The sequence below is a fragment of the Aquarana catesbeiana genome, linkage group LG06 (assembly GCF_042186555.1).
Source record: "Aquarana catesbeiana isolate 2022-GZ linkage group LG06, ASM4218655v1, whole genome shotgun sequence".
Lineage (NCBI taxonomy): Eukaryota > Metazoa > Chordata > Amphibia > Anura > Ranidae > Aquarana > Aquarana catesbeiana.
In genome coordinates, this window is record NC_133329.1 from 407,271,205 (window position 1) to 407,343,293 (window position 72,089).

General features: G+C 45.7%; 1 protein-coding gene across 4 annotated transcripts; it reads left to right on the plus strand.

The window, feature by feature from the left end:
* The first annotated feature begins 4,296 nt into the window (after positions 1-4,296).
* RALB (RAS like proto-oncogene B) lies at positions 4,297-55,069 on the plus strand. Of its 4 annotated transcripts, none has more exons than XM_073634463.1 (5): positions 4,297-4,455; positions 40,237-40,406; positions 45,607-45,815; positions 49,771-49,948; positions 53,909-55,069. In XM_073634463.1, exons 2-5 carry the CDS (start codon positions 40,293-40,295, stop codon positions 54,026-54,028), a joined length of 621 nt encoding a protein of 206 aa, XP_073490564.1. In that variant the 5' UTR covers positions 4,297-4,455; positions 40,237-40,292; the 3' UTR covers positions 54,029-55,069. The 4 variants fall into 4 exon arrangements, with proteins under 4 accessions (XP_073490564.1, XP_073490565.1, XP_073490566.1 ...); XM_073634464.1 differs by having other exon boundaries at positions 4,304-4,455; positions 40,240-40,406; XM_073634465.1 differs by lacking the exon at positions 4,297-4,455 and adding an exon at positions 31,145-31,306.
* Positions 55,070-72,089: the final 17,020 nt, after the last annotated feature.

Consider the following 72,089-nt stretch of genomic DNA (forward strand, 5'->3'; position numbering starts at 1 on the left):
GAGAGGCAGAGGGCACAGAGGGGCAATGGTGAGCATGGGGGGGCTGCAGAGCACTGGGGAGAGGCGGAGGGCACAGGGGGGCAGAGAAGAGCATGGGGGGAGTTGGAGAGCATGGGGAGGTGGAGAGCACAGGGGGGCTGGAGAGCACTGGGGGCGGCTGGCGAGCACTGGGGGCGGCTGGAGAGCACTGGGGGAGAGGTGGAGGGCACAGGGGGGCAGTGGAGAGCACGGGGGAGGCAGAGATCACTGGAGGGGCTGGAGAGCACAGGGAGGGGGGCTGGAGAGCATGGGGGGGGGCTAGAGAGCACTGGGGGCAGCAGGATAGAAGGAGCGGTGAGGGTGGCTGCATATAGAAGAATCCCCCCACTGTGGGGGGGAAGATGGAGAGAATGATTCTTCTATATGCAGCCACCCCCACCGCTCCTCCTATCCAGGTTACAGGGAGCCACACTCACGTTCTCTCTAAACCGGCTCCATGGTGTCTGCAGCGGGTGTCTCCTCTAGCTCCTCCCCCTTCATGGTCATGCCCCCTAGCACAGACGCCTGAACTACACTTGCGGCCATGAAGAGGCCAAAGGTGTCTTCCTCTAGCTCCTCCCCCTTCATGTTTCTGTCCCCCGGGTGCCGATGGCGGAGCTGAACTGTCCGCGGCTGCGGAGAGGTGAACGGGGCGGGCTCAAAGAGCAGCCCAGCTGCCTTGGGCCCTGCAAGGACATGCGGCCCGGCGGCCCCTGGCCCACTGGGCAAGTGCCCGGTTTGCTCTATGGCCAATCCGGGCCTGGGTGTGGTGCAAGGTGGAAAGATTGGGCACCAGTCACTTTTTGTAAAAATTAACAAAGAGATTTTATTTCTCTTAACAAGGAACGGTGGGGGAAAAGGTTTAGGGCACAGGACACCCTTAGGCAAATGCCAAAGCAATAGGCAAACTCCTTGGACAAAATAGAACTAGGCAGACAGCAATACAGAACGAGGGACTTTAAGGTGAATGCAGCAATTGGTATCTGGTAGCAACCGCTGTCTCCTATAGCAACAACTTCTCGCACAGTATACTACTGTAGATCTTCCAGCTTAACTCACAGTATCCCACTGTAGATCCTTAAGCTCAGCTCGTCGTCTCTCACTAGACTTCTTGGACTCTCAGCTACCTGCTGGATTCCCGAGCTTCACCCGCAGCTAACCGCTGTACTTTATCTTCAAGCTTTACTTACAGATACCTGCTGTACCCCTCCAAACTTTGCTCACAGCTACCTGCTGCCTTCCTGGATGAGTCCACTGAAGATTTCCCATTTACTTCACCGTCACCGACTATGAAAGCGTCTGCTCTGGTACTCCTTCAGAACTTCATCCCTTCCAAACTTGCCTCTGGTAACAGGAGTGGTCGTCCCTTTGTGGCAACTGCTTTTCCTTTACCTCCGGCAACGATCAGGCTCCCCTCGGGCTGAGCCTCTAACACACGCGATTCCGCCCCAGGCCTCTGGCTTAACCTCGGCTGCTCCTCCTTAGCGGACCCTTGAATTACCGGCTAGGCCTCACGTAAACCTAGCAGCCGGTAGGATTCCTGGATAGGCCTCAGGCTTCAGGCCTAGCAACCAGGAGTTACTCGACACACACCAACCCAGGCCGCAGCCCCGGGCGGGAAGAACCCCCCCCCCCCCCCGCTGTATTCCTGACTCCTCCCGAATAAATAGCCTATCCCAGCATGCACAGCAGCCAAAGAAGCTCCTGCTGATTGGCTGAGGCAACTTATTTACCCATCACCTGAATTCACTGTAATCCATCATTCTAATGCCAAAGGCAACAGTGCCACCTATTGACAGAAGAGAGAGACTACAAATCAAACTCAGACTTAGGACAGAAATCAAAACTACCAATTAGCCAGGCTAGTTACCACCTAGCACAACTAGATTTATTAGCAGCCCTGTTTAGGACCAGGGTGCTACACACTGATAGTTCTTTTTCATTTTGCTATACAGACTCCTCCACTCACACAAGGCGGGCAGAGGATTCCCCTATCCTGCCCCCAAAACCCCCCTCCTCCACACACACGCACTTCTTCCCCATGGCTACAGCTGATTTTAATTCCGGATATCAGTGTATTAGCTGTGTCTAGGCACTCTTGATATCAGTGTACTTCCTGTGTCTAGGCACTCTTGATATCAGTGTACTTCCTGTGTCTGGGCACTCCTGATAGCAGTGTACTTCCTGTGTCTAGGCACTTCTGATAGCAGTGTACTTCCTGTGTCTAGGCACTCCTGATAGCAGTGTACTTCCTGTGTCTAGAATTGGAAGTGTTAGAATTGGAGGTGTTGGAATTGGAGGTGTTGGAGTCGGGGTGACGAAGGTGTTGGAATCAGGTGGAGGTGTTGGAATGGGAGGTGTTGGAGTCGGGGTGATGGAGGTGTTGGAATTGGAGGTGTTGGAGTCGGGGTGACGGAGGTGTTGGAATTGGAGTTGGGGTGACGGAGGCGTTGGAATGGGAGGTGTTGGAGACGGGGTGATGGAGGTGTTGGAATTGGAGGTGTTGGAATTGGGGTGACGGAGGTGTTGGAATTGGAGTTGGGGTGACGGAGGTGTTGGAATGGGAGGTGTTGGAGTCGGGGTGTCGGAGGTGTTGGAATTGGAGGTGTTGGAGTCGGGGTGTTGGAATTGGAAGTGTTGGAGTCGGGGTGATGGAGGTGTTGGAGTCGGGGTGTTGGAATTGGAAGTGTTGGAGTCGGGGTGATGGAGGTGTTGGAGTCGGGGTGTTGGAATTGGAAGTGTTGGAGTCGGGGTGATGGAGGTGTTGGAGTCGGGGTGTTGGAATTGGAAGTGTTGGAGTCGGGGTGATGGAGGTGTTGGAGTCGGGGTGTCGGAGGTGTTGGAATTGGAGGTGTTGGAGTCGGGGTGTTGGAATTGGAGGTGTTGGAGTCGGGGTGATGGAGGTGTTGGAGTCGGGGTGTTGGAATTGGAAGTGTTGGAGTCGGGGTGATGGAGGTGTTGGAGTCGGGGTGTTGGAATTGGAGGTGTTGGAGTCGGGGTGTTGGAATTGGAGGTGTTGGAGTCGGGGTGATGGAGGTGTTGGAGTCGGGGTGTTGGAATTGGAGGTGTTGGAGTCGGGGTGATGGAGGTGTTGGAGTCAGGGTGTTGGAATTGGAGGTGTTGGAGTCGGGGTGATGGAGGTGTTGGAGTCGGGGTGTCGGAGGTGTTGGAATTGGAGGTGTTGGAGTCGGGGTGTTGGAATTGGAGGTGTTGGAGTTGGGGTGTTGGAATTGGAGGTGTTGGAGTTGGGGTGATGGAGGTGTTGGAGTCGGGGTGACGGAGGTGTTGGAATTGGAGGTGTTGGAGTCGGGGTGATGGAGGTGTTGGAATTGGAGGTGTTGGAGTCAGGGTGACGGAGGTGTTGGAATTGGAGGTGTTGAAGTCGGGGTGTCGGAGGTGTTGGAATTGGAGGTGTTGGAGTCGGGGTGTTGGAATTGGAAGTGTTGGAGTCGGGGTGTCGGAGGTGTTGGAGTCGGGGTGACGGAGGTGTTGGAATTGGAGGTGTTGAAGTCGGGGTGTAGGAGGTGTTGGAGTCGGGGTGTCGGTTCACACTACAACGACTTGCGTTCCGACTTGTCAGCCCTCAAGTCGCTTGACATTGGGAAATGCATTATAGTCAATGAGAGCGTCTTAATGTACACGACGGAAGTCGCTTCGACTTCAGAAAAGGTTCCTGTACTACTTCAAGGCGACTTCTAGGCGACCTGCACCCATAGAATTCAATGGAAGTCGCCTCCAAGTCCGATCTCCATCTATATTGAAGCGACTTTACAGGAAAAGAAATTAGTTTACCCCGGAAAACCCCTCCCCTTCCCAGAGAGCGGATTATTCTGTGATTGGCCGCCTGTCCTGGAGGCGATATGAAGTCGTGTTGCCCCTGTGTGAGTCGGCACTTAGTGAACGGACCCCAATGTTATATGGTGATAGAAGCGCGCCAGGGAACAGGAGAGAACCGGTTGTCACCCGGAGGATCCACAGAGGAAAAAAAGCCAAGTCAGCTGTTTGGGAGGACTTCCCCTTTAAGAGACGATTTCTGATTGGATGCCAGAGGAAAGTTTGGTAACAGCTTCACTAACTTCACTCCATGTGCCGCACATTCCGGGACACGGAGCCATGGAGGAGGCGGGGCCAGGAATGACAGTGACACCCGCCGGGCGGACCACATAGAACAGGCACCACGCATGCGCCATGGTGGGACAGAGCGGGCGAGAGAAAGGGGCGGTTCCTCGCGAGTAAGAGGCGTCTTCCGAGGCAGCAGGAGGGGCGTGTTCTGAGTGAAGGAGGCGTGTCTGAAGTGACGCGCTGAGGAGGATTGTCCTTTCCGGGGAGCCGTACCGACCGCAGGAAGAGAGAGAGAGGGCGGAGCCACCCAGAGAGAGAAGGAGGGCGGGGCCCCACCGGAGAGGGCGAGAACTGGAGGCCGAGAGAGACCCCGGGGTAACTATTCACCGACTTCCCTTCCCCCCACCTTATATATACAACCCCCACCCGGTATATATACACCCCTCCCTCTCTCTCTCTCTCTCTCTCTCTCTCTCTCTCTCTCTCTCTATATATATATATATATACACACACACACACATACACCCACCCCTGATATTTACCCCACCCTTATATATACCCCCCCCCCCCGGTGTATATAGTCACCCCTCATATATATATATATACACACCCCATGTATGTATTTACCCCCCCGTGTATATACTTACCCCCCCTTATATATATATATATATATATATATATATATATACCTCCCGTGTATGTATTCACCCCCCTTATATACCCCCCCCCGGTGTATATACTTACCCCACTTATATACACCCTGTGTATATAGTCACCACCTATATACCCACCCTGTATATTGTCACCCCCCTTATATATACACCCCCGTATATATAGTCACCCCCCGTATATATTTATACCCCCCATGTATATAGTCACCCCCCCTTATATATACCCCCCGTGTAAAAAAGTCACCCCCTTATATATATCCCCCCCCGTATATATAGTCACCTATATATATATACCCCCCCCGTATATATAGTCACCCCCTTATATATATATACCCCCCCGGTGTATGTAGTCACCCCCTTATATAGTAGGGTGGGACGTCTATGTAGATGATGGGATGTCCCGGCTCCTCCCCTTACTATGGAGTCATGTGACTTGTATCTTCTTCTCTCTCTGTTACATTGTATACATTCTCTATTACAGAGGACCTGTCAGCCGGGGCCGCCGTCTCCTGTGGTGCTGGTTTAGGCTTTGCTCCCCTCTGTAGGATCATAAATAGGGGGGGCTACACAGGGAGGGGCTACACAGGGGGGCCGGATGAGGACATTAGTGGTGACAGGTCCTCTTTATGGGCAACTTAGAGAAAACTTTGTATTAAGTGACTACAAGTGCCAGCCTGGTGTATGGGGACACGGAACATTCTATTACTGAGAAAACTACGGCCTGGTGCAGCCTTACATTGTAAATGTGACCTGTGTGCGCCCCACTTCCTGCCTCTGCCGTAGGGCCCCCTGTGTGCGCCCCACTTCCTGCCTCTGCCATAGGCCCCCTGTGTGCGCCCCACTTCCTGCCTCTGCCATAGGCCCCCTGTGTGCGCCCCACTTCCTGCCTCTGCCATAGGCCCCCTGTGTGCGCCCCACTTCCTGCCTCTGCCATAGGCCCCCTGTCTGCGCCCCACTTCTGCCTCTGCCATAGGCCCCCTGTGTGCGCCCCACTTCCTGCCTCTACTATGGGCCCCCTGTGTGCGCCCCACTTCCTGCCTCTAGCATAGGCCCCCTGTGTGCGCCCCACTTCCTGCCTCTACCATAGGCCCCCTGTGTGCGCCCCACTTCCTGCCTCTGCCATAGGCCCCCTGTGTGCGCCCCACTTCCTGCCTCTGCCATAGGCCCCCTGTGTGCGCCCCACTTCCTGCCTCTGCCATAGGCCCCCTGTCTGCGCCCCACTTCTGCCTCTGCCATAGGCCCCCTGTGTGCGCCCCACTTCCTGCCTCTACTATGGGCCCCCTGTGTGCGCCCCACTTCCTGCCTCTAGCATAGGCCCCCTGTGTGCGCCCCACTTCCTGCCTCTAGCATAGGCCCCCTGTGTGCGCCCCACTTCCTGCCTCTAGCATAGGCCCCCTGTGTGCGCCCCACTTCTGCCTCTGCCATAGGCCCCCTGTGTGCGCCCCGCTTCCTGCCTCTACGATGGGCCCCCTGTGTGCGCCCCACTTCCTGCCTCTACTATGGGCCCCCTGTGTGCGCCCCACTTCCTGCCTCTGCCATAGGCCCCCTGTGTGCGCCCCACTTCCTGCCTCTAGCATAGGCCCCCTGTGTGCGCCCCACTTCCTGCCTCTAGCATAGGCCCCCTGTGTGCGCCCCACTTCCTGCCTCTAGCATAGGCCCCCTGTGTGCGCCCCACTTCCTGCCTCTAGCATAGGCCCCCTGTGTGCGCCCCACTTCCTGCCTCTAGCATAGGCCCCCTGTGTGCGCCCCACTTCCTGCCTCTAGCATAGGCCCCCTGTGTGCGCCCCACTTCCTGCCTCTAGCATAGGCCCCCTGTGTGCGCCCCACTTCCTGCCTCTAGCATAGGCCCCCTGTGTGCGCCCCACTTCCTGCCTCTAGCATAGGCCCCCTGTGTGCGCCCCACTTCCTGCCTCTAGCATAGGCCCCCTGTGTGCGCCCCACTTCTGCCTCTGCCATAGGCCCCCTGTGTGCGCCCCGCTTCCTGCCTCTACGATGGGCCCCCTGTGTGCGCCCCACTTCCTGCCTCTACTATGGGCCCCCTGTGTGCGCCCCACTTCCTGCCTCTGCCATAGGCCCCCTGTGTGCGCCCCACTTCCTGCCTCTAGCATAGGCCCCCTGTGTGCGCCCCACTTCCTGCCTCTAGCATAGGCCCCCTGTGTGCGCCCCACTTCCTGCCTCTAGCATAGGCCCCCTGTGTGCGCCCCACTTCCTGCCTCTAGCATAGGCCCCCTGTGTGCGCCCCACTTCCTTCCTCTGCCATCAGTGCCCTGTGTGCGCCCCACTTCCTGCCTCTGCCATAGGCCCCCTGTGTGCGCCCCACTTCCTGCCTCTGCCATAGGCCCCCTGTGTGCGCCCCACTTCCTGCCTCTAGCATAGGCCCCCTGTGTGCGCCCCACTTCCTGCCTCTAGCATAGGCCCCCTGTGTGCGCCCCACTTCCTGCCTCTAGCATAGGCCCCCTGTGTGCGCCCCACTTCCTGCCTCTAGCATAGGCCCCCTGTGTGCGCCCCACTTCCTGCCTCTAGCATAGGCCCCCTGTGTGCGCCCCACTTCCTGCCTCTAGCATAGGCCCCCTGTGTGCGCCCCACTTCCTGCCTCTAGCATAGGCCCCCTGTGTGCGCCCCACTTCCTGCCTCTAGCATAGGCCCCCTGTGTGCGCCCCACTTCCTGCCTCTAGCATAGGCCCCCTGTGTGCGCCCCACTTCCTGCCTCTAGCATAGGCCCCCTGTGTGCGCCCCACTTCTGCCTCTGCCATAGGCCCCCTGTGTGCGCCCCGCTTCCTGCCTCTACGATGGGCCCCCTGTGTGCGCCCCACTTCCTGCCTCTACTATGGGCCCCCTGTGTGCGCCCCACTTCCTGCCTCTGCCATAGGCCCCCTGTGTGCGCCCCACTTCCTGCCTCTAGCATAGGCCCCCTGTGTGCGCCCCACTTCCTGCCTCTAGCATAGGCCCCCTGTGTGCGCCCCACTTCCTGCCTCTAGCATAGGCCCCCTGTGTGCGCCCCACTTCCTGCCTCTAGCATAGGCCCCCTGTGTGCGCCCCACTTCCTTCCTCTGCCATCAGTGCCCTGTGTGCGCCCCTCCTATATGTAAATGATGCCGGTTGCGGTGGGGGGATCATTCGGGGGGATGGCTGAAACAGACGTCTGGTGGTTAAAATAGGAGGGGGGGGACTTGTATAATTTTTTAAGTTAAAAAAGGTACCTCGCGCTTTAGGATATGAAATCAAGATGGAGGAGGGGAACAAATTCTCCTCCCTTCTCTCTTCCACCATTCCGACCTTACAGGGGAATTCCATCTCCCGCCATTACAAAAATAACCTCCTTTGTTATTGGTATATCTATCTCCAAAAGTATTGGGACGCCTGCCTTTACACGCATGTGACCATTAATGGTGTTGAGTAGTCAGAGACTGCTCCGTCCCTTTAGAATAAATACAACAGAGGTCCAGTGCCCTGAAAAAGTATTCATACCCCTTGAAACTTCCCACATTTTGTCATGTTACAACCAAAAAGACGTAAATGTATTTTATTGGGATTTTATGTGATAGACCAACACAAAGAGGCAAAACGCTATGTGTGGGGGAAACTAACACTGCACATCACCCTGAACACACCATCCCCACCGTGAAACATGGTGGTGGCAGCATCATGTGGTGGGGATGCTTTTCGTCAGCAGGGACAGGGAAGCTGGTCAGAGTTGATGGGAAGATGGATGAAGACAAATACAGGAGAATCTTAGAAGAAAACCTGTTAGAGTCTGCAAAAGACTTGAGACCGGGGCGGAGGTTCACCTTCCAGCAGGACAACGACCCGAAACATCCAGCCAGAGCTACAATGAAATGGTTTAGATCAAAGCATATTCATGTGTTAGAATGGCCCAGTCACAGTCCAGACCTAAATCACATTGAGAATCTGTGGCAAGACTTGAAAATTGCTGTTCACAGACGCTCTCCATCCAATCTGACAGAGCTTGAGATATTTTACAAAGAAGAAGAATGGGCAAAAATGTCCTCTCTAGATGTGCAAAGCTGGTAGAGACATCCCCAAAAAGACTTGTAGAGAAAGGGAGTTCTACAAAGTATTGACTCCGGGGGGCGCCATACAAATGCCCCCCCCCTCACTTTTCACATATTTATTTGTATCATTTATCATTTTCCTTCCACTTCACAATTATGTGTCACTTTGTGTTGGTCCATCACATAAAATCCCAATAAAATACATTTATGTTTTTTGGTTGTAACATGAGAAGATGTGGAACATTTAAAGGGGTATGAATACTTTTTCAAGGCACTGTATCTCCCGTTGGACTTTATGGCAGCCAAAAAAAAAAAAAAATATATATATATATTTTTTAGAAACAATATCATTAAAAAAGACTTTATTCATACACAAGGTTAAAATTGCATCCATGCGACAAAGATGTCTGGTCTAGACACTATACATGATAGTCTGATGCCGCGTACACACAATCGGATTTTCCGACAACAAAAAAAACGTGGATTTTTTTTTTCCGACGGATGTTGGCTCAAACTTGTCTTGCATACACACGGTCGCACGAGTGTTGCCTGGAAATTCCGAACGCCAAAAACACGGTGACGTATGACGCGTACGATGAGCCGAGAAAAAAAAAAAAAAAATGAAGTTCAATAGCCAGTGCGGCTCTTCTGCTTGATCCCGAGCATGCGTGGAACTTGTGCGTTGGAATTGTGTACACACGATCGGAATTTCCGACAACGGAAAATTTGAGAACCAGCTCTCAAATGTTTTTGTTGTCGGAAATTCCGACAACAAATGTCCGATGAAGCCTACACACGGTCGGAATTTCCGACAACAAGCTCATGTCGAACATTTATTTTGATCGTCTGTGCGCGACATAATAGTCACCCAACTGTGGGGGGAGGGTGACCGAAAATGCGTTGTACATATGAAAATGTAGATAACCACCGATTCTTCCCAACGCGTTTCTATTAAAGATTATCTTCCTCAGGGGATATCGGGGTGATCGAACCTATGCAATATACAAAAACAATGAAAAAGTCCTGATATAGTTGCAGATTTTACACAGTAGATGACTTACAGATGTGAATTGACCAGGCAATAAAAACATATATTTTTTTTAATTTTACTAATGACTAGATGTTTTAAGATAATCTTGCAACAGTGATTTGTAGTGCTTGAGGGTCACTGTAATGATTGGAGTGGTAGGTTTTGTTTTTTTTATTTATATATAGATATATATATATATATCTATATATAGATATATATATATATATATATATCTATATTATTTATATATATATCTATATATAGATATATATATATATATAGATATATATATATATATATCTCTCCTGACTTGCAGAACACACATTGTCTTTATGTGGAAAAAAATGCAGATTTTCTGGTGAAATCTCTTCCTATATCATACAGAGAGAGAGAGCTGGTCTCCTGGTATTTGTCTTGGGGCGATGGTCGCTGTCACTCGCTGTGTATGATTTTACCTTTTTTGGTTTCTTTTTATCTATACTTGTGTATTTCAATTCCTTCCTCAGCGACTTTCCATGTCAGAGATTGTATGGGCCGGCCGGTGTTTGCACTGGGGGTGGGTATAGAGGAAGTATAGAGTTCAGTGCTGTGATATGGGACCTGTGTCTCGGTGCTGGGCTGCGGCTACCTACCGAGGAAGGACCTTTCCATAAAGAGTTGTCCTTTGTGGACCTTCCTTCTCTCCGTGACTGAGGAGACTGTTTAGGTAAAGCTGAAGTTCAGGTAGGAATTTTATTACGTATCGATCGCGATATGTGTATATATACGTTGTGGTTTACCGGGATTATGGCTGAAGATATCAAACCTAACCCTGTACTGTGGTGTTTTATTCATTTATTTTTTTCAACCGGCTTTTTCATGAAAGGATTCAGAGCGACTCGTGAGCCGCTGGAATGCTTTCCGAAGTGGCGGGAGGGGGATGTCATAACATTACCCCCCCCCAACATCCCGCCGCTCAGCGATGTTTCTCGGGCTTAACGCTTCACTGGTTCGCCCGAGAAACGATCCAGTGGCCGGCTGCTCCCATAGTCACTGAAAGAGTATGTATTCTTTGATTGGTCCTTGGAGGACCAGAGCAACGTCATGGCGTCACTTCCGGTCCAGGCTGAATCAATATCTCGATCTCTCTCTCTCTCTCTTCTCTCTTCTCTCTCTCTCTCTCTCTCTCTCTCTCTCTCTCTCTCTCGAGATCTCGCTCTATCTCGCTCTATCTATCTATCGATCTCTCTCTCTCGATCTCTCTCTCTCGATCTCTCTCTCTCGATCTCTCTCTCTCGATCTCTCTCTCTCGATCTCTCTCTCTCGATCTCTCTCTCTCGATCTCTCTCTCTCGATCTCTCTCTCTCGATCTCTCTCTCTCGATCTCTCTCTCTCGATCTCTCTCGATCTCTCTCTCTCGATCTCTCTCTCTCGATCTCTCTCTCTCGATCTCTCTCTCTCGATCTCTCTCTCTCGATCTCTCTCTCTCGATCTCTCTCTCTCGATCTCTCTCTCTCGATCTCTCTCGATCTCTCTCTCTCGATCTCTCTCTCTCGATCTCTCTCTCTCGATCTCTCTCTCGATCTCTCTCTCTCGATCTCGATCTCTCTCTCTCGATCTCTCTCTCTCTCTCTCGATCTCTCTCTCTCGATCTCTCTCTCTCGATCTCTCTCTCTCGATCTCTCTCTCTCTCTCTCTCTCTCGATCTCGATCTCGATCTCTCTCTCTCTCTCGATCTCTCTCTCTCGATCTCTCTCTCTCTCTCGATCTCTCTCTCTCTCTCGATCTCTCTCTCTCTCTCGATCTCTCTCTCTCTCTCGATCTCTCTCTCTCTCGATCTCTCTCTCTCTCTCTCTCGATCTCTCTCTCTCGATCTCTCTCTCTCTCTCTCTCTCGATCTCTCTCGATCTCTCTCTCTCGATCTCTCTCTCTCTCGATCTCTCTCTCTCTCGATCTCTCTCTCTCGATCTCTCTCTCTCTCTCTCTCTCTCTCGATCTCTCTCTCTCTCGATCTCTCTCTCTCGATCTCTCTCTCTCGATCTCTCTCTCTCGCTCTCTCTCTCTCGCTCTCTCTCTCTCGCTCTCTCTCTCTCGCTCTCTCTCTCTCGCTCTCTCTCTCTCTCTCTCTCTCTCTCTCTCTCTCTCGATCTCTCGATCTCTCTCTCTCTCGATCTCTCTCTCTCTCGATCTCTCTCTCTCTCGATCTCTCTCTCTCTCGATCTCTCTCTCTCTCGATCTCTCTCTCTCTCTCTCTATCGATCTCTCTCTCTCTCGATCGATCTCTCTCTCGATCTCTCTCTCGATCTCTCTCTCGATCTCTCTCTCGATCTCTCTCTCGATCTCTCTCTCGATCTCTCTCTCGATCTCTCTCTCTCGATCTCTCTCTCTCGATCTCTCTCTCTCGATCTCTCTCTCTCGATCTCTCTCTCTCGATCTCTCTCTCTCGATCTCTCTCTCTCGATCTCTCTCTCTCTCGATCTCTCTCTCTCGATCTCTCTCTCTCGATCTCTCTCTCTCGATCTCTCTCTCTCTCTCTCGATCTCTCTCTATCTCTCTCGATCGATCTCTATCTCTCTCGATCGATCTCTCTCGATCGACTCTCTCGATCGATCTCTCTCGATCGATCTCTCTCGATCGATCTCTCTCGATCGATCTCTCTCTCTCTCGATCTCTCTCTCTCTCGATCTCTCTCTCTCTCATCTCGATCTCTCTCTCTCTCGATCTCTCTCTCTCCATGATCTCTGCTCTCGATCTCTCTCTCTCTCTCGATCTCTCTCTCTCTCGATCTCCTCTCTCTCTCGATCTCTCTCTCTCTCTCGATCTCTCTCTCTCTCGATCTCTCTCTCTCTCTCTCGATCTCTCTCTCTCTCTCTCTCTCGATCTCTCTCTCTCTCTCTCTCGATCTCTCTCTCTCTCTCTCGCTCTCTCGATCTCTCTCTCTCTCGATCTCTCTCTTCTCTCGATCTCTCTCTCTCTCGATCTCTCTCTCTCTCTCGATCTCTCTCTCTCTCGATCTCTCTCTCTCTCGATCTCTCTCTCTCTCGATCTCTCTCTCTCGTCTCTCTCTCGTCTCTCTCGATCTCTCTCTCTCTCGATCTCTCGTCTCTCGTCTCTCGATCTCTCTCTCTCTCGATCTCTCTCTCGATCTCTCTCTCGATCTCTCTCTCTCTCTCTCGATCTCTCTCGATCTCTCGATCTCTCGATCTCTCTCTCTCTCGATCTCTCTCTCTCTCCTCTCGATCTCTCTCTCTCTCTCTCTCTCTCTCTCGATCTCCTCTCTATCTCTCTCGCTCGATCTCTCTCGATCCTCCTCTCTCTCTCTCTCTCTCTCTCTCTCCTCTCGATCTCTCTCCCTCTTCGATCTCCCTCTCTCTCTCTCTCTCGATCTCCCTCTCTCTCTCTCTCGATCGATCTCTATCTCTCTCATCGATCTCTCTCTCGATCTCTCTATCTCGATCTCGATCTCGATCTCTCTCTCTCTCTCTCTCTCTCTCTCTCTCTCTCTCTCTCGATCTCTCTCTCTCTCTCTCTCTCGATCTCTCTCTCTCTCTCTCTCGATCTCCGATCTCTCTCTCGATCTCTCTCTCTCTCTCTCGATCGATCTCTCTCTCTCTCTCGATCTCTCTCTCTCGATCTCTCTCTCTCTCTCTCGATCTCTCTCTCTCGATCTCTCTCTCTCGATCTCTCTCTCTCTCTCGATCTCTCTCTCTCTCTCTCGATCTCTCTCTCTCTCTCTCTCGATCTCTCTCTCTCTCGATCGATCTCTCTCTCTCTCGATCGATCTCTCTCTCTCTCGATCTCTCTCTCTCTCGATCGATCTCTCTCTCTCTCTCTCTCTCTCGATCTCTCTCTCTCTCTCGATCGATCTCTCTCTCTCTCTCGATCGATCTCTCTCTCTCTCTCTCGATCGATCTCTCTCTCTCTCTCGATCGATCTCTCTCTCTCTCGATCGATCGATCGATCTCTCTCTCTCTCTCGATCGATCTCTCTCTCTCTCTCGATCGATCTCTCTCTCTCTCTCGATCGATCTCTCTCTCTCTCTCTCTCGATCTCTCTCTCTCTCTCTCTCGATCTCCCTCTCTCTCTCTCTCGATCGATCTCTATCTCTCTTGATCGATCTCTCTCGATCGATCTCTCTCGATCGATCTCTCTCGATCGATCTCTCTCTCTCTCGATCTCTCTCGATCTCTCGATCTCGATCTCTCTCTCTCGATCTCTCTCTCTCTCGATCTCTCGATCTCTCGATCTCTCTCTCTCTCTCGATCGATCTCTCTCTCTCGATCGATCTCTCTCTCTCGATCGATCTCTCTCTCGATCGATCTCTCTCTCTCTCTCTCGATCTCTCGATCTCTCTCTCGATCTCTCTCTCGATCTCTCGATCTCTCTCTCGATCTCTCGATCTCTCTCTCGATCTCTCTCTCTCTCTCGATCTCTCTCTCTCTCTCGATCTCTCGATCTCTCTCGATCGATCTCTCGATCTCTCGATCTCTCGATCTCTCTCTCTCGATCTCTCGATCTCTCTCTCTCGATCTCTCTCTCTCTCTCGATCTCTCTCTCTCTCTCTCTCTCTCGATCTCTCTCGATCTCTCGATCTCTCGATCTCTCGATCTCTCGATCTCTCGATCTCTCTCTCTCTCGATCTCTTTCTCTCATCACTTATTACATAATTTATATATTTTGCTTGTAGAGGAGAGATTTGGGGTCATTTTTGAGATCTTTCCTTAAAGAGGACCTGTCATCCTCATTTCTATTACAGGGGATGTTTACATTCCTTGTAAAAGGAAAATAAAAGTGATTAAAAAAAATGGACAGTATAAAAAGTAAAATAAGAAAACAAAAAATTTTTTGAAGCGCTCCCATTCCTCTGTGCTCACGTGCAGAAGAACGCATGTGTAACTTATGCACACATATGTAAATGGTATTCGCACCACACATGTGAGGTATCGCTGCGAACGTTGTAGCGACAGCAATAATTCTAGCACTAGACCCCCTCTGTAACTGTAAACTGTTAACCTGTAAAGGCATTAAAAAGTGTAGTCAATGGAGATTTTTTTTTTTTTTTTTTTTTTTAGGTACCGTAGTTTGTCATCAATCTTCACGAGCGTATGCAATTTTAAGACCCCTTTCACACTGAAGGCGGTTTTCAGGCATTTTAGCGCTAAAAATAGCTCCTGAAAACCACCTCCCATGCCACGGCTTTCACACTGGGGCGGTGCTCTTGCGGGACGGGAAAAAAAGTCCTGCAAGCAGCATCTTTGGGGCGGTTTGGGAGAGCTGTATACAACGCTTCCTCCACCGCCCCTGCCCATTGGACTGAATGGGCAGTGCTTCCGAATCGCTGCGACATGTCGGTTTTAAACCTTTGTTCGGCTGCTGGGGGGGGGGTTAAAAGTACCCCCGCTAGCGTTCGAAAAGCGCCGCTAAAACAACCGTAAAGTGCCTTTAAAACGAGCAACGCTTTACCGCCGCCGTGGCTACAGTGTGAAAGTAGCTTAAAGCGTGACATGTTGGATATCTATTTTCTCGGCGTAACATCCGCTTTCGCATTATACAATAAATTGTGGGAAATATTCAAATTACTTATTTTTTTTTTTCATTAAATTTCATTAAATGGTATTTTTTTTCCCAAAAACTTGCTTTTGCAAAACCGCTGCGCAATGATCGTCATTTTATTTCCTAGGATCTCTGCTAAAAAAAAAAAAACAAACATAAAGAGCAAGTTCTGCTTTAAAAGTCAGATTTCTAGGAGAGAGTTAAATATACAGAGACAGTCTACTGATCCCAGATAAGGACTGGGAGGTAATGCAGGCCCCACTCTCCACAGAATGTCATATATCATTGAACGCTCCTGTCTCTGTAATATATACTGGTTTCTATTGGTTTCTGATGGACACTAAAAAGTTATGAATGTAAAGCCAAAACTTTTTTTTTTTTTTTTTTGGGCGCAGTAGGGAATGCTTAACCACTTCAGCCCCGGAAGGATTTCCCCCCCTTAATGACAGGCCATTTTTTGCACAATGGCACTGCGTCATTTTAACTGGCAATTGCGCGGTCGTGCGACGTTGTACCCAAACTTGATGTCCTTCTCCCCCCCCCCAAATTGAGCTTTCTTTTGGTGGTGTTTAATCACCTCTGCGTCTTTTTTTTTTCTTTTTTTTTTTTTTTTGCGCTTATAAACAAGCAACAATTTTGAAAAAAAAAACAATATTTTTTACTTTCTGCTATAATAATCCAAAAAATTATATATAAAAAAAATGTGAGCAAAAGTCCTGGATGGCTTAACTCCAATGTAAAAATGCATATAAAAGCAAAGCAGAAGGCCTTCAAAAAATACAAGGTTGAGGGATCATCCTCAGCATTCAGACTTTATAAAGAATGCAATAAGAAATGTAAGGGTGCAATTAGGACGGCTAAGATAGAACATGAAAGACACATAGCGGAGGAGAGCAAAAAAAATCCCAAGAAATGTTTATAGTATGTAAACAGTAAAAAAGGGAGGACAGACCATGTTGGCCCCATAAAGAATGAGGAAGGATATCTGGTTACAAAGGATGGGGAGATGGTGAAGGTATTGAATTTATTCTTCTCAGTCTTCACAAGGGAATCGGGGGGCTTCATTCAGTAACCAAAACTGCAGTGTTTATCCTCATGACACAACACAGGAAGCACCTCCATGGTTAACAGAGGACGGAATTAAAATTAGACTTGAGAAACTTAACATTAATAAATCACCGGGACCAGATGGCTTGCATCCGAGGGTACTTAGGGAACTCAGTCAAGTGATTGCCAGACCATTGTTCCTAATTTTTACTGACAGTCTACTGACTGGAATGGTACCAGCTGATTGGAGAAAAGCCAATGTAGCACCAATATTTAAAAGGGCCCAAAATACATCCCTGGAATTACAGACCAGTTAGCCTAACATCAATAGTATGTAAACTCTTGGAGGGGATAAGGGACTATATACAAGATTTTAGTAATGAGAACGGTATCATTAGCAGTAATCAGGATGGATTCATGAAGAATCGTTCTTGCCAAACCAATCTATTAACCTTCTATGAGGAGGTGAGTTGCCATCTAGATAAAGGAAGGCCCGTAGACGTGGTGTATCTGGATTTTGCAAAAGCATTTGACACAGTTCCCCATAAACTTTTACTGTACAAAATAAGGTCCGTTGGCATGGACCATAGGGTGAGTACATGGATTGAAAACTGGCTACAAGGGCGTGTTCAGAGGGTGGTGATAAATGGGGAGTACTCGGAATGGTCAGGGGTGGGTAGTGGGGTCCCCCAGGGTTCTGTGCTGGGACCAATCCTATTTAATCTGTTCACAAACGACCTGGAGGATGGGATAAACAGTTCATTCTCTGTATTTGCAGACGATACTAAGCTAAGCAGGGCAATAACTTCTCCGCAGGATGTGGAAACCTTACAAAAAGATCTGAACAAATTAATGAGGTGGGCAACTACATGGCAAATGAGGTTCAATGTAGAAAAATGTAAAATAATGCATTTGGGTGGCAAAAATCTGAATGCAATCTATAGACTGGGGGGAGAACCTCTGGGGGGATCTAGGATGGAAAAGGGCCTGGGGGTCCTAGTAGATGATAGGCTCAGCAATGGCATGCAATGCCAAGCTGCTGCTAACAAAGCAAACAGAATATTGGCATTAAAAAGGGGATCAACTCCAGAGATAAAACGATAATTCTGCCGCTCTACAACACTCTGGTCCGCTGCACCTGGAGTATGCCGTCCAGTTCTGGGCACCAGTCCTCAGGAAGGATGTACTGGAAATGGAGCGAGTACAAAGAAGGGCAACAAAGCTAATAAAGGGTCTGGAGGATCTTAGTTATGAGGAAAGGTTGTGAGCGCTGAACTTATTCTCTCTGGAGAAGAGACGCTTGAGAGGGGATATGATTTCAATATACAAATACCGGACTGGTGACCCCACAATAGGGAGAAAACCTTTTCGCAGAAGAGAGTTTAACAAGACACATGGCCACTCATTAAAATTAGAAGAAAAGAGGTTTAACCTTAAACTACCCTAGAGGGTTCTTTACTGTAAGAGCGGCAAGGATGTGGAATTCCCTTCCACAGGCGGTGGTCTCAGCGGGGAGCATTGATAGCTTCATAAACTATTAGATAATCACCTGAATGACCGCAACATACAGAGATATACAATGTAATACTGACATATAATCACACACATAGGTTGGACTTGATAGACTTGTGTCTTTTTCAACCTCACCTACTATGTAACAATGTAATGTATTCCTCAGTTTAGGCCGATATATATTCTGCTACATATTTTTGGTAAAAAAAAAAAATCGCAATAAGTGTATATTGATTGTTTTGTTTTTTGTTTTTTTTGCAAAAGTTATAGAGTTTACAAACAGGGGAAAGATTTATGGACCTTTTTATAAGGGGTTCCCACCATCCCTGTGCTGAGTTCCCGGGTCTGTACACCCGCTGTGCCCATTATGAGGGGTTCCCACCATCCCTGTGCTGAGTTCCCGGGTCTGTACACCCGCTGTGCCCATTATGAGGGGTTCCCACCATCCCTGTGCTGAGTTCCCGGGTCTGTACACCCGCTGTGCCCATTGAATCCAGAGCCATGGAGAGATCTGGATACGATTGCTCAATAACTGTCCCTGTTGCTCATTTGCAGATTTTTATTATCCTTTGCTATATTTACTCCCCGGGTGATTATCAGTGGGTGTAGACGGGCGGATGAATCACGTCCCCGGCACAGCGAGATCCTGCAGTCCTCTCTCTTCCCATCATGCACTGCTGTATGGAGCCGGAGCAGGCCGGTCACTTTCAATTACAGTAGATATTAGAAATGGGCCGTGTTCCTCCCGGTCACATAACAGGAAACGTGGAAGACGGAGCCAAGAAAGTCTAATTCCCCCCCCACCCCTCCCCCCCTCTCCATCGAGATCAGCAAACGCAGAAAATCAAACCGTGAGCAGAGCGCGCCCCCTGACCTCAGCCTATCGGGGGGGGGGGGGGGTCTGTTGCATTTCAAAAAGTTTATCCCTGGTCCCCCCTCCCACCTCATCAACATGCCTAATAAATAAACGAATAATAAAAAAATAATATATATCTATTCAATTCATAAAGTGAAGCTCATATATTATATATAGATGTGTCACACAGAGTGATATATTTCAAGCATTTCTTTCTTTTAATTTTGATGATTATGTCTCACAGCGAGTGACACCCCAAAATTCAGTATCTCAGAAAATTTGATTATTACATAATGATTATTACGTACATTATTACATAAGACCAATAAAAATAAATATATACATAAAAAAAAAATATTTTTTTTTAATACAGAAATGTTGGCTTACTAAAAAGTCTGTCCATGTAGAGCACAGGGGTCTCAAACCCTCCGGCTGTTGCGAAACTACGTTGGAAAAGTCCGATCATTACTCTGCCTGTGGAAGTCAACTTGTAACTGTCAGCCTTGCAATGCCTCATGGGACTTGTAGTTTTCCAACAGCTGGAGGTCCGCCGGTTTGAGACCCCCGATGTACAGTATAATATGCACTTAATATTTTGTTGGGGGCCCCTGTTGCATCAATGCGGCGTGGCATGGAGGGTGATCACCCCGTGGCACTGCTGAGGTGTTATGGAAGCCCAGGTTGCTTTGATAGCGGCCTTCAGCTCTTCTGCATTGTTGGGTCTGGTGTCTCATCTTCCTCTTGACAATACCCCACAGATTCTCTATGGGGTTTAGGTCAGGCGCATTTGCCGGCCAATCAAGCACAGTGATCCCATGATCATGTGACCAGGTATTGGTACTATTGGCAGTGTGGGCAGGTGCCAAGTCCTGCTGGAAAATGAAATCGGCATCTCCATAAAGCTGGTCAGCAGAGGGAAGCATGAAGAGCTCTAGAATTTCCCGCTAGAGGGCTGCGCTGACTTTGACTTTGGATAAAACACAGTGGACCAACACCAGTGGAATGTCCGACCGAGAGACTTTTTCTGTCGGGAAGTCCGGCCGTGTGTACGCGACATTAGGTGTCCGATTTGTCCGCCGCAATGGGCAGTTTGCAGGCGCTTTTGCGCTAAAAATCGCGCCTGCAAACCGACCTGAAAGTGCCGCTGCTTTGTCTCCAATGTGAAAGCCCCCCGAGGGCTCACACACTGGAGCGGTGTGCTGGTAGGACGGGAAAAAAAGTCCTGCTAGCGGCATCTTTGGACCGGGGAAGGAGCGGTGTGTATACACCGCTCCTGCCCATGGAAATCAATGGGGCACCGCGGCTATACTGCCGGCAGAGTGCCTCTGCAGTGGTTTTTAACCCTTTCTCGGCCGCTAGCGGGGGGGTTAAAACCCCCCCCGCTAGCGGCTGGATACCACTGCTAAAACGACGGTATAGTGCCCCCAACGCTCCTCTCACCCCAGTGAGGGGCATAATTGGGATTTTTTTTTTTTTTACAAAAAATATGTAGCAGAATACATATTGGCCTAAATTTATAAAGAAATTAGATTTTTTTTTTTTTAAGTATTTTTATTGAATATGTTTTATAGCAGAAAGTAAGAAATGTTTGCTTTAAAGGTTTAAAAAAAAAAAAAAAGCGAGGGCCCCTTTAAACAACCATACCAGAAGGAAGAAAAATTCTCTGGCCCGTAGTGGATGAAATACGAGTTTGTATATGCTGCGGCCTCTCAGGTTTATTTATTTTATGATGGATTAGTCGGGACACTTTTGGGCTTTTTTTAGCAGCCGCCGACGGAGTGGTTGGGTGAGGGGGCGGGGCCTCCTGGTCGTAGAATGACGCCTGCTTCGCGTCATTCCTCCTGCCGGTGGGCGCTGCGGCTTCGCTGGGTGACGTAGATTGGGGAAGGAGGTCCTGTGAAATGTCTCCCAGCCGGGTGATGAGAAAACGGGGAGGACGGGCCGGCGCAGAACACCGGGAATGTTCCTCACATCCTTAACTCCATTGTTTAGAGTGTTACAGAAGATCTCTGTAAAGTTTGTTACATTGTAACTTTCCCAAAAGACTTCTTGGTTCTGGGTCCCCCCTCCCCCCACGCCTTCATCAATATGATAATGACATTTTTTTATATAAAGCCTCTCTGTTTTCATTACATACCTTTTATTTTATACCCAGTGATGTCATCGCTGCTTCTCTGAGTCATTCTCAGCCGGGGGTCCTCTTGGGGTTTCTGGAGAGGGGGTTGATTGACACCCCCCCTCCCCCAATTTAGTTGTGGAGTCGGCTGCACAACTCAGATCGTTTCTTTAGCTGCATATAAAGGAAGGGGGTTCCCCTCCCAATCTCCCAACAAATCATTTGTAGTGTTAACTTTTAGATGGGGGAGATTTCATTAGGGTTCCTCTGGGCGGGGGGAGGTTGATGAGTCGGGTGTGGTGGTGGGGGGTGGGTGGGTCCCCCTAGGTGTCCTATCTGTGTAATATATCTCTGTGCAAGTATCCCATCCTACTTGTCTCCTTATCTTACATCCCTGGGCAGAGGGTTCTGGGCTCTGCCATATATCTGTAGATTGGGATTGATGCAGGAAATGAGCTGATTGGTGATAATCGGATTATCTGTAATTGGATGTTATGTGTGCAGCACAAGCCACGTCTACCTCTCCAATACAGATCCATGTATATGTGCCAGTACCCCCCCCCCCCCCCACCTTAATCTCTTTCCATCACCCCTTTATTTCTCTTATCTCACCCCCCTCCCCTATCCATTTTTCTTTTTTTCTTCTTTTCCTCCCTTCGTCTTCCTTCTCTTCCTTCTCTTCTCCTCCCTTCGTCTTCCTTCTCTTCTCTTCTCCTCCCTACGTCTTCCTTCTCTTCTCCTCCCTACGTCTTCCTTCTCTTCTCCTCCCTACGTCTTCCTTCTCTTCTCCTCCCTACGTCTTCCTTCTCTTCTCCTCCCTACGTCTTCCTTCTCTTCTCCTCCCTTCGTCTTCCTTCTCTTCTCCTCCCTTCGTCTTCCTTCTCTTCTCCTCCCTACGTCTTCCTTCTCTTCTCCTCCCTACGTCTTCCTTCTCTTCTCCTCCCTTCGTCTTCCTTCTCTTCTCCTCCCTACGTCTTCCTTCTCTTCTCCTCCCTACGTCTTCCTTCTCTTCTCCTCCCTACGTCTTCCTTCTCTTCTCCTCCCTTCGTCTTCCTTCTCTTCTCTTCTCCTCCCTACGTCTTCCTTCTCTTCTCCTCCCTACGTCTTCCTTCTCTTCTCCTCCTCCCTTCGTCTTCCTTCTCTTCTCCTCCTCCCTTCGTCTTCTTTCTCTTCTTCTCCTCCCTTCTCTTCTTCTCCTCCCTTCTCTTCTTCTCCTCCCTTCTCTTCTTCTCCTCCCTTCTCTTCTTCTCCTCCCTTCTCTTCTTCTCCTCCCTTCTCTTCTTCTCCTCCCTTCTCTTCTTCTCCTCCCTTCGTCTCCCTTCTCTTCTTCGTCTCCCTTCTCTTCTTCTCCTCCCTTCTCTTCTTCTCCTCCCTTCTCTTCTTCTCCTCCCTTCTCTTCTTCTCCTCCCTTCGTCTCCCTTCTCTTCTTCTCCTCCTTCGTCTCCCTTCTCTTCTTCTCCTCCCTTCGTCTCCCTTCTCTTCTTCTCCTCCCTTCGTCTCCCTTCTCTTCTTCTCCTCCCTTCGTCTCCCTTCTCTTCTTCTCCTCCCTTCGTCTCCCTTCTCTTCTTCTTCTCCTCCCTTCGTCTCCCTTCTCTTCTTCTTCTCCTCCCTTCGTCTCCCTTCTCTTCTTCTTCTTCTTCTTCTCCTCCCTTCGTCTCCCTTCTCTTCTTCTTCTTCTTCTCCTCCCTTCGTCTCCCTTCTCTTCTTCTTCTTCTTCTTCTTCTCCTCCCTTCGTCTCCCTTCTCTTCTTCTTCTTCTTCTCCTCCCTTCGTCTCCCTTCTCTTCTTCTCCCCTCGCCTTCCCTTTTTTTTTTTTTTTTTCCATTTTCGTGGCTCCAGTTGGGGTTTTTCACAAACGATCAGTGCCGCAGGCTATAGCCGGCAATGCTGATTAGGGCTGAAACAACTAATCGATTAATCGATTACTATTTTCATAATCGATTAATCGGCCAGTAACATAATGGGGTTAAAAAAAAAACCTAAAATGAGCCCTTTATAGAAGAGCAAATAATCACTACTGCAAATATTACTTTCACAGTTCTACACTAAAAAAAAAATAACCCCTTACAGTAGTGATTATCTGCTTTTTTTGTACTATAAAGGGCTAATTTTAGTTTTTTTAACCCCATTATGTTACTAAACGTCTTAGACCTGGTTCACATCTATGTGTTTTTTTTGTGCTTTTTGCAGAAATGCACTACAGTTCATTCACATGTTTCCTATGGGACACTTTCACGCAAAACGGTGCTTTTTGGTTCAATATACTTCAATTGAAAAGCTGCAGAAAAGCATGTAATGCGTTTTTGCAGCAATTTGTGTTTTTTAATCTGCCCAACAACAAATTGGCCAAAAAAAAATGCAAATCGCCGCAAAATCACGTGCGCAGAAATCAAAACGCACAGCAAAAATCACTGCAGAAACAGATCAAAAGCAAACTGTATAGGTGTGTACCGAGCCTTATGTTGGCCACACGGATTAATTTTCAGACGAGAATATTCAGACGAAAAATCTTTTTACATTCGCTGAATGAAAGAACGAACGTTCTTAAAATGACATTGTTTTTGAAGGAAGACATTGTTTTTAATAAAAAAAATGTGATCACTGAGTCTGATGATATTTACCAGATTCACCCTTTAATAGTGTGTGTATATATATATATAGAGAGTATATCTCCTCTAATAGTTTATACAGTATATCTCCTCTAATAGTATGTACAGTATATATGTCTTCTGTCTGTTATGCTCAGAGTGGATTCGATATTTTGCTCCCTAACCATATAGTTGGTTATTTATATTTACCACTGCATAGAGATATTTAAGAATAAATTACCTTTTTTAAAAAATTTACACATTAACTAAATTATACACCACACTTTTTTTTTTTAAGGTTTTTAACCGAATAATCGATTAATCGAAACAATAATCGGCCAACTAATCGATTATGAAAATAATCGTTAGTTGCAGCCCTAATGCTGATCATTGTATTTTGCCAGCAGGGAAGGCTCCTCAGTGTGAGCGATTCCTCCTCAAATGTTTTGATGAGGAAATCAGTTCTTCCCTTTTTTAATTTTTCTCTCTTCCCACTTCTGTTACATGCCCCACATCTCTCTCTCTCGATCTCTCTCGATCTCTGTCGATCTCTGTCGATCTCTGTCGATCTCTGTCGATCTCTGTCGATCTCTGTCGATCTCTGTCGATCTCTGTCGATCTCTGTCGATCTCTGTCGATCTCTGTCGATCTCTGTCGATCTCTGTCGATCTCTCTCGATCTCTCTCGATCTCTCTCTCGATCTCTCCACCCCCCCCCCACTTTCTCTCCTGTCGTTCTTAAATCCCTCTCCCCTTATCTTGCGTATGGGGGAGGAGAACACTATATGTGTTTATAGGACTTGGGATGACATGGATTACATGGGATGATTCTTGGAATATTATTGGTGTTAAGGTGACCATTCACTATACAATCTGATTGTACAATCTCCTTTTAGATCTACCATCCTATATGCAGTGTAAGGGCCTGCTTGATTTGATACAAATGCAATGAATTGTTTAGGCTTTTTTTTATTATCGTATTACATAGCTTTGGTCTAAAGTAGATTGTACAATCAGGTTGTATAGTGATTGGACAGCTCATGGGATGTATAAATTCAGGGTCTCTCATTTTACTCTCTCTTTCTGTGTCACCATCCCAGCTACACACGCCAGGAAGCCTAATTGTTTATAATTCCATTCATTTGCATGTGTAGAAAGTAATTTTTCTCGGAAGCCGCGTGGCGCGGTGCCAGGAGCGGGTGAAGCTCGCAGTGAGGGCTGCGTCTGCCCAGCCTGGCTCCAGTATGAATGAGGACGAGTCACGAGAGCGGCAACAGGAGGGGTAAGACCTGACACCCGTCCGAGGCATTTCACCGCCGAGCGTGACGATTCTACCCCCCCGACCTCAGAAGACATTTCTACCTCTTCTCACTCTGGAATGGCAAAATAATTTCAAACCTTCGAATCTCGTGTTTTGTTTTTCAGCTCGGGGCGGAGTGAGTAATTTCCGTATAATGTGACTTTTTGGGAAGGAAAGGGCACGGGGTGTCTTATTATTCTCATCTAAGGCTGCTGTTTAAAAATTGCAACAGATATTTGTTTTCACAATTCTTCTGATTGGGGGGGGGGGGGGGGGGGGGGACTACAATTCCCAGCCTAGCCTGAAGAGCTCCTGGCTGATGAGACATGCTTAGACTTGTTCCTGCACTGCACACCAGAGGTCCCCGATGCTGGTTCTGGTCTGTCTCGGTCTCCAGGGTGAGATTTGGGTCAACGGTCTCTAGATTTTTGTTTTTTTTCTAGCTGTGTTTTTGGGGAAGTGCTGGCCTTTGTTCCTGTTTCCTATTCTGCTTTTCTGTAAAGGTCTTCCTCCCTTTTGTGGCTTTGCTGCACTCTGGGAAAGACTAATTCTCGATAAAATATCCTCCTGTGGTTTTGACGATGCAGTTATTGCTATATTTCTTGATCTAACTTCCCAGTTTTTGTTTGGGTACCGAGATCAATTAGATACCTTTTGTAGAAACATAAATGTGGAAGAGTGGCGTCTAACAAATGGTACATCAAGGCCGATTTTTTTTTTTTTTTTTTTTTTGTATTTTTATATTTTTTTATTTTAATTTTTTTGTTTTTCTTTCTTTCTACTTTTAGTACAGATCTTTATTTGTCCCGAGCATGTGTAGAGTCCCTAAACATTCACTCAAAGACCTTACATACTTTTGTTGTTAGGCTGACTGATCTATAGCTTCTTTGTATGCATCTCGATCTTTTCTTTGTAAATTTTTACAAATTTTTGCTCAAAAGGGGGACTCTAATGTGAAGGGGCACTGCAATGTAAAGGAGGGGGGGGGGGCTGTGATATGAAGGGAACTGAGGACACTGTGGGGCTGCTTTAAAGAGAGGATTATAGACCAGTGATAGCGAACCTTGGCACCCCAGGTAGGGTTGCCACCTCATCCCTTTAGACCTGAACACACATGAATTACACGGGTTGTGAGGCTAATTTAATGCAGATAAGGCACCAAATGAGTTTAATTAAAAGGTTTTAAAGGGATGAGGTGCCGACCCCTAACCCCAGGTGTTTTGAAACTAGATTTCCCATGATGCTCAACTAGACTGCAGAGTGCATGAGCATAATGGGAAATGTAGTTCCAAAACATCTGGGGTGCCGAGGTTCACCATCACTGCTATAGACACTGATATAAAGGGGGAACTGTGATGTTAAGCAGGGTTGTGATGTGAAAGAGGGCGGGGGGGGGGGGGCTGAGGATGGTGAAGGGTAAAGAGGAGACTGTGATGTAGAGGGTGCTAGAATGTGAAGGGTAGGATACAGATAGGCGTTCTTCGGATAGTAGTCCCAACCCACCTGAGCAATGCTGCCAGGAAGCCGTCCCTGCACACCACCAATCATAATCAGCGTGTGTATGTGCAGCTGTGAGCCAGGAAATGCCTCACTGCCTGTGATTGGCAGTGAGGGCTTCCTTGTGGGATTGATCAGGTGGGTTGGGACTAGGATCCGAAGAACGCCTGAGCCCATCCCTAGCTACAGACACTGATGTAAAGGGGGACTGTGATGTGTTCTAGTGCAAACATGAGACTCAGACCTCTGCCAGTGGAGTTGATTTACTAAAACTGTAGAGTGCAACATCTGGTGCAGCTGTGCATGGTAGCCAATCGGCTTCTAACTTGTGCTTGTTCAGTTAAGCTTTGACAAAAAAATTCTGGAAGCCGATTGGTTTCTTTGCAGAGCTGCACCAGATTTTGCACTCTCCAGTTTTAGTAAGTCCGCCCCACTGCGTCCACCATTCAATTTATCACTTCCTTATAGAATGATAGGTTGATCAGACAGGAACACTCATAAATCCATGCTGGTTGTCACAATCTGTTTCATCAGACACATTTCTGTGCAGTCCTTTACCATTTACTCAAATACCTTATATACTATTGATGTTAGGCTGACTGGTCTGTAGTTACCTGGCATGCATCTCAAGCCTTTTTTTTTTTTTTTTTTGTAAATTCGTGCTATGTTTGATCTACGCCAATCAGTTGGTACCATTCTTCTTCTTTTTTTTTTTTTGTTTTTTTTGTTTTGTTTATAGCTTCAAAAAGTAAAAACGGCAGAGGTGATCAAATAACACCAAAAGAAAGCTCTATTTGTGGATAATAAAGAACGTCAATTTTGTTTGGGTACAGAGTTGCACCACCGCCCAATTGCCAGTTAAAGCGACACAGTGCCGTATCACAAAGAATGGCCTGGTCATTAAGGGGGCAAATCCTTCCGGGGCTGAAGTGGTTAAAAGTTAGGACTGTTAGCTTGGTCATAAATAACTGAACTAAGTTCCCTAACAGCTTGTGGGTGTAAGCCACTGGGACCTACTTGATGATTTGTTCACATTGGGTTTCTCCAGTCTTTTTTGTTTTTTGTACCTGGTTTTCAGTCAACTACAAAGGTACCTTCAGGGAAACATTAATATTACTGTTAAGGCTGTCATACCCGTGTGGGTTTTTTTTTTTTTTGTGTTTTTGTTTTTTATCTGTAAAAAATGATTGATCTGCCTTTTCCCTGTCATGTTTGACCAGCCTTCCATGTTCATCCATTTTGGGCCTATCCTTTTATAATCTTTTTTAACTATTAATATATGTGAAAAAAAAATGTGGGACTTGTAAAACTTGCTGAAGCAGTGTTGCTGGTTTCCTATTTTAGGCACCACGATTGCTCCTTTGGACTTTTTAATCTAGACTGCCGAGGGTGTCCTTCTTCTTTTTTTTTTTTTTTTTTTTTCTCTCTCTAGTTTTGGCCACGTAGGACTTTTGTGCTTGTCATCCAAAGGAATACAGTGACTGTTTTACTTTGTTTAATTCATCTTTAAACACTCCCACTTGCCTTGTGTGCTCTTTGTTGCAACTATTTGGTCGCATTTTAGAGTTGTGCAGTAAGGACCTCAGCTTATTGAAGTTACTTCCTTCTTGGACCATATTCGCACCCGTCAAGTGAATACACATCTCAATCATGTCTCGCCCCTTTTCCTTCTTTCCTCCAGACTGTGCATAGTAAGTTCCTAAAGTCTCTCCTGATATTTTATTTCTCACACCTTTCATGAATTGTGTTCTCAATCGCTGGTTCTTTCTCATCAATAAGACCCCTTTCTCCCTGGGGCGGTAGCGTTTAAGCGCAGCTAGTTTTGGCTGCGCTTTTCGGGCTGCTAGCGGGGTGCTTTTAACCCCCTGCTAGTGGCTGAGGAAAGGGTCAAAAGCCCCCGCGTTGAGGCGCTGCTAAACCGCTTTGGCAGCGTTGCCCATTCATTTCAATAAGCAGGGTGTTTTGGAAGGTGTGTGTCTCCATCTCCATCACCATCACCATCATCTCCATCTCCATCACCATCATCTCCATCTCCATCACCATCATCTCCATCTCCATCACCACCATCTCTATCTCCATCACCACCATCTCTATCTCCATCACCACCATCTCTATCTCCATCACCACCATCTCTATCTCCATCACCACCATCTCTATCTCCATCACCACCATCTCTATCTCCATCACCACCATCTCTATCTCCATCACCACCATCTCTATCTCCATCACCACCATCTCTATCTCCATCACCACCATCTCTATCTCCATCACCACCATCTCTATCTCCATCACCACCATCTCTATCTCCATCACCACCATCTCTATCTCCATCACCACCATCTCTATCTCCATCACCACCATCTCTATCTCCATCACCACCATCTCTATCTCTATCTCCATCACCACCATCTCTATCTCTATCTCCATCACCACCATCTCTATCTCTATCTCCATCACCACCATCTCTATCTCTATCTCCATCACCACCATCTCTATCTCTATCTCCATCACCACCATCTCTATCTCTATCTCCATCACCACCATCTCTATCTCTATCTCCATCACCACCATCTCTATCTCTATCTCCATCACCACCATCTCTATCTCTATCTCCATCACCACCATCTCTATCTCTATCTCCATCACCACCATCTCTATCTCTATCTCCATCACCACCATCTCTATCTCTATCTCCATCACCACCATCTCTATCTCTATCTCCATCACCACCATCTCTATCTCTATCTCCATCACCACCATCTCTATCTCTATCTCCATCACCACCATCTCTATCTCTATCTCCATCACCACCATCTCTATCTCTATCTCCATCACCACCATCTCTATCTCTATCTCCATCACCACCATCTCTATCTCTATCTCCATCACCACCATCTCTATCTCTATCTCCATCACCACCATCTCTATCTCTATCTCCATCACCACCATCTCTATCTCTATCTCCATCACCACCATCTCTATCTCTATCTCCATCACCACCATCTCTATCTCTATCTCCATCACCACCATCTCTATCTCTATCTCCATCACCACCATCTCTATCTCTATCTCCATCACCACCATCTCTATCTCTATCTCCATCACCACCATCTCTATCTCTATCTCCATCACCACCATCTCTATCTCTATCTCCATCACCACCATCTCTATCTCTATCTCCATCACCACCATCTCTATCTCTATCTCCATCACCACCATCTCTATCTCTATCTCCATCACCACCATCTCTATCTCTATCTCCATCACCACCATCTCTATCTCTATCTCCATCACCACCATCTCTATCTCTATCTCCATCACCACCATCTCTATCTCTATCTCCATCACCACCATCTCTATCTCTATCTCCATCACCACCATCTCTATCTCTATCTCCATCACCACCATCTCTATCTCTATCTCCATCACCACCATCTCTATCTCTATCTCCATCACCACCATCTCTATCTCTATCTCCATCACCACCATCTCTATCTCTATCTCCATCACCACCATCTCTATCTCTATCTCCATCACCACCATCTCTATCTCTATCTCCATCACCACCATCTCCATCTCTATCTCCATCACCACCATCTCCATCTCCACCATCATCTCCCACATCTCCACCTGACCAGTACCAGGTGTTTACTAAAGCAGCGCTCCTGTCATTAATTATTTATGACTGGCTTACATATGTGAGCAAAGACAAACACATTGGAATGACAGATGGTGATAAAAGTCTAGAAAAGACACAGGTGGCATTCCAAGTGTTGATTGATATATGTGCACCTTTCACCAGAATCCTCACAGCTGTGCGTCACACTCCCCTCTTGGGTTTAAACTCACCAGAAAGCCTCGAATCACTTTAGCCGCTGCCATCCGCAATATGAACTGGATCAGAGCTGCATACAATCGCCCCAGATATTTGAGAAGGAAAAACTCCACATAGTACAGTTCCGTTTTGTAGAGCCGGAGGTGATCAAAGGTAGTCTCAGTGAACTGGACAGCCTACGTTCGTTCCTTTACGGTTGTCTCTATCAGGCTGTGGGACGCAAAACTTCAATTCCGGTCGCCGTACGGTCACGCCTTGACGCGTTTCGTCATTACGACTTCGTCTGAGGGCGTCGTCAGACCCTCAAACAAAGTCGTAATGATGAAACGTGACCTTACAGCGACCGGAAGTGACGTTTTGCATCTCACAGCCTGAGAGAGACAACCAGAAGGAACGAACGTAGGCTGTCTAGTTCACGGAGTGTTCCAATGTGTTTGTCTTTGTTCACATATGTGTATTAACATATGTAAGCCAGTCATAATAATTGACAGGAGCGCTGCTTTGGTAAATATCTGGTACTGGTCAAGTACTTTTGGACCTGTTTTTATCTTTTTTTTTTATATTAAGCAGCTGCTGATAAATATATCGTATTTTGGATTTTAGATGATTTTGTTCTAGTCAGTTTTTTTTATGCTGTGGAGGTTTTGAGCACCAAAGCACTAAGATAGGGGAAGTGGATATAGATATAGATATATAGAGAAAGAGATATTATAATTTATTCCCCCACCAATCAAAACCAGCGAATCTAGAATATAAGAAATATATGTATGTATGTATGTATTGTATTGTATTGTATTTTTTTTTTTTTTTTTCTTCTTGTATTCTAGTTTCACTGGTTTTGATTTGGTGGGGGAGGAGGACGTTGGGGGAATTTACTGTGTAAAAGTGAAACAATTCCACAACCTATACACGCTGTCTAAACATCAAGAAAACAAAGCCTCCTGACTTTATGTTCTGTTATTACACTTCAGTGACTTGTGTATCCTTCCGATCAGGCGTGCCGCCCGCCCCTTCTCCATTCTGCAAACACATGATGTCACCGATGGCCGTGTAGTAAGCGAAGTTTGCTTCCTTGCTTTATATCCTGTGACGAGCCGGGCGGCGTGCTGGGAGGAGGAGGAGAAGGGCCGGAGTCGGGCGGTTGGTTGGCAGAGCTGTGGTTTTGTAAGGATGGCTTCCTGTGCAGGGGAGTAGAGCGGTTGGTGATTTGTACCGGATTCCGCTGCGGCAGGTAACATCAGATACGGTATGATGAGGGAACATAGACGCCTGTGTGGTTTGTTGCTTTAGCTGGTACTGGAAATAACAATGTAACAGGTAATTAAACCCAGATCATGGGGGGGAGGGGGGCAGGTTAGACCACCCAGCTCGTCCCTGGGGCTGCTTTGCTGTCTGTGTAGATAATACAGTGGGGGGTATCGGTGCGCCTGAGAGCTTTGCACGCAGGATGGAGAGTTGTCATCTAACAGGATACACCGACAGGAAGTTTATTCTCTGTGTCCATAGGGGGGGAACAATGGTAGGAAGTGAAAATTCTTCCAAAAGATACATTTGCTCTTGTTGGATACAAAGTTGCTGGGAAAAGACGGTCCTGCACGGAGCTCTTTGCCGCAATGTGAACGGGGGCATAATGCGGTCTTAAAGTTTGTCAGAAGGGTGTAAAGGCAACATGTACGTACAAGAGATGACCTTGGAGGGAACAGATGATTGGGGATCGTATCGCCACAGAGTGGTGCTGTGGACACGAGAAGTATATAGTGCCACGTCCCGATTAAATTGTATTTTAAAAGATAGGTTTGCAAATGATGGACTTTATAGGCATAACACGGGTATAAACAAAAAATTGATTTAGAGGGAACAGGCGGTATGAGGAGCCTGATCAATACAGATTACATTTAGTAGAGAATAGGAGGTATGCGGGCCTGAGCCATACTGTTTGCATCTAATGTGCTATCAGAATATATGATGGTCCTGATCAATACAGTTTGCATCTAATGAGGTACAAGAGATAGGAGGGTCATGATCAATACATATTGCATCTAATGGGGTACAGGAGGTATGAGGGTCCTGATCAGTATTTTGCCTCTATTGGGGTACAGGAGGTATGAGGGTCCTGATCAGTAGTTTGCCTCTATTGGGGTACAGGAGGTATGAGGGTCCTGATCAGTACAGTTTGCCTCTATTGGGGTACAGGAGGTATGAGGGTCCTGATCAGTACAGTTTGCCTCTATTGGGGTACAGGAGGTATGAGGGTCCTGATCAGTATTTTGCCTCTATTGGGGTACAGGAGGTATGAGGGTCCTGATCAGTAGTTTGCCTCTATTGGGGTACAGGAGGTATGAGGGTCCTCAGTACAGTTTGCCTCTATTGGGGTACAGGAGGTATGAGGGTCCTGATCAGTACAGTTTGCCTCTATTGGGGTACAGGAGGTATGAGGGTCCTGATCAGTACAGTTTGCCTCTATTGGGGTACAGGAGGTATGAGGGTCCTGATCAGTACAGTTTGCCTCTATTGGGGTACAGGAGGTATGAGGGTCCTGATCAGTACAGTTTGCCTCTATTGGGGTACAGGAGGTATGAGGGTCCTGATCAGTACAGTTTGCCTCTATTGGGGTACAGGAGGTATGAGGGTCCTGATCAGTACAGTTTGCCTCTATTGGGGTACAGGAGGTATGAGGGTCCTGATCAGTACAGTTTGCCTCTATTGGGGTACAGGAGGTATGAGGGTCCTGATCAGTACAGTTTGCCTCTATTGGGGTACAGGAGGTATGAGGGTCCTGATCAGTACAGTTTGCCCCTATTGGGGTACAGGAGGTATGAGGGTCCTGATCAGTACAGTTTGCCTCTATTGGGGTACAGGAGGTATGAGGGTCCTGATCAGTACAGTTTGCCTCTATTGGGGTACAGGAGGTATGAGGGTCCTGATCAGTACAGTTTGCCTCTATTGAGGTATGAGGGTCCTGATCAGTACAGTTTGCCTCTATTGGGGTACAGGAGGTATGAGGGTCCTGATCAGTACAGTTTGCCTCTATTGGGGTACAGGAGGTATGAGGGTCCTGATCAGTACAGTTTGCCCCTATTGGGGTACAGGAGGTATGAGGGTCCAGAACAGTACAGTTTGCCTCTATTGGGGTACAGGAGGTATGAGGGTCCTGATCAGTACAGTTTGCCTCTATTGGGGTACAGGAGGTATGAGGGTCCTGATCAGTACAGTTTGCCTCTAATGGGGTACAGGAGTGTGAGGGCGCCCTTTATTACAGCTTATCATGAGGTATGAGGGTCCTGATCACTACATCTAACAGAGGGTAGATGGTATGAGGGTCCTGATCATTCCAATTTTTTACTCCTGGTCATTGCAGCTTGTATCTATTAGATTAAAGGAGGCATGGCGTGTGACAAAAAATTTCAGCCACCATCTTATTTTCTAGCGCCTCCGCTTAAAAAAAAAATATATGTAGGACAGAAGCGGGGTCCCCCCAGGGTTCTGTGCTGGGACCAATCCTATTTAATTTGTTCATAAACGACCTGGAGGATGGGGTAAGCAGGACAATAACTTCTCCGCAGGATGTGGAAACCTTGCAAGAAGATCTGAACAAATTAATGGGGTGGGCGACTACATGGCAAATGAGGTTCAATCTCAATGTTAAATAATGCATTTGGGTGGCAAAAATATGAATGCAAACTATAGACTGGGGGGGAGAACCTCTGGGGGAATCTAAGATGGAAAAGGACCTGGGGGTCCTAGTAGATGATAGGCTCAGCAATGGCATGCAACGCCAAGCTGCTGCTAACAAAGCAAACAGAATATTGGCATTAAAAAGGGGATCAACTCCAGAGATAAAACGATAATTCTCCCGCTCTACAAGACTCTGGTCCCGCCGCACCTGGAGTATGCTGTCCAGTTCTGGGCACCAGTCCTCAGGAAGGATGTACTGGAAATGGAGCGAGTACAAAGAAGGGCAATACAACTAATAAAGGGACTGGAGGATCTCAGCTACGGGAAAAGACTGCGAGCACTGAACTTCTTCTCTCTGGAGAAGAGACGCTTGAGAAGGGATATGATTTCAATGTACAAATCCTGTACTGGTGATCCCACAATAGGGATAAAACTTTTCCGCGAAAGGGCATTTAAAAGGCCTCGCGGCCATTCACTAAAATTAGAAGAAAAGAGGTTTAACCTTAAACTACGTAGAGGGTTCTTTACTGTAAGAGCGGCAAGGATGTGGAATTCCCTTCCACAGGCGGTGGTCTCAGCGGGGGGCATCGATGGTTTCAAAAAACTATTAGATGGGCACCTTAACGACCGCAACATACAGGGATATACAATGTAATAAAAGCACACACATAGGATGGACTTGTGTCTTTTTTCAATTTTACCAACTATTTAACTATGTTTGGTGGTTTGAAGTCAATTTGTAGCAAAATGTGTGTGGTGTGGTTTTTTTTTTTTTTGTGTTTTGTTTTTTTTGTTTGTTTTTTTTTTTTTTCCTTTTTTGTTTGATTTTGTTACATGTATGTGAGAAGTGTCCGATATGGGCGGCTGGTGATTAAAGCAATCCTGACAAGTCATGGGGCACTTGGTATGCAAATATGGACATTGGCTGGCCTTCTTTTTTTTATAAAATCTCAACATTAATCAGTTTTATATTCCTGTGTTTTTATCTTAAATGACAAACAATAACTTAACCTTTTTTTTTTTTTTTTTTCTTTTTGAACTCTGGATTCGGCTCCGGTGAGGAATGCCGCATAAGTGACTGTGGAATAAACATGGAAAATTTTTTTAATGCGTTGTTGCAGGAATTCGGTCTACGCTTTAGATGAGGATTTACAAGCGTGTAAAGTACGATTAGACGTGTCAGTGAGTGTAAGCAGAGGGATCAGTCGGGCCTTCTCGCCAGCCTAGGACTAATTTTTATACCGGCCGCAAAGCCTGCCTGTCTCCCACTTGGCACTTATTTATTTATAGTACTTCTTTATTGGAGACTGAGAGTGCAAGTTCTTCGGGGCCTGTCCTGAAATGAAGGGGGAGGGGTGGTTTTGTGGATCCACAGCTTTTAGGTCATCTTCCTCACCCCATGGAGGGGAGGGGGGGGGGGGTGTCTCTCTTCACCAAGTACTTGGTGGTCCTGCTTTGGCTGGTCCCTAAAGCAGGTCATGCACTGGTAGAATATTTGTGCAAAATTTCTCAGTGCAACAATTAACTGTTCGAAACAACTTCAAAATTTTAGAATCGATGGAATTTCAAGAGCATAAACCCCATTCACCATTTAGAAATTTGTTTGAGAGAGTTTTTTTTTGTTTTTTTTTTAATCCTGCTCCTTTTTATTGTGTTTTCTCATCTAGTGCGCTCAAAAAATGGAACATCGCTTTCTCTGCATTACAAATGTGACCAATAGAGCGTTTTTAAAACAAAAAATGTTGAATTTAATTCAACTAGTGTATGTCCAGCTTAAGGATTGGAGTCCTCCTGGCTTAAGCTTTGGTAGACCAGAGCAGTGTTTTAACCAGGGTGCCGCTTGGGTGCCTTCGAGCATGAGACCCAGTTTGCTCTGAATTAGAGCTGGATGAGAAGACTCTAATGTGATGGGGAGGGGGTTTCCCATGTATAGGGGGGCTGTGATTGGATGCTGGACCTCTGTTCCTGTGATGAAGGGACTCTGTGGTGATAGGGGGGCCTCTTATGTATAGGGAGGACCATGGATGGGGTGGGGAGGACCTTGGATGGGGTGGGGAGGACCTTGGATGGGAATGGGGAGGACCTTGGATGGGAATGGGGAGGACCTTGGATGGGATGGGATGGGGAGGACCTTGGATGGGATGGGATGGGGAGGACCTTGGATGGGATGGGATGGGGAGGACCTTGGATGGGATGGGATGGGGAGGACCTTGGATGGGATGGGATGGGGAGGACCTTGGATGGGATGGGATGGGGAGGACCTTGGATGGGATGGGATGGGGAGGACCTTGGATGGGATGGGATGGGGAGGACCTTGGATGGGATGGGATGGGGAGGACCTTGGATGGGATGGGGTGGGGAGGACCTTGGATGGGATGGGGTGGGGAGGACATGGGATGGGGTGGGGAGGACCTTGGATGGGATGGGATGGGGTGGGGAGGACCTTGGATGGGATGGGGTGGGGAGGACCTATGATGGGATGGGGAGAACCTTTGTCCCTATGAGAAACTGTGCGCCTTGGAAGGCTTCCGAGTTTTGAGACCCTTCCTTCTCAGAGGCGGACCACAGCCCCATTGTGCACATTTTTTGTGTTTTTGCATGTATGTGTCGCTGCACGCAGCATGGGCTTCAAGATAAGCTGTTGGGGAGTGGAGCGTGGTTCAACCTCTAGTAGTTACTAACTTGTTGGCGGGAGGGCTGACCAAAACCTCTTAGATCCTCATCTGCCTCACTACATACATGAAAGGTTCTGGTTGATTTGAGCACAAAGGCTATCGCTGTACCATCATTGACATATTTTATTACTGTTCGTGTGGTTATGTGTAGAGTATGTTAGTATTGGTGCAGGGAAGAGTTAAATCCCTCTATTTTTTGCAGGCTGTATCCTGCTGGGGAGATTTCCTTTTGCTAGAAAGTTTGACCAAACTCCCACCTTGGAGAGTTGTCCCAGAAACAGGTATCCCCAGTGGAAGATTTTACTTCTCTTGCATTGGTGACAGCTCAACGTTTTTTGATTTATCCTCCCTTCTGTCTATGACCATGGTCACAAAGGCAAATAGAGGGTGAATCACACCAGTGGAACACCCAGTTATTCCTTCACTCGCCTACTTCTCCATTCAGTGTCAGGAACCAAAGGAAATAACCCAGTATTTCTGTGGAAGAAGGAGCATATGACTCTTATCATGTGACAGCGCTGGGCAAATCGGTGCTGTCACGCAGGATGTCTATAGCTCTGTGTACATTACGACTTCTGTGTAACTTACATATCACTTTCCTTCAAATGAGCTCAGCAAAAATAAGTATTTGTGTTTTAGGTCTGATTTTTAAATAGACCTGCTACTTTGAGCACCATGGACAAATGAGGGTATTTTGGTGGAGCTCTGGATCGTGATTTTGGTAGGTATTCTGTTGATGGTTAAGCTAAAAGGCTGCTCTTCAAAGTCTGATGGGTCTGAGAAAGAGGTTCCCAGATTGCCCAGTAGTTTCGTTTGGTGAAATGGACCTTGCTTTGTGCACTGGTGCACAGTCATGTTGGAACAGGAAGGGGCCATCCCCAAACTGTGCCCACAAAGTTGGGAGCATGAAATTGTCCAAAATGTCTTGGTATGCTGACGCCTTAAGAGTTCCCTTCACTGGAACGAAGGGGCCAACCCCTGAAAAACAACCCCACACCATAATCCCCCCCCCTCCACCAAATGATTTGAATCCGTGCACAAAGCAAGTTCTATAGATAAGCTAGTTTTGGGTGGAGGGACTTGACTGGCCTGACCTCAACCCGATAGAACAGCTTTTGGAATGAATTGCAGCGGAGACTGCGGACCAGGCCTTCTCATCCAACATCAGTGCCTGACCTCACAAATGCTCTTCTGGAAGAATGGTCAAACATTCCCATAGACACCCTCCTAAACCTTGTGGACGGCCTTCCCAGAAGAGTTGAAGCTGTTATAGCTGCAAAGGGTGGAGCCAACTCAATATTGAACATTACGGATTAAGACTGGGATGCCATTAAACTTCATGTGTGTGTAAATGCAGGCGTCCCAATACTTTTAGAATATAATATTTTTTTTTTTTTTTTACTGTCCGCTTCTGTTTTTGGCAAAGTGCATCCTGAATTTTTGGTTTTGTACCGGAATTTTCATTTTGGTGCACCACTTTTGACCTTGGGTGTCCTGCAGTAGATTTCCCCAGCAGGCTTCTAAATTGGTGACTAGAGCAGGCGTTTAGGCTGGGTTCACACTGGTCCGACAAACGCTCCGACATTGGGAGCTCATGTCGCATGACGTGTGAAATTTAATGTTTCCCTATGGGAGCCGTCCTAACTGGTCCGACACAAGTCGTTCCGACTTTATAAATGCTCCCTGTACTACTTTGGTCCGACTTTGATCCTACTTCAGCCTATTGACTATCATTGAAGTCGGATCAAAGTCGGATTGCCGTCTTGCATGATCCGACTTCGGCACGCGACTTATGCTCAGATGTTCTTGAGGGGGAACTCCGCGCCAAATTTTAAATAAAAAACCGGCATGGGTTCCCCCTCCAGGAGCATACCAGGCCCTTGGGTCTGGTATGGACCTTGAGGGGAACCCCCTACGCCGATAAAAACGGCGTGGGGGTCCCCCCCAATCCATACCAGACCCTTATCTGAGCACGCAGCCCGGCCGGACAGGAATGGGGGTGGGGACGAGCGAGCGCCCCCCCCCCCTCCTGAACCGTACCAGGCCGCATGCTCTCAACATGGGGGGGTTGGTGCCTTGGGGGAGGGGGCGCGCTGCGGCCCCCCACCCCAAAGCACCTTGTCCCCATGTTGATGAGGACAAGGGCCTCTTCCCGACAACCCTGGCCGTTGGTTGTCGGGGTCTGCGGGCGGAGGGCTTATCGGAATCCAGGAGCCCCCTTTAATAAGGGGGCCCCCAGATCCCGGCCCCCCACCCTATGTGAATGAGTATGGGGTACATGGTACCCCTACCCATTCACCTAGGGAAGTGTCAATAAAAAAAACCACAGTACACAGGTTTCAAAATTAATTTATTGGGCAGCTCCGGTATCTTCTTCCGATTTCTCCCGGTGTTCCGCGTCTTCTCCCGGGCCCCGCCGCTATCTTCTTCCAGCTCTATTGCCAGCGAGGGGCCCGGTCTGCTGCCGCTGCCTTGTCGCCGCTGTCTCGCCGCTTCTTCTCTTCATCTCTTCTTCCGATGTTGACACTACGCTCTCCCCGGCTGGAATGCTCTCTGTGCGCTCTGCTCTGACTTATATAGGCGGTGACCCCGCCCCCTTATGCCGTCACAGTCTCTGGGCATGCTGGGACTGTGACGGCATAAGGGGGCGTGGTCATCGGGTGATGACCACGCCCCCTAAAACGTCACAGTCCCACCAAGGGCCTGGTATGCTCCTGGAGGGGGAACCCATGCCGGTTTTTTATTTAAAATTTGGCGCGGAGTTCCCCCTAAAGATTCATACCAAACACAGTGCCGGGCATTGGCAGGGATCCAAGTCGGATCCCCGTTCATTGAAAATCGGACACATGCCGGCTTCATGTCGCAGGGCAAAGTCGGATCCAAAGTAGGACGGCTGTCGTGTCGCACCAGTGTGAACCCAGCCTTAGTCCATGTTAGGAATCTACTCCAAGATACCCGCTGTCAGTACACCTGCATAAACCCTGATGAAGCGGGATGGGCTAAAGTGATTTTAAAGGATTTTTTTTTTTTTTTAAATAAAACATGTACTTGCCTGCTCTGCATAATGGTTTTGCACAGAGCAGCCCTGGTCCTCTTCTTCTTTTTGGGTCCCTGGCCGGCTTGTCCTGGCTCCTCATCCCTGCATAGTGCCCCCAATAGCACGCCTCTTGCTATGGGGGCACTTGAGCAGGCTGCCTCTCAAGCAGCGCCCTGTGTGTCAATTCACACACACAGAGCATGGCTCTGCCCCACCCGCGCTCTCCTCATTGGCTCACTGGCTACGATTGACAGCAGCAGGAGCAAATGGCTCCCGTTGCTGTGTGAGCCAATGAGGATAGACCTGGGAGAGCTGCTGCTCTTGTGCTCATCGCAGGATCTAGATGGGACTCGGGAGGGGTTTTTTTACCTTAATGCATAGAATGCAAAAACTTGAGCCTTTAGAACCACATAACGCCCCTTGAACGCGTCGAATATCCTTTATACTCTTGTGACAAAAGAAAAAAAAATTGACCTGGACAACTCAACTATATATCTGGTGCTCTCGTCACTTTGCCAAGCTTCACCAAGAAAAGGCTTTCAATATAACAGCTCATATCTTTCAGTGATCCAGTTGCATAAAGGATGACGCCATGTGATTTCCAAAAATCCCTCCTGATTGGCCACCGCACTTGTAGGCAAAGCCCTCACATATTCAGTTTCAATGTAAATCTTCGTATGATCCTTTCAGTGTTTCCCCCAGTCTGGAAAATTTTGTAAATTGTTGGCACTATAGCAATACAAAGTGATCTTACCGAATTTTTATCTGTTGCAGTAGTTGGGACAGACTGAGCGGATGGTGTATGACTGCAGCTGTTAGAATAACCCAAGATGGCAGCCAACAAGAACAAGACGCAGAGTTCCTTGGTGCTGCACAAGGTGATCATGGTGGGCAGCGGTGGCGTGGGCAAGTCTGCTCTTACGCTACAGTTCATGTATGATGAGGTGAGTTCCAACCCATGCTGACTGCTTTGCCACTTCATATACACTATATAGCTAAAATGTACATGGACCCCCTTACAAGTAATTTGAGTTCAGGTGTTTCCAGTGAAGGGTACTGTTAACAATCATACAAATACCTTTTTAGTCAATTGTGGTGACAGTTTGGGGAAGGCCGTTTTCTATTCCAGCATGACTGTGCCCCTGGATACAAAGCCAGCTCCATAAAGACATGGTTTGGCCAGTTTGGTGTGGAGGAACTTGAGTGTCCTGACCTCAACCCTACTGAATTCCTTTGGGATGAGTTGGAACACTGATGGTTAGCTGACGCATTAGATATTTTAGATTTGGTTTAGTGTTTTAGAAGGCCATTTTAAAGACATCCATGAAAGATCCATCTCCAAACACCATTGTATCAAGCATAGTATCAAACCTCAGAAGATGGGTTCAGGTGATGTGATAGATTTTGGGGGACACCCAGGTTGACCTGTAAAGCTTAAAATAAAGAATTAGAACACAAAATCCCAACATGGTCATCCTGTGAGATCTAAAAGTCTGTTATTCCATCCATGTCCAGTTAAGTCACTTTGATGGTTTCAGGAGTTTGGTGCTTTATCTTGGGAAAGTATTTGGTAATCTGGGTTCACTGAGGGGCTTTAGCTCTGTCATGGTAGCTTTGGCACCATAAAGACGTAGTTTGACCAGTCTGGTGTGAAGGAACTCGAGCGTCTTGCACACGTTGCGCTCTAACCTTAACCCTACTAAACAGCTCCAGAAGTACATGGTTTGATCAGTCTGCAGGACACTCGAGTTCCTCCACACCAGACTGGACAGACCATGTCTTCATGAATCTGTTCGGTAGGGTTGAGGTCAGGGATCTTTGCAGATCACTTGCGTTCCTCCACACCAAAGAGCCTTGACCTCAATCCTACTTAACAGCTCTATAAAGACATGGTCTGTCCAGTTTGGTGTGGAGGAACTCGGGTGTCCTGCACAGAGCCCTGATCTCAACGCTGCTGAACATCTTTGAGCCAGGTTTTTTCATCCAACATCAGTACCCAACTTCATAGATGGACACATTCCCACAGACACCTTCAAATCTTGTGGAAAGTCTTCCCAGAAGAGTAGAGGATGTAGGTGAGATGGGGATATATTACTCCATATTAAAGGTCATGGTTTTTGAATTGGATAGCCACAAGCTTATAAAGGTGTGATGGTCTGATGTCTACAAACTTTTGGTCCTAAAAAAAAATGCCACCACCTCTTGAACCTACCAGTTGTTCCTAAAGTGAAATTGTCAGCTTCCCTCACCTATAGGGTGTGTAAAAGATGGAAGTGGGTAGTGTCAAATTAGAATTTTGCAGGACAATTGAGATTTGTCTAACTTTTGTCTGTCTTTTATCTCTGGTTGCACCAAAGGTGACCTGCAATTTATCATTATATGCTCCAGCTAGTTTGTTGCATCTACAATGCATCCGTAAAGTATTCACAGCGCTTCACTTTTTCACACATTTTGTTATGTTATAGCTTTATTCCAAAAATGATTAAATTCGTTATTTTCCTTAAATTCTACAAGCAATACCCCATAATGACAACGTGAAAGAAGTTTGTTTAAAATCTTTGCAAATTTATTAAAAACAAAAAAAAAATCCCATGGCCATAAGTATCACAGCCTTTGCCCAATGCTTTGGTGAAGCACCTTTTGGCGCCAATTACAGCCTCAAGTCTTTGTAAGCATGATGCTACAAGATTGGCACACCTATTTTTGGGCAGTTTCTCCCATTCTCCTTTGCAGGACCTCTCAATCTCCATCAGGCTGGATGGGGAGCGTTGATGCACAGCCATTTTCAGGTCTCTCCAGAGATGTTTCAATCAGATTTAAGTCTGGGCTCTGGCTGGGCCACTCAAGGACATTCAGAGTTGATCCGTAGCCTTTGTTATCTTGGCTGTGTGCTTAGGGCCGTTGTCCTGTTGGAAGATGGACCTTCACCCCAGTCTGAGGTCCAGAGCGCTCTGGAGCAGGTTTTCATCAAGGATGTCTCTGTACATTGCTGCATTCATCTTTCCCTCGATCCTGACTAGTCTCCCAGTTCCTGCTGCTGAAAAACTTACCCACAGTATGATGCTGCCACCACCATGCTTCACTGTAGGGAAGGTGTTGGCCAGGTGATGAGCAGTGCCTTGTTTCCTCCAGACGTGACGCTTGCCATTCAGGCCAAAGAGTTGAATTTTTGTTTTATCAGACCAGAGAATTTTGTATCTCATGGTCTGAGAGTCCTTCAGGTGCCTTTTGGCAAACTCCAGGTGGGCTGTCATGAGCCTTTTACTGAGGAGTGGCTTCCATCTGGCTACTCTACCATACAGGCCTGATTGGTGGAACCATCTGGAAGGTTCTCCTCTCTCCACAGAGAAACACTGGAGCTCTGTCGGCGTGACCATTGGTTTCTTGATCACCTCCCTGACTAAACCTCTTCTCCCCCGATCGCTCAGTTTGGCCAGGCGGCCTGTTCTAGGAAGAGTCCTGGTGGTTCCAAACTTCTTCCATTTACGGATGATGGAGGCCACTGTGCTCATTGGAACCTTCAATACTGCAGAAATGTTTCTGTACCCTTCCCCAGATCTGTGCCTCCATACAATCCTGTCTCGGAGGTCTACAGACAATTCCTTGGACTTCATTGCTCTGTTTGTGCTCTCACATGCACTGTTACCTATGGGACCTTTATATAGACAGGTGTGTGCCTTTCCAAATCATATCCAATCAACAGAATTTACCACAGGTGGACTCCAATCAAGTTGTAGAAACATCTGAAGGATGATCAGTGGAAACAGGAGGCACCTGAGCTCAGTGCTGAGTGTCATGGCAAAGGCTGTGATACTTATGTACATGGGATTTCTTTTTGTTTGTTTGTTAGAAATCTTTGCAAATGTATTAAAAATAAAAAACAAACTTCTTTCATGTTGTCATTATGGGGGATTGTTTGTAGAATTTTGAGGAAAAGAATGAATTTAATCTGTTCCGGAATAAAGCTGTAACATAACAAAATGTGGAAAAAGTGAAGCGTTGTGACTACTTTTTGGATGCACTGTATACCTAAGATGTGCAAGAAGCAGTAAACTACAAATACCATTCAAAATTCTTTTTTCTGTTTATTTATTATTATTATAATTATTATTATTATTATTATTATTGATACATTTAAAAAAAAAAAAATTAACGTGATGTGGTCACTGCATCCTTTGCTCTTATTGAATAATCCATTTCCTGTGAGCTGCAATATAGTTTCTGTTCCTTTTTGGGGTTTGGGTTAATCGAAGGGCAGAATATAATTTTTATCATCCTATATATTTATATAGTGACACGGTAAAGTCTTCTATGAACAAAATGTATTCACATTTCTCAACCACAGCTGTGACCCGTCGAGGAATGGTCTCCACTAGTACAAGTGAGCAGAGCGCACTGACAAACTTCCAAGCGGCTGGGCAATGAGAGGACCACAGTAGAAGCTGCTCCACAATACTCCATATGAACATTATGAAAACCAATAATAAAAGTCACCAGATAAAAGTGCTTATCCAAATTGCATAATAAAAAGTCACTTTTTATTCCAAGCAATAGATAAACAGCACACATGTAAATGTGCTCCAGGTCAACGTATTGCACAGGCAGATAGAATAGATCACATAACTCACACACACACCACGGTTGGTAGATGCAGGGCAGGAATGGATGCCTCAGGGTCCGGACCCAATGGATGGTAAAGTTGCTGGCCGGGTGACACTGGAGGAGATCCGCAATCCTGGCTGCCGCCCGGGGACCCGGAAATGCTGGTGGAAGAGCCCAGAGGAGACTCCGATGGTGAGGGCACAAATGGACACTGGAAAAATGCTCAAAGAGCTGCTGAAATTGACAGGAGGACTACATGTTTCGGGGTGTTACCCCCTTCAGGTTGTGACCTAAAGAAGGGGTACACTGCGAAACGTGTTGTCTCTGGTCCCTGCAACCAGCTGCTTTTTATGTCCTAATCATCCTCCTATTGTTAATTCCAGCAGCTCTTTGGCCATTTTTTCCCAGTGTCCCTTTGTGCCCTCGCCATCGGAGTTCCTATGGACAATTCGGTCCTTGTCAGTCCCTCAAATCCGTAAACTTGGCCCTTTTTTAATTTTTTTTTTCTGCTTTTTAACACTTCAGGGACAACATGTTCACTTCCTGCCTAATATATCTCCCCAACTTTCGGGTACCATTGTAACAAGATAATCAATGTGGTTAACTTGTCAGTGATAATGTTATGGCTAATTGGTGTATATTTATAGAGATAGAGAGATATATATATATATATATATATCTCTCTATCTCTATCTCTATCTCTAGAAATAACTGTGCAGATATAGAATTCAAACCAAAATTAGCAAATAAAATATCAATATTTATTAACACTTTAAAACAATGTCGCCATTCAGAACATTCTTTTTAACACATAGAAATATTGGTCCTTAGTCTGCATGAAGCGGTATAGATGGAAGTCCCGACATGTTTCGCCTTTTAATTAGGCTTCCTCAGGGGATACTACCCGCTGTAAGGTTATTCACTTTCTAATGGGTAGAGATAGCACAAATAAGTATCGTAGCATAATAAAATAAATATCATTCGTACACAATTTTTGCATATAGCTAATATTTAACAGACTTTTTTTTACATTATTTATACACATGGGTGCTATATGCATGCATATAGCACACATGTATAAATAAATGTAAAAAAAAAAGTCTGTTTAAATATTATCTATATGCAAAAATTGTGTACAAATATGCTATGATACTTATTTGTGCTCTACCCATTAGAAAGTGGATAACATTACAGTGGATAGTATCCCCTGAGGAAGCCTAATTAAAAGGCGAAACATGTCGGGACTTCCATCTATACCGCTTCATGCAGACGAAGGACCAATATTTCTATGTGTTTAAAAAAAATGTTCTTAATGGTGACATTGTGTTAAAATGCTATTAATAAATATTGATATAGAATTCAAACCAAAATTAGCAAATAAAATATCTGCACCGTTATAATCCCACCTAATTTCTTGATTCTTAGATACCAAATAACGGGATGAGGTGCTGTAAACCATAGTGAAATATCCACACACAACCTATATTCTGTGTATTTATATAGAAATGCACTTTAGACTCATGTTTGCCTCTCCCTTCGCAGTTTGTAGAAGATTATGAGCCCACCAAGGCCGACAGCTACAGGAAGAAAGTGGTGCTGGACGGAGAGGAGGTTCAGATCGACATCCTGGACACGGCGGGTCAGGAGGACTATGCGGCCATTCGAGACAACTACTTCCGCAGTGGCGAGGGCTTCCTGCTGGTCTTCTCCATTACGGAGCATGAGTCCTTCACAGCAACAGCAGAGTTCAGGTCGGTTGGATGTGTTTTCAAGGTTCAGGCCACCCGTAAATTATATTTTAGTGTTTTGGTCAATGCTGGTAGGACCCGGTAAGCTGTGGGGCCTGATCAAAGTCAGGTCCTTATTAACCAGTTCCAGCCTGGCTGTCATTTTGACCATAGGTCATTTGACTTTAGTCGTCCCGGGAATGTGCCTCTTGCGGGGGCCGCACTGTGGCGCGATCCGTCACCTGCTGTGTCCACCGATTTTGACTGATCACTGTACTGGCCCTCTGCCTTTACCATGTGATCGCTGTGACCAATCACAGAAGATCACATGACAATTGTAAACAGTGGATGGCTCCCTTTTCATGCCATCCATTGTGTACAGTTGTGTTGCGAGCTGTGATCGGTCACAGTAATCACCTGGTACAGACCGGGCCAATCACAGCTATTTACAACAAAGCACACTGAATAAATCAGTTTAATTCCCTAAAAATGGTTGCTTATACCAGTGAAATTCACAATTGTACCCCCGATGAAGAACCAAAAAACCCTGCATGGGCTGACGCTGTCCTCCAGTTGATACGGTTGACAGATGTATATGGGATAATATAATTTCATACTGTGTTGTATGTATAACTATCGGCCACTATTTTTTCCACTTTTAACCAGCTATATTTTGTATCAATAAAGTTTTGATGTACGTTTTATATAACCTCTACTGATCCTTGCCATATATAATAGTCCCAACAGTGAAGGAAAGATATTTTTTTTGGTCCTTCCCAATGAATATAAGATGTTCTCTGCATGGAGGAGGGTTCTGGATTCTCATCTGCCTCTGACCAATCAGACAATGCTTTGTGTTCATTGAAAGGATTACAAAGTGTTCTGAATTGAGGAGGGAGATCAGGGAGATCGTGGCCTTCATCTTCCTCCAAATTAACCAATCAGAGAGCACCTTTATTCATTGAACAGAATGCAATAAATGGAGGCGTTGCCTAACAGGCGACCTTTTGACACATATATATATATATATATATATATATATATATATATATATATATATATATATATATATATATATATATATATATTATATTATGCGGCAAGTCTAAACATTGTATCAATTTGTCTTTTACATCAAAAGAATAGACTTCTGTATGTAAATTAGGAACGTTTAACCACTTAAACACTAAGGGTCCTTTCACACTGGGGCGGTTTGCAGGCGCTATTGCGCTAATAGCGCCTGCAAACCGACCCGAAAAAGCCGCTGCTTTGATTCCAGTGTGAAAGCCCCGAGGGCTTTCACACTGGAGCGGTGCGCTGGCAGGACGGTAAAAAAAAGTCCCGCTAGCAGCATCTTAGGAGCGGAGTGTATACCGCTCCTGCCCATTGAAATCAATGGGACGGCGCGGCTATACCGCCGGCAAAGCGCCTCTGCAGAGGCGCTTTACGGTGGTTTTTAACCCTTTCTCGGCCGCTAGCGGGGGTAAAACCGCCCCGCTAGCGGCCAAATACCGACGGTAAAGCGACGCTTACAATAGCGGCGCTTTGCTGCCGATGCCGCCCCCGCCTCAGTGTGGAAGGGCCCTAAACCTTTTTCTGACAGTTGTTTTCAAGTTAAAATAATTTTTTTTTTTCGCTAGAAACTGCTAGACATTACTTCGAACCCCCAAACATTATATATATTTTTTTTTTTAGTAGACACTCTAGAGCAGGGATCTTCAAACTACGGCTCTCCAGCTGTTGTGGAACTACACGTCCCATGGGGCATTGTAAAACTCTGACATTCACAGACATGACTAGTGCATGATGGGAATTGTAGTTCCTGGACAACTGGAGGGCCATAGTTTGAAGACCCCGGCTCTAGAGAATAAAATGGTGGTTGTTGCAATATTTTATGTCACACTGTATTTGCGCTGCAGTCTTTCAAATGCAATTTTTTTGGGAAAAATTACTTTAATGAATTAAAAACAAACAAACAAAAAAAACCGAACCATTAAAGTTAGCCCAAATTTTTACGCCGCGAGAATCGTGATCTTTATTCTAAGCAAAAAAAAATTGTGATTTCTTATTTTGGCCAGAATCGTGCAGCTCTAAAATAAATTGTGTGTGTATGTGTGGGGCTCCCCCCCCCACTGAACAAGCTGAGTCCATCCAGCGGATTCGCCCTGCGCGAAAGGGGCCTTAGGAGAGGAAGTTTTGTGAATCTTGTGTAAAAATAATATAAAATGCTGCACTTAAATTTAATGGGGAAAAAAAAAAAATCTCAAACATTACAAAAACATAGTGTTCCATTTAACGGTTTCCGGCTATGGTGATAACGCTCTTCTTCAGATCAGAACACATCCATACATATATACACATCATTTTCGTACATCCAATGGAACCAATTCATGAAATAACAGGTGATCAAAGTTTTATAAATGTTCGTATAACAAGAGATGTAATATCAAGAGGAAGACGATAAGGTGCAATTATTCACAGATACTACATGAAGAGGCTCCCGGAAAAGTACCGATCATCATATATATATTTACACAATTAAAAACCTTACAAAGATAGAGATGATGTTTACCCATAAATGCCATTAAACGTTACATTCCCCAGTTCTACTAATTCCTAATGATGCCACCTTTATTGGCATTTATGGGTTAAAATCATTTCTATCTTTGTAATGTTCTTAATTTGTATATATTTTTTTTAATAACTTGATACTTTTCCGGGAGATTCTTCATGTAGTATCGGTGAATAATTGAACCTTGTTGGTCTTCGTCGTCCTAATACTTCTTTTCTTATACGAACATTTAGAAAACTTTGATCACCTGGTAATTATTTAATTGGTTCCAGATGTATGAAAAGGGGGGTGTCTCTATATCTCTATCTCTTGCACGATTAATCGTCAAGAATCGAGATCACGATTCCCCCCCCCCCCCCTCGCGATCTCGATTTAATTTAAAAAAAAAATCATACTTGCCTCCTCTGTGCAGTTGGTTTAGCGCAGAGTGGCCCCCGATCCTCTTCCTTCTGGGGTCCCTCAGCAGCGCTCGTGGCTCCTCCTCCTTCTCGAGTGACCCGCCGGAGAAGTGCTCTCCTTCGGGACACCCGTGCGGCCCCCCGCATCATTGGATTTGATTGACAGCAGCGGGAGCCAATGGCTGTGCTCCTATCGCTCCAATCAGGACCCGAGACAACAGCTAGAGCTGGTGTGCTCGTCCCCGGAGCAAGAGAACGGGTTCAGGTAAGTAAAAACGGGGGGGTCTGGGGGGCTGCTTCATGACAGAAGGTTTTTCACCCTGATGCATTGGATGTCGAGGGTTAACAACCCCTTTAACAAACAATTTCCTGATTTTTCTATGCAGAGTTCTCTGCTGGAACTGACTGCTGTTAAAAAATAAATAAAAAAACGGGCAGTCCGCCAAGTATCACAACATTCTTCAGCTGCTGAGCAAACTATAAACATTGCAACATTTTGTTCTTTAGATCAAAGGAATGAACTTCAGTCTGTAAATGAGGGAGGTTTAACCACTTTAAAGACTAAACCTTTTTCTGACACTTGTTGGTTTCAAGTTAAAAATCATCATTTTTTGGTAGAAAATTACTTTGAACCCCCCAAACACACATATACATATACATATACATATATATATATATATTTTTTAGCAGAGACCCTAGAGAATAAAATGGTGGTTGTTGCAGTATTTTATGTCACTGTATTTGCACAGCGGTCTTTCAAATGCAATTTTTTTAGAAAAAAAAAAAAAAATACACTTTAATGAATTAAAAAATAAAACTAAACCGTAAAGTTAGCCCAATTTTTTTTTTTTTTTGTATAATGTGAAAGATGATGCTACACCGCGAGAATTTTCTAAGCAATAGAAAAACAAAAACGTGATTCTCATTTTTCCCAGAATCCTGCAGCTCTACTCTTTTATAACATTTAAGTATCTTTTCTTTTTTTTTTTTTTTTTGTATCCTCATACAGAGAGCAGATCCTGCGTGTGAAGGCGGAGGAAGATAAGATCCCTTTGCTCATCGTAGGGAACAAATCGGATCTGGAGGACAGGAGACAAGTCCCTGTGGACGAGGCCCGAGGCAAGTCGGAGGAATGGGGCGTTCAGTATGTGGAGACTTCAGCCAAAACCAGAGCCAATGTAGACAAGGTGAGTGTGTGTGGGCGGAGCTAACAATGACCTCTTACCTCCAGTGTGGGTCAGGGTTCTGGAATGGTGACTGGGGGGGGGGGGTCCCCATATTTAGGGATGGTGAGTGTGTAGACAGGGCTCCCTACTTGTGGAGTGGTCGGGGTCCTGGAATGGTAGGTGTCCACCCATGTGTCTGGGGAGGGTCATTCGAAAAGGTGGGAACATGATTGCATTGTGGGAAATGGGGACCTGTCAGAGCCCCAGTTTAAAGCTGGAGTTTGCAAACCACACCCTTTTTTTTTTTTTTTTTTTTTTTTTTTTTTTTTTATAGTTTGAAATGTACTATTTTGACCTCCATAATGGGATGAGTAAAAGATTTTAAATGCATTAAATCTATGGTATCATCCCATCTTTATGGTATATATTTTGGTGAATGTGCTTGATGGGGATCTGAGCTGTTGCTGACCATCAGCTCAAAATGAGCTTTACCACAACTCGTACCCCTAATAGATGACCACATTTTTTTTTTTTTGCAATGAAGCTTTCAGCATGCACGTGATCACGTGACCAAGAGCTTCCTGGATTGGTTCCCAATTGTCAGTGGGCATCTGAGCTGTTGGTGAGAGCCCATTGCTCTCGGCTCCAGATGGGCGCATTTTAAAGCGGTATTAAACAAAACCAAAAATGTATAAAGAAAGAAGAAAGAAGTGTTCTGTTTTCACCTGGTGGCCTGGCCAGTAACACACCCTACTGTATTAGAGCTCCCCCACTCTGGATGAAGGAGCACAGGGGGGGCACCTTTTTGGGAAAACAGCACTGTCACTCTGGGGTAAGGGGAGTGTTAGATGTACTAGCAGATTTAAATACACTGAATATTTGACGCCCGCTAACAGCTACATCTGCAAGAGAGCTTTTTACTTTTGAAAAACGGACTTGCTGTCCAGATTACCTGGGAACGAAAGCCTAAAAAAAGAAAACCTCTGCGGCCACTACATCTGAGAATAGGCAAGCTATGGCCACTTTAATTTTTGCTGGTTTGCCGAGGTGTAAATGGGGCCCCAATAGACTAAATGATGTCAGCCTACTGCCGGCATTATCTTGCAACAGGGACGTGGAGCACAAGACTGACTGAACTGCATCTTAAATATTTTAAATTATTATTATTATTATTTTAAATTATTTGAATAATTAAAGTCGCTCTCATATACAGGTGCATCTCCAAAAAAATTAGAATATCGTCAAAAAGTTAATTCATTTCAGTAATTTGATCTGAAAAGTGAAACGCGTATAACTTTATATAGATTCATCACCCACAGAATGATATATTCCAAGCATTTCTTTCTTTTAATTTTGATTATGACTTGCAGCGAGTGACGACCCGAAATTCAGTATGTCAGAAAATTAGAATATTGTTGAATACTGTAGACTCGTGATGTCACACTCCAATCCACTCAATTTAACTCAAAGCACCTGTAAAGGTTTCCTGAGCTTTTTAAATCCTGGGTGCTCGACCTGTGGCCCTCCAGATGTTGCGAAACTACAAGTCCCATCATGCCTCTGCCTTTTGGGATTCATGCTTGTACCAGTTAGCCTTGCAATGCCTCATGGGACTTGTAGTTCCGCAAACAGCTGGAGGGCCGCAGGTTGCCCTACCCCTGCTTTTAAATGGTCTCTCAGTCTGGTTCAGTAGGTTACACAATCACGGGAAAGACTGCTGACTTGACAGTTGTCCAGAAGACAGTCATTGACACCCTCCACAAGGAGGGCAAGTCACGAAAGGTCATTGCTAAAGAAGCTGGCTGTTCACAGAGTGCTGTATCCCAGCACATTAATGGAGAGTTGAGTGGAAGGAAAAAGTGTGGTAGAAAAAAAGGTGCACAAGCAACTGGGATAACCGCAGCCTTGAGAGGATTGTGAAGCGAAGGCCATTCAAGAATTCGGGGGAGATTTACAAGAAGTGGACTACGGCTGGTGTCAGAGCTTCAAGAGCCACCCCACACAGAGGTGTCCAGGACATGGGCTACAACTCTCACATTCCTTCTGTCAAGTAGACATGTGCACTGCTGAAAAATTTGTTCATATTCATTTTCGTTTTAATTCGTTTTTTCTTCTTTTTTTTTTTTTTTTTTTTCGTTATTCATCATGTGCGTAATTCGAAAATTTGTAAATTTCAAAATTCAAAAAGAATAACTAATAATAACTAACTATTAAATTATAGGTATTGGAATTTTCTTTCAAATTTGGCTGTTAGTGAACGTAACGAATAGGAATTTATTCGAAATTAAACAAATGGAACGGAACTATTATTTAAAAATAACGTTTTTATTATTGTTTATTATTATTTTGTTACATTCAATTCATTTAGATACGGAATTGGTTATTTTGGATAATTCGTAACTTTGGATAAATTCGTATTCGTTACCTTCACTAACAGCCAAATTTGAAAGGAAATTTCAATACCTATAATGTAATAGTTATAGTTAAGTTATTATTGGTTAGTTATTTCATAATTTGAAATTTACAAATATTCGGGAAAAACTCGTTAAATGGGTTTTCGTTAATTTTTATATTTTCCGAATGAACTAATTTGTCGAAATTGGTTACAAAACGTATTCGGAGCGAAACGAATTGCACTTGTCTAGTGTCAAGCCACTCCTGGACCAGAGATATCAGAAGCGTCTTACCTGGACTGAGGAGAAAAAGGACTGGACTGTTCAGTGGTCCAAAGTCCCTCTTTTCGGATGAAAAGTACATTTTGCATTTCATTTGGAAATCAAGGTCCCAGAGTCTGGAGGAGGAGTGAAGAGGCTGTCGGGGCTGGGCTCAGCCCTTCCTTCTCTGAGCTGGCCGCTCAGCTGTAGGCTAATTACCAGCTCCCATCTCTCTCCACAGTTACTCACCTGTTAATGATATCCTGCTCATCAATCCTGCCTATTTAAGCCGTCCAGCCCAGAGGATCTCTGCCTTCGCCTTGGTCAACATCACAGAGACTATCCCCTGCATTCCTGTTTAAAGACTTACTTTGCTGACATCTCTTCTGGCTCCAGATCCTGCTTGCTGTTCCACTACATTGATCCCTGACTTCTGTTCCGGTTACTGAACTTTGGCTATGTTTTGACTACGTTTGTTCTTTTTACTTTTATTATTAAACAAGTGTGATTTAAACTGTACTTCTGTCTCGGCCCCTGATTTTCATGGTTTCTGACAGAGGCACAGAATCCAAGTTGCATGAGGTCCGGTGTGAAGTTTCCCCAGTCAGTGATGATTTGGGGAGCCGTGTCATCTGCTGGTGTTGGTCTACTGCGTTTTATCAAGTCCAAAGTCAGCGCAGCCCTCTAGCAGGAAATTCTGGAGCTCTTCATGCTTCCCTCTGCTGACCAGCTTTATGGAGATGCAGATTTCATTTTCCATCAGGACTCCTAGTACCAATACCTGGTCACATGATCATGGTTTTACTGTGCTTGATTGGCCGGCAAACTCGCCTGACCTAAACCCCATAGAGAATCTGTGGGGTATTGTCAAGAGGAAGATGAGACACACCAGACCCAACAATGCAACAATATAAAGATTTGCTCTTTATATTTATTTCCAAATATGTATAATTGACCCCGCCCCAGGCAAACGCATGCAATGACCGGATTGGGTGCACAGGCTCTCTGAGATCCGCCTTCAGCTCCTGTAGGCATACAAACATATAAGCCGCACTCTACTGTGAGTTGTGGTTGTTTTTTGGGGTTTTTTTTTTGTTTTTTTTGCTGAACCACAACTAGCTTTATTGGTATCAGATTGGGTCCACCCACCTGACATGACTTGCCTGTTGACGCATTTCACAGAAGGGGGGTTAACCATAGAATGGGGCTTCTTCTTCTTTTTTTTTTTTTTTTTTTTTATCTGTATAGACAAAACTCCTCTTGAAATGAAGCCATGTTATGTTACCTTTTTTTTTATACCACGTCTTCATCTTTCCCCTTTTTTCAGGTTTTCTTTGACCTCATGAGGGAAGTCCGATCTAAGAAAATGTCAGAGAACAAAGACAAGAACGGAAAGAAAAGCGGTAAAAGCAAGAAGAGCTTCAAACAACGTTGCTGCCTACTGTGATGTGGAGCCGGTGGAATCCCCCCGCGAAGGGCCGCAGTGAGCAAGAGCTCTGAACCCGCCGCCTTCCTCCTTTCTAACTCTTAGTATTTAATTCAATGCTAAAGACCAGCAGCAGCCAGGTGGGGTGCTTCCCCCCCCCCCCTCAGTAGGTCGGAGGGGAGGAAATTTGTCCCGCCACCCTCACACGTGGTTCTGGGGTTCTTCTCTTTCCTCTTTCTATTCCTCGCCGAAAAAAGAACAAATTTTTACAACCGCCAAATAACTTTTCACAAGAGAAACTCTTGAACCACCTCTGCCCAGAAACTGTGAGATCTCCTGGACTGTAAAGGGCGAACAGTCAATGTGCGATCCACAACAGCCAAGTTTTAAACGCCAAGCCATGAGTTATTAGTCCAGATACAAATTTATTCCAATGTAAGAGCAAATAGAAGACTTTAACAACAACAAAAAAGAGTCGACGCGTTTCGGCGGAAAGAGATCAACCCCTTCACTGGGGATTGAGAATTGGAAAACATTTATATGGGACTGAGTAAAAGAATACAATGTAAATGGTATTGGAAGCAGTGGAAGATTAAAGCACAGTGTTCGTCAGCCTCCACTACATGACGTCATGCTAGCCAAGTGCTGATGTAGAAAGCCGTGTAGAGCGAGGAGAGCTCTTGCCATCTTCTGCCGTCTGTCCCCCCCTCTCAACGCTTTCCTGCCCTCTACACCCCCCTAAAGCGTTAATACCCGGACCGGCTCCTGTAAATAGCAGGCGTGCCCTTTTTACTGCTACTTGAGGTCTTACTGGGAACGGCTCCTCGCGGCTTTGCGTCAGCCCTGATCTAACGTGCCTCACTTCAGTACATAACCTAATTTTGTATTTTAATTATTTTTTTTTCTTTTATAACTCAGGATATACTGCAGTATTTTTTTTTTTTTTTTTTTTTTGCTTGCCAACTTCGTTCTCTACGCAGGTTTAGTCTGCACTTCTTTTTCTTCTGTCACGGGCAGAAGCCACCAGACTTTCAGAATTTAATAAAGTTATTCAAACACTTTTGCAGTTGTCGACGCTCTGGGTGAACTGTCTTTGTTTGGAATGTTTGAACTGGAAGCTGTTCTTATGGATGGGACTCAGAAGTCGCAGCTTGAATGGAGCCTGGTGCTGCGGGGCAGTTGGCCATTGGTGACCGGTGGGCAGTGGCCTGTATTGCAGCTTTACTAAATATTGGGTGGGTTTATTAACCAGTTCCCCGCCAGGTGGGACCGTTCTAGATCCAGGTGGACGTCATATGACGTCCTCCCTGGATGGCGATACGGTGCAATTTTTTCACCCGCTGTGTCCACTGGACACAGCAGATGACAGGTCAGTGTACCGGCCTGCTTCCGCTGCCATGTGATCGCTGTGACCAATCACAGCAGATCACATGACAGTTGTACACAACGGATGGCTTGCTTTTATACCATTCACTGTGTACAATTGTGTTGCTAGCTGTGATTGATCACATGGTACAGACAGGGCCAATCACAGCCCATCTGTACCATGTGATAGCTGTGGCCAATCACAACAGTACACACTGATATCTATTTCATTCAGTAAAAATGGTTGATTATAACAGTGATATTCACCGTTGTAAGTAATCATAGTGTGAAGAAAAGAAAAATTTTGATCACCTCCCCAGAGTAGTACTTGGTTACTATAGTAACACTGTATTGCTCTGGTAACCATAAGGTAAAAAAAATGTAATGGAAATTTTTTTTTTTTTTTTTACTGTCACCAGTCAGTGTCCCCGTTCACCACACCAGTTATGAGGACGCCGTACAGCACTGGTGACCTATGCAAAAAAAAATGTAATTTCTTAATTTTTCAAAAAATTGTGACACAAAATTACATTTTTTGTAAAACTCGCCATGCCTCTTACTAAATACCTTGGACTGTACTTTCCAAAAATAGGTCATTTGAGGGGGGTGTTTGTGCTGTCCTGGTGTTTTTGGCCTCCAATGAGATCGGCCATTGGTACATCAGGATTGATCCATTTTCAGATATAGAGTCCACAAACTATGAGAGAGATAACTTTCCTACAGACTAAATAATATACGTTCATTTTTTTTTTTTTTTTACCCAAAAAATGTAGCCAAATACATTTTGGCCTAAATTAATGAAGAACGATTATTTATTTGCAATTTATTAACAAACGAAGAAACTTTTTTTTTTTTTTTTTCATTTATTTAGCAAAAAGAATAAACCCAGTAGTGATTTAAGTACCACCAAAAGAAAGCACTGTTTGTGACAAAAAAGGTAAAAATGTCATATGGGTACAGTGTTGTATGACCGCGCAATTGCCATTCAAATTGTAACAGCGTTGAAAATTGGTCGGGGCAGGAAGGGATTGAAAGTGTCTGCCATTGCATGGGTTGAAGGAGAAGTATGACCAAAGCTTTTTTGGCCATACTTCTACTGTGGGTCACCGGAGTGTCGTTAGTGCTGGTGTCACAGAGCCGACCCAGGCTCTGAAAAGATCTCAAACATATGGTTGGGCGTCACGCAAACGCCTGGACGGGCCCCTTCCTGTTCCAACATGACTGCCCACCAGTGCACAAAGCAAGGTCCATAAATACATGGATGAGTGAGTTTGGGATGGAGGAACTTGACTGATCTGCACAGAATCCTGACCTCAACCCGATTAGAACCCCTTTGGGATGTATTAGAGCGGAGACTGCAAACCAGGCCTTCAGTGCCTGACCTCACAAATGCACTTCTGGAAGAATGGTCAAACATTCCCATAGACGCACTCCTAAACCTTGTGGACGGCCTTCCCAGAGGAGTTGAAGCTGTAAAGGGTGGGCCAACTCAATACTGAACCCTACGAACTAAGACTGGGATGTCATTAAAGTTCATGTAGGCATCCCAATACTTTTGGTATTTTATAGTGTATCTCATCCTTTTTGCCTCCCCTGGCAGAAATGGTGAGATGGCCTTTCATTTAAGGATGGTGATTATATGAAGCCTTTTATTATCACATAGTTGTTTGGCTCCTTTTTAAATCATAATGGTAACAGGAATCCTCCAAACGTCCTTGTTGAAAAGTTTCCATCCTTGGAATGTTTGGCCTTGGTACAGACACAGAAGGTGACGCACATGGGTTACAATGGCAATTGAAGACTAATTTCCCACAGCTGTGGCTTTTTAAATTGCAATTAGCATATGTGTATAACTAGTCAATGAGTCATGTGAATGCACTGAGCCGGCTAGATAATGAGCTATGGGGAGCAGAAAAGAACTGTCAAAAGACCTGCGTAACAAGGGAATTAAACTTTAGAGAAGAAAAGGGAACACTTAGGGGGCAGAGCCTCCTTTTTGTTTATATAGGACTTTGGGAATGTGTCACTGTCCGAGAGGCAACAAAGTGAAACGATAGTATTAAAATCAAATTAGCTTTATTACAAATTGATAAAAGCATAAATCTGGTCAAAATATTATCACATAGACTCTTAACAGTGGCACACTGTACATATAGGACAGAACGCAATTATTAATTTAATAAAAGTTAGTGGAAATGTAGCGCTAGTGAATAAACAGTGCTAATAAACTGTACAGATACATAAATGAGCATGTACATGAGTGAATAAATCTATACGTGAATAAGTCCCAATTGTGAAAAAAAGAAAGGACAGCTAATAAGGCCCAAGGAATGGCGGGTACACCACAAACGAAGGATTGTTCGTATAGGGAAACCAGGAACAGCTGAGTTTGTATCCGTAGGAAATGACAACAACACTGGAATAAGAATGGGTACTCTTACCAGAACCAATGGACCTGGATGTCAGCGACACCAGGTCAAACAGGCATGGATAACGTTCCTGTCTCATTGAATGACCCTTCAGGATCCCCTGGACCATTCCTGCTGCTTTGCGGTTTCGGTTATCCATGCCTGTTTGACCTGGTGTCGCTGACATCCAGGTCCATTGGTTCTGGTAAGAGAACCCATTCTTATTCCAGTTTTGTTGTCATTTCCTACGGATACAAACTCAGTTGTTCCTGGTTTCCCTATACGAACAATCCTTTGTTTGTGGTGTACCCGCCATTCCTTGGGACTTATTAGCTGTCCTTTCATTTTTTTTTTTCAAAATTGGGACTTATTCACGCATAGATTTATTCACTCATGTTTATTTATGTATCTGTACAGTTTATTAGCACTGTTTATTCACTAGCGCTACATTTCCACTCACTTCCATTTATGAATTTTTGTCACATTCGTATGTAGTAGCTTTTTTCTTCACAGTGTAGCGCAATAATTATTTGCACCTTACATTTAATAAAATTTAATTATTGAGGATTTCTGATGATCAGTGTCAACGTGTTTCGCAGACTTGATCTGCTTCCTCAGGATACTTTGATATCCATCTAAGGAGTCATCATTTCATAACAAAATAATTCGTATTTCACGGTTCCAAGTTAACCCCTTCCCGCCGACCGAACGCATATATGCGTCCTCGGCTTTCCGGGGTTATACCGGGATGATGCCCGCAGCTGCAGGCATCATCCCGGTACCATTGTTTTCAGCGGGCGATCGGCTACCCGAATATAACAACTGATGCGGCTAAAAGCCGCTCGGCTGTTATACCGGAGGAGCGGGAGGGGACATCCCCCCCCCCTCCCGCCGCTGTTACGCACGGGAGGCCCGGTGTCCATTCGGGAATCTCCGGCGGCTGGGGGCGGGCTGGAACGAAGCTGTGAGCGGCTTCGTTCCAGCCTTCTAATTGTAAACGCGGAAGCGACGTCATGACGTCACTTCCCGTTTACTCGGCTGCCAATGGCGCCGAATTTAAAAAAGTACACAGTATTCAGAATCGCCGTTTTCGGAGATCTGAATACTTTGAAGTGTAAAGGAGGGATGGGGGGTCTTTTAGACCCCCGATCCCTCCATAAAGAGTACCTGTCACCACATATTACTGTCACAAGGGATGTTTACATTGCTTGTGACAGCAATAAAAGTAAAAAAAAAAAAAAAATTTTTAAACACAATTTATAAAAGTACAAAAATAAATAAAATAAATAAATAAAAAAAAAAAAAAAATTTTTAAAGCGCCCCCGTCCCCGCGAGCTCGCGCAGCGAAGAAAACGCATACGGAAGTCGCGCCCGCATATGTAAACGGTGTTCAAACCACACATGTGAGGTATCGCCGCGATCGTCAGAGCGAGAGCAATAATTCTAGCCCTAGACCTCCTCTGTAGCTCAAACCTGGTAACCGTAAAAAATTTTTAAAGCGTCGCCTATGGAAATTCATAGGTACCGTAGTTCGTCGCCATTCCACGAGTGCGTGCAATTATAAAGGGTGACATGTTTGGTATCTATTTACTCGGCGTAACATCATCTTTCACATTATACAAAAAAATTGGGGTAACTTTACTGTTTGGATTTTTTAAAATTCATGAAAGTGTCACTTTTCCAAAAATTTGCGTTTAAAACACCGCTGCACAAATACCGTGTGATAAAAAATATTGCAACAATCGCCATTTTATTCTTTAGACTCTCTTCTAAAAAAATATATATAATGTTTGGGGGTTCTAAGTAATTTTCTAGCAAAAAATACGGATTTTAACTTGTAAACACCAAATTTCAAAAATAGGCTTAGTCATGAAAGGGTTAACATGATTTGACCGGATTTATGCTTTTATCAGTTTGTGATCCTGACTTGCAACACTGCTTACTTGGAACAATTTATACATCTTGTTTCCCCTACCTTCTGTTTTTAATATCCAGGCAAAATATTAGATCCTATTTGGTACCTTTTTTTTTTCTTCATTTTTTATTTATTTATTTTTTTTTTTTTTAAGGCAAAATACAAGGTTGCGTCATTATTTATGTACCGACTTATTGTGTTCTTATATACAGTATATTTTTCATGTACCGTATGCAGAGGGAATGTCCAAACTTCAGATCTGTCCTGCAGCACCAGAGCCCACAGCCAAGTCAGGATGATACTGGAGGAGGCTTCTGTGTCCTAATTACTGGCCCAGACCAACCAATATTCAACACATGAAGGCCTTGACTTGACCCTGACTTTACAGTTTAAACTCTGGTTAAAATTAAACTAATCAGGGTTAAACTGTCACAGTTGGTATGCTACTGATATAGTACAGCTCATGTTGTATGTTGGCTATTTCTGGAGGGCCATCATAGGACAGTCTCCCGTGATCGTGCCCGCTGGGGGGCGTGAGCAGCATGCTCTGTGATCGCAGTGTCCAGAGGACACTGCTGATTACGGATTGAGGTAAAGAGCCAATCGGCGGCTCTTTACCACATGATCAGATGATCATGGTTGTAAATACAGTGGAACCTTGGATTATTAGCATAATCCGTTCCAGGAGAATGCTTGTAATCCAAAGCACTCGCATATCAAAGCGAGTTTCCCCATAGAAGTCAATGGAAAAGATCATTCGTTCCTCATTGACTTCTATTGCATGCAATACCGCATGTGGCCAGAGGTGGGGGGGAAATACTCGGGGGGGAAATACTCGGGGACAGCTCAGCTGAACTCGGAACGGAGTATTTCGGAGTTCTGAGTGTCACCGGCGCCCCCGCCCCTCTGGCCAAATGCGGTACTGCACACCCCATTGGCTTGAATCCTGCTCGTTTTGCGGGACAACACTCGCACACCGAGGTCAGGATTTAAAAAAAAAAAAAAAAAAAGTTGCTCGTCTTTCAAAACGTTTGTTAACAGCGTTACTCGTAAACCAAGGCGTTATAGCGTTGCGACAGCGCTGAAAGCTGAAAATTGGCCTGGTCAGGAAGGGGGTGAAAGTGCCCGGTAGGCAAAGTGGTTAAAGTGGAACTTCACTCTCCCAATCTGCATTGATTATTTTGAATCCTTATACTAACTAGCATTAGTAAATAGATAGGAAAATATAGTATATTTACTTGTTTTACTCCTTTTTTTTTTTTTAATTTCTTCAGTTACTTCCCATTTTCTTGCAGAGGCAAATGTCACTTATCCCAGGAGTCTCCAGGAATGGAGGAGTTTTCTCACCTAAGCACACAATCCTGCATGCCTGAGCTAAGGGCAGATGGATTCCAGAAAAGTAAATGCTGCGTGAATCCTTTCCCCCCTATAGCCAGAAATGCTAGGGGGGTTGCTTTCCCAAAGTGATTCCTCAGCAAAACAAAGCATGGAGACATGGATGGATTTGCTTTGAATATTAAAATTAATCAAATAGTGTTTTTATTTTAGTTGGTGGTGCTCGGATACCGTGAAGATCCGCTTTAACCCCATGCTATGGTTGTGTCTCTGGCCCCTTTTTGGCCCGGCCAGTCACAAAACCCACGGCCCCAGGTTTCAGGGTTCTTTACTGTAAGAACGGCAAAGATGTGGAATTCCCTTCCACAGGCGGTGGTCTCAGCGGGGAGTATCGATAGTTTCAAGAAACTATTAGATAAGCACCTGAACGACCACAACATACAGGGATATACAATGTAATACTGACATATAATCACACACATAGGTTGGACTTGTGTCTTTTTCAACCTCACCTACTATGTAACCATGGTCAGAAGGAGAAGGGAGGTGGAGTCTATGAGACATGGAGCTCTTAGATCTAAGCATCAGCCAGAAGTAAAGCTGATCACGGGCCGCGGGGGGGGGTGGGGGTGTGCGTAACTAGTTGGCATGGCGGATTCTCGTTCGTTATTGGAATCAACCAGATAAATCACTCCACCAACTCACAACGGCCATGTACCGCCACCACCACCCCCGCAGAATCGAGAAAGAGCTATCAATCTGTCAATCCCTTCCGTGTCCGGGCCGGATGAGAGTTCCCGTGTTGAGTCAAATTAAGCCGCAAGCTCCACTCCTCCCTTCCATCAATTCCTTTTGAGTTTCAGCTTTGCAACCATACTCCCCTCGGAACCCAAAGCCTTTGGTTTCCTGGAAGCTGCTCGGCGGGTCATGAAATTAACGCCACCGGATCGCCAGTTGATATCGTTTTTGGTCGGAATTACGACAGTACCTGATCATCTTCAAACCTCTGAATTTAGTTCCTGATTAATGGAAACGTTTTTGGAAAATGCTTTCGCTTTGGTTCGTCTTGCGCCAGTCTAAGAATTCACCTCTAGAGGGCACAATACGAATGCCCCCTTCTGTCCCTCTTAATCATGGCCCCAGTTCCGAAAACTAACTAAATAGAACAGGAGTCCTATTCCATTATTCCTAGCTAAGTGTTCAAAGCTGCCTGCTTTGAAGACTCTAATTTTTTTTTTCAAAGTAAACCCTTCGGGCTCTCGGGACACTCGGTAAGGAGCATCGGGGAGGCACAGAGAGCAGATAGCCCCGGGATTCATGTTGTCAGTGTTCAGAAGGAGAAGGGAGGTGGAGTCTAGGAGACATGGAGCTCTTAGATCTAAGCATCAGCCAGAAGTAAAGCTGAACACGGCCTGCTGGAGGCAGTGTACCTAGTTGGCATGGCGGAGTCTCTTCATTATTGGAATCAAGGGGTGTGGAAAAATGTAGCGCTAACAAAATATGTGCACAAATAATAAGTGCAATGAAGTGGAAAAATATATATTGAGTCCAACATATAAATCAAAAATAAACAGTAGTGTGACTGTGAGTCTCTAGCCACAAATCCTAACTAGGAAATGGGAAAACAAACAAGTAGAAGTCCTCAAACACTAAAGTGTGAATCTTCTTGGCCTGCAAGGAATGATGTGAAACATCCACAATGGTGAATCCGGAAAGTGAAATAAGATAAGGTACTCTTACCAGAGCAGGTGGACCCGGATGATAGTGACACCGAATCATAAAAGCTTAAATGATCAAATCTGTGGCTCTCACTGATGGGGGTAGAGGTCCAGGGTCTTCCACGGATATCTCCAAACGACCTCAATGAACTCGGCCCGACTGGGAAGGCGACATCTCCAAAGGAACCTCCGCAGCAACTCTCATCAAAAAAACGGTGTATGTGAAAGAAGAGGGGGGGGCCCAATAGTGCGGGTCAAAAAGGTAGGTTTATTACAATCATAATGACAGATAAAAGTGATCATAATAAATAAAAAGCAGTGTAGGGAGCAGTAAGTGTAGCCCGACGTGTTTCGTCCAAACCGGACATCTACAGGGGAGCTGTTATAAGCCTCTGTAGATGTCCCGTTTGGACAAAACGCGTCGGTCTCAATCCATATTTGTTCAACATTCCGCCATTTTTATCTTGTATTTTTGATATGTGTATGTTACTAATAAAACATACTTTTCTACCTATATGAATTCTAGTGCCTTAAAAGTCCAGTTAGGGGTTATTTCTCTTTTCTGTCCACCAGAAATCTAGAGCACAAGTGTCAAAAACAAGGCCTGCAGGCTGAATCCTCTCCTGATGCTGCAGCACCCCCTTCATCTCTGCCCCCACCTTGTCTCAGCAATCCGTAGCGGAGAGGAGGACAGAACTCCTCTGCCCCAGAACCTGCACTTTTCTGTGTAGCCGCAGAATAGGGTCCTCACCCCCCCCCGTCTCAGCAGTTGGCAGCAGAAAGGACAGAACTCCTACAGATCCTGTGCCTCTGTGCAGCCACAGCACCCCCTTGTCTCCGCATCCCCTGGTCTCAGCATTCAGCAGACTCAGACAGCTGACTCCCGCACATCTCTGGTCCTCCTCCAGACCCTGCACTTTTGCACCTTCTGCTTCCCAGCTCCTAGCCCAGTTTCATCCAAGCAGCAGGTAAGTGATGTGCACTGTGAGGTAAGGAAGGTTTGGGGACTCTACTTCTGATTGTGTGTGGGGGGGGGGGGAGACTCTTGACATCTGATGTAAGGGAGAGTAGGGTGCTCTGATATCTAGTCTTTCAGATACTGTACAACCAGCCCTTTAAAGACAGCCACAATGCTGATGTGGCCAGCGATAAAATTGAGGATCTCATGTGAACCTCTCATGTATTTTGCTTACCTGGATATCCATAGATACTGTACAAGGTGGTGGATGGTGCTGGTAGTTGGGAGTTCTCTTCTCTGCATACGTTCAAAGTGCTGAATTTTAAAACTTGTCTAAGAGGTCAGAAAAGGGGGCGGAGAGCTGAAGTTATACTCTGCAGAGTTCGGTGAGAAGAATTCTGAGAGCTGATTGGAGGAAAGGGACACACTCCCTTCACACAGCTCACAGGAACAGAGCTGAGGCTGCCAATCACAGGCTGTGTGCTTGAGCTCCCTCCATTGTCGCCTTTTTTTTTCTCGGTGTCAGGAAAAACTTGTCAGAAGTGACTGATGCAGATATCAGAGGAAGGAGGCAGCAGACAGAAATATCACTTAGTGCTCTGGACTGAGACAAGTACACACTAGAGGGATATGCTTTGTTCATATTTCATGTCTGATATTTACAACCACTTTAATACAACATAGCATGTGAAGTGCAGTGGCGGCCCGCCCGGGCGCCGCCCACCCCCCACCCCAGGCAGTCACAAAAAAAAACTTTTAAACATTAAAAATTGTCCTTAAGTGCACTGTGTTTGGGCGCCGGACACAGTGCACTATGTAAAGTGCCACATCTATGCAATTGCGAGAGTGCAGAAGCGGCCCTTCAATGGCGGGGTTTGGAGCTGCTTTGCGGCGAAATCCATCGCGCCAAGCAGCCTTCGCCCGGCCGGGTGTTTAGTTCTCAGTGTGAGGACAAAGTCACTTCCGGCGGGCTACAAAAAGATGGACCCTGCTGCTCTGCTGATGGTACACAGATGTAAGGAGGGGCTCCGCTGATGGGGACACAGATGTAAGGAGGGGCTCCGCTGACGGGGACACAGATGTAAGGAGGGGCTCTGCTGACAGGGACACAGATGTAAGGAGGGACTCTGCTGGGGACACAGATGTAAGGAGGGACTCCGCTGGGGACACAGATGTAAGGAGGGACTCCGCTGGGGCCACCTGATGTAAGGATGGATTGCGCTGGGGACACCTGATGGCATCTGGCGGCAGGTGACACGCTCAAGGCTCTCACTGATTCTGCATTATGGTGAATTGAATGATTTCATTTTATATTACAATGTAATAATAGAAATAATGCGCTTCAATCATCTTGACATAATAACCATGGTGCTGGGGTGATTGAAGTGCTAACACCAGGTGTTTGGAGTATCTTTATCTGCCGATTGTCAAACTTTCTAGAATACACATATTTCTATTGTTGTGTAGGATCTGGGCCTGCTGTCCCTCCACCCCTCCACCCCTCTCTCCCTCTGCCTTCATCCCTCGTTAATCTCAGACGCTAACCACACCACCTTAGAGCCACTCTCACTATTTTGCTGAAACCACACCCATTTTCACCAAGTGGGAGGGGTCAAAAGGAAGGGCGGGGTCTGGCGCCCCCCATCCTAAAACTTCACCAGCCGCCACTGCTTTGGACTAGGGATGAACCTTATAAACTTGTGCTCATTGGGCCCCCTGTTCTGTCGGAGCCATGCATCATACACCGATCAGCCATAACATTATGGCCACTGACAGCTGAAGGGAATATCTCGTTACAATGGTATCTGAAAATTGGTGGGATATTTTAGGCAGCAAGTGAGCATGTCCCATGAAGTTGATGTAATGAAAGCATAAAAAATAAAATGGGCATCAGTTTTGTTGTCTATGGGGCTGTAAAGCCCATGGTGACCCACGTTCAAAGCCAAAAGTTCCTACAATGGTCACATGAATATCAGATTTGGACTACGGAGCAATGGAAGAAGGTGGCCTGGTCTAATGAATGACGTTTTCTTTTACATCATGTGGATGGCTGGGAGCGTTACTTACCTGGGGAAGAGATGGCACCAGGATGCAGTATAAGAAGGAAAGTTGGCAGGGGCAGTGTGATGCTTTGGGCAATGTTCTGCTGGGAAGCCCCGGGTCCTCCCATTCATGTGGATGTTACTTTGGTGTCCATGCCTCAACGGGTCAGGGCTGTTTTAGCAAAAGGGGGTCATACTCAATATTAGGTGGGTGATCATAATGTTATGGCTGATCGGTGTATATAGAAGCTGTATTTACAGTGGGGACAGAAAGTATTCAGACCCCCTTAAATTTTTCACTCTTTGTTATATTGCAGCCATTTGCTAAAATCATTTAAGTTCATTTTTTTTCCTCATTAATGTACACACAACACCCCATATTGACAGAAAAACACAGAATTGTTGACTTGCAGATTTATTAAAAAAGAAAAACTGAAATATCACATGGTCCTAAGTATTCAGACCCTTTGCTCAGTATTTAGTAGAAGCCCCTTTTGATCTAATACAGCCATGAGTCTTTTTGGGAAAGATGCAACAAGTTTTTCACACCTGGATTTGGGGATCCTCTGCCATTCCTCCTTGCAGATCCTCTCCGGTTCTGTCAGGTTGGATGGTAAACATTGGTGGACGGCCATTTTTAGGTCTCTCCAGAGATGCTCAATTGGGTTTAAGTCAGGGCTCTGGCTGGGCCATTCAAGAACAGTCACGGAGTTGTTGTGAAGCCACTCCTTCATTATTTTAGCTGTGTGCTTAGGGTCATTGTCTTGTTGGAAGGTAAACCTTCGGCCCAGTCTGAGGTCCTGACTGGGAGGTCCAGGATATCCCTGTACTTGGCGGCATTCATCTTTCCGTTGATTGCAACCAGTCATCCTGGCCCTGCAGCTGAAAAATACCCCCACAGCATGATGCTGCCACCACCATGCTTCACTGTTGGGACTGTATTGGACAGGTGATGAGCAGTGCCTGGTTTTCTACACACGTATCACTTAGAATTAAGGCCAAAAAGTTCTATCTTGGTCTCATCAGACCAAAGAATCTTATTTCTCACCATCTTGGAGTCCTTCGGGTGTTTTTTTTTTTTTTTAGCAAACTCCATGCAGGCTTCCATGTGTCTTGCACTGAGGAGAGGCTTCCGTCGGGCCACTCTGCCATAAAGCCCCGACTGGTGGAGGACTGCAGTGATGGTTGACTTTCTACAAATTTCTCCCATCTCCCGACTGCATCTCTGGAGCTCAGCCACAGTGATTTTTGGGTTCTTCTTTACCTCTCTCCCCAAGGCTCTTCTCCCCCGATAGCTCAGTTTGGCCAGACGGCCAGCTCTAGGAAGGGTTCTGGTCGTCCCAAACGTCTTCTATTTAAGGATTATGGAGGCCACTGTGCTCTTAGGAACCTTAAGTGCAGCAGAAATTTTTTTGTAACCTTGGTCAGATCTGAGCCTTGCCACAATTCTGTCTCTGAGCTCTTCAGGCAGTTCCTTTGACCTCATGATTCTCATTTGCTCTGACATGCACTGTGAGCTGTAAGGTCTTATATAGACAGGTGTGTGGCTTTCCTAATCAAGTCCAATCAGTATAATCAAACACAGCTGGACTCGAAGGTGTAGAACCATCTCAAGGATGATCAGAAGAAATGGACACCACCTGAGTTAAATATATGAGTGTCACAGCAAAGGGTCTGAATACTTAGGACAATGTGATATTTCAGTTTTTCTTTTTTAATACATCTGCAAAAACGTCAACAATTCTGTGTTTTCTGTCAATATGGGGTGCTGTGTGTATATTAATGAGGAAAAAAAATGAACTTAAGTGATTTTAGCAAATGGCTGCAATATAACAAAGAGTGAAAAATGTAAGGGGGTCTGAATACTTTCCGTCCCCACTGTATACCACTTCTATATGTGACAGCTTCCCACTGTCAATGGTTCCTAAGGAATCAGCGGGTGCTTGCACCATTGGTATCTCTAGCAATTACTGAGGTCATTTGGAATTCCTGCTACACCAGGAAAGGGGTGGGGATAGCAGTGAACCTCACTGGCCATGGCCATATATTGTCAATGATGTCACTATCTATCATCCATCACACACACCAATCAAATTTGTTAAGCGAGTTTTTTTTTATTTGAATATTTCCAAATTAATAGAATTTGTCGAATTTCACTGAAAAGCAAATTCGGGACGAAACGAAATTGCACATGTCTAGTATCTGGTACCAAGCCATTAGTAGCAGATCCTGTAAATTGTAAGGTGGGGCCTCCGTGGATTTGGCTTGTTTTTCTTGTCAAATTTGTTTTATTAATTTTTAACATCTTATACAAGCAGAGTCAGATATAACAATAAAGAAGTAACATTGTAGAGTACAAGTATGAGGCTAGCTACAAGATACAAAGTAATATAATGTATATCATACAGTTCATGGCATGACTTGCCATAATGTGGGCATGTATACAGGTGTATATGTGTGTATATATGTAGACAGTAAGAAGAGGTCAGTCATTTATCGCTTTGGCTCTGATGAAGAGGGTCCTCCCTCGAAACGCGTTAGCCACTGCAATATGGCCTGGTCTTCCAACAGCTCTGGTTCCAACTATAGACTCAAGAGAAACCGTTTGCTGTTGCCATGATATGCATGTATACCACGTTTTTATGTGAGTTTAACCATTGTCGTTTTTACCTATGTTAAAATTATTATTTGGTAATGAACAAGGTCGGTGCGCCCTCCTCCTTTTTTCTTATATTTTACCGTTCCAAGGACACCCATTGTTCTGAGGAGGGCAGCAAGGCCATTGACATTTTATAAAAAGGGTTGACTGCACCACACATCTCTAACCTCAGCACCCAAGTGCAGGAGAATTGCTTTGCAATAGAACCCTGGATAACAGGGGACACACGAAATGCTGAGGCTGGTGTGGTTGTATGGTGAGTCTGGTTAGTGCAGACCCGACTGGGATTCTCGGTCACCCTGTCCCCCTAATAGGCACAGGGTAACTTACACATAGGAGGGGCCGGGGTAGCTGGACAAGGAGGTTCCCGACCTCTCTAAGGTAAGCTGGGCTCTCGTCCAACCGCATCTCTGCCCAGATCAGCCTGCCTAACTTAGCTGTCCATTCCTGGTTCCGTTGTTCCCCTAATAACAGCACTCGCACTTCATACTGTGACCAATACCTTACCTGGATTGAGGGGAGAATTTTTCCCTGGTGGCGCTGCTCACGAGCTAGCGCTTTCTTCCAGAGATGCCAGCGGACAGAATCGTACCATCCCAGCAGGACCTGCTCTGATACTGGTCCCCTGTGCTGTACCTGCATCTCTCACAACCTCCTTTTGAGTTCCTCTTCCATGACGGCTGCTATCTGGACCTCTCCTGTTATCCGGACCTTGGATCCAGATGGTGATTTGGATATGTTCACAGGAAGGAAGCTCAATCCCATTGCTTGCCACCAATGCAACGGACCCCCGTACTCAAGAATAGTATGTCTGCTGTATAAGCTTCCCTTGTCCGGCACCAGCATGACCCAAGATCCCCTAGGCCACCCAGTCACTTGTCGAGACATCAGTGTAGGGTGAAGAGAAGCCTAAGACTGTTTATTCAAACACAGGCACAAAGAGATATACACTGAGGGGACAATCCCCCCTTCTTTGCATAATGACACAGAGCAGGGTAAACTACATTCAGTAAAAGAGACACACAGATCGCCTTTAGGAAGGATTGCAGGAGAACCCCCTCCCCCCCAGCAGGTAATCCACATGCACATATACATCCCATAATAGGTTGCTCCCAAGGCAGACAGAAACAATAGAACAATGGGATACAGCCACACCTCAAACGATCTAGTAAACAGTCAATGAGACCAAGCTCCTACAATATTCCAGCAGTCGGAAAGGTGGAATTCATCTACGTTCATATATTTCTTAAGGGATTTTGTTCATGACTATTACTGTCCCAAGTGAAAGAGCCCCTTCATTCTTTCAACACAAACCACACATATAGAACCCTGGATAACAGGGGTAACACGAAATGCTGAATCCGGTGTGGTTTCTCAGTGTGTCTGGTTAGCGCTGACCGGACTGGGGTTCTCGGTCATCCTGTGCCCCTAATAGACACAAAGTAACTTGCACATAGGAGGGCCCGGGGGGGAGCTGGACCAGGAGATTCCAGATCTCTCTAAGGTAGGCTGAGTTTCACAAGCCCCCCGTCCAAAGTGACTCCCGTCACAACAACGTAGATAGTGAGAGAAAAAAACAGGTAGGTAAGTATGGGTAGCTACATAATAGAGAGAGATAGATTAGATAGATAGATGACAGACAGATACAGACAGATTAGATGAGGTGATGGGTGACCCCTCTGCTCTAAATTAATGATAGCGCTGATTTGAAGAATGATTTTCTATCTTATAAATGAGTCACATTTTGGATACTTTTCTCTAGAAAGTCTATAGAACATCTCCGTCAAATACAGATATTCCATAGAGCATCTCCGTCACATAGAGATTCCATAGAGCAGGGATATGCAATTAGAAGACCTCCAGCTGTTGCAGAACTACAAGTCCCATGAGGCATAGCAAGATTCTGACAGCCACAAGCATGACATCCAGAGTCAGAGGCATGATGGGACTTGTAGTTTTACAACAGCTGGAGGTCCGCTAATTGCATATCCCTGCCATAGAGCATCTCCGTCACATACAGATATTCCATAGAACATCTCCGTCACATACAGATAATCCATAGAACATCCCCGTCACATACAGATATTTCATAGAACATCCCCATCACATACAGATATTCCATAGATCATCTCCATCACATACAGATATTCCATAGAACATCTCCGTCACATACAGATATTCCATAGAACATCTCCATCACATACAGATATTCCATAGAACATCTCCGTCACATACAGATATTCCATAGAACATCTCCATCACATACAGATATTCCATAGAACATCTCCGTCACATACAGATAATTCATAGAACATCCCCATCACATACAGATAATTCATAGAACATCTCCGTCACATACAGATAATTCATAGAACATCTCCGTCACATACAGATATTCCATAGAACATCCCCGTCACATACAGATAATTCATAGAACATCTCCGTCACATACAGATAATTCATAGAACATCTCCGCCACATACAGATATTCCATAGAACATCCCCGTCACATACAGATAATTCATAGAACATCTCCGTCACATACAGATAATTCATAGAACATCTCCGCCACATACAGATATTCCATAGAACATCCCCGTCACATACAGATATTCCATAGAACATCCCCGTCACATACAGATATTCCATAGATCATCTCCGTCACATACAGATATTCCATAGATCATCTCCGTCACATACAGATATTCAGTGATGGGGTTTCTCCATACATTCCTCTCTATATACAGTTCTTGTTACGTTCTCGGAAATCCATTTCAAAGCCCTCGTGTCCCCGGGCCCTCTGACAGCAGTCAGGTTACAATCAGCGGGAAATTTCCATAATTCTAGATAATTGCAGAATTTTTTTTTTTCTGAAGGACTGAGTGATAAAATATTCTATTTGAGTGGTTGTTATCCATTGATTCTCCGTGTCCTGGGGCCATTCAGATATGTAGGTAAAAAGTATTATGGATAATGTATAGAATCAGACTCGGAAAAGCCCCCCCCCTCCCTAAAATCTTGTCATCGCCTTCGTTTGATGATTCTGGTTATCCAGGATGGAAGGTTGGAGCTTCTCTTTGAAATCCTCATTTTATGACGGCGTATTCATTATTAATGGTCACTCTTTACACCCGGGATGCGGGTTAACCTCTGACGCTCCGGCACGCGGCGGAGATAATGGGGTCACCGCGTCAATCTGAAATAAAGATTTGGCGAGGAGTTACAGTGCCACTGTATCGTTTAAGGGAATATTTTAAGGAAAAGTCAATTCATTTGGGACAGTCAGCTGATCTTTGTCACCACCGTAGGATAGGACAGCCAGGTCCTTAACCTCTTGTTGAGTTGAAAATGGAATGTTGTACTAGAGCTTCCATCAATGAAAATGGTCTTTGGAGGTTGCCTTCCATTCATTCACCCGTCCTCCATCCATTGAGCGCTTTTCATTCATGGAAGCCACAGTACAATTTCTATCAGTGGCGGCTGGTGCTCAATATTTGGGTGGAGGGGCGGCGGCAAACCAACACCGAGCAACCACCCTCTCACCCATGGGAGACAGGCGAGAAGGCATCGATCACAACCCCCCCGCCGCAGGAGACAGACGGTGAAGGCGGGAATCAGAGGCCACCTTACCTTAGGAGGCAGATGAGGAGGATCCAGGGCTGGTGCTGCTCCTCGATCCAGG

Bases quoted from the DNA above. Each gene is read 5' to 3' on its own strand.
- RALB (XM_073634463.1), top strand. From the start codon at position 40,293: ATGGCAGCCAACAAGAACAAGACGCAGAGTTCCTTGGTGCTGCACAAG. The intron at 40,407-45,606 runs GTGAGTTCCAAC...CTCCCTTCGCAG, and splicing joins TACAGTTCATGTATGATGAG to TTTGTAGAAGATTATGAGCC. The intron at 45,816-49,770 runs GTCGGTTGGATG...ATCCTCATACAG, and splicing joins ACAGCAACAGCAGAGTTCAG to AGAGCAGATCCTGCGTGTGA.